Raw genomic sequence first — 72,089 nt, 5'->3', positions numbered from 1 at the left:
TTTTCCTGGGGGGTTTTATTAATGCCCTGAGAACGGAAATGATTGCTACTTTCGATTTTAAAAAATAACTTCCTTAAAACATTCACTGAATGTTTCAATAAAACACCATCTTATTTTAGGTTAACTGTTTAACTTCAATCACAGATAGGAAACATGGAAAGTAATTTATTATTTATTGTGACACAGCATCAGTGAGATTTGAACCTATAATCTTCTGTTCTCTATTGATGGAATTATTCCACTGCGCCACCAGGATGGCGCTAACATGTTTTTTTTTACACATACAAGGCTGTTCATTTTAGTCTATTCAAACAGACCCAATTTCAAAGAAAACAAGCACTCATTAAGATCAGGTATGCCCAATAAGTGGCCGCAGCCAACACACCTGAACACACTTTACAAAATAGAGGATAGAGTTTTGTTGATTATGAGAACCGAATGGATATGTTTTTATTAAGATTCTTAGAATGTTCTTTGAACGTTATAAAAGTTTTATTGTGTTTTTTTATGGAAAGTGTTCTTAACGTTATCAGAACAATTTGAGAACATGACTTTAAATAGAACAATGAGAAAACCTGTAGGGCCTCCCGAGTGGCGCAGCGGTCTAAGGCACTGCAGTGCTTGAGGTGTCATGAGAAAGCGGTATAAGCACTGCGGTGCTTGGCTATCATGAGATAGCGGTATACATCATTTTTTATTTACCTGTAGGACAGATTATGCTGAAATTCCCACAGAAGATCATTGTTTCTTAGCATTCTTGGAACAATTTGAGAACATGACTTTATATAGAACCATGAGAAAACCTGTATGAAATGTTATGCTAAAGTACTGAAATTCCCACAGAAGAGCGTTGTTTCTTAGCATTCTAGATCCATGAGTAAACATTCCCAATGTCAAACCAGTTGGAGAATGTTCCTAGAACAACCCCCCCCCCCCAAAAAATGAACCATGTTTGAACTTTCAGGAAATGTTTTGTTAAAGTAATAAAATACCAAGTAATACAATTTTTTGTGAAGTTCCTTAAATGTGCTGAGAATGTTCCAAAGCCAAGCAGCTATCCTGCACCATTCCCAGAAAGTTGTGGGAAGGTTGTATGCAAAATAACCGTAGGACATCTTAAGGCAGGTTCTCTTTTAAATCAACATCACACATATTTGCTACACTAACTAATATCAGTCGTTACCTGTTGAAACTTTGCTCTGTGACTTTAATGAGATGCAGATAAATCATGTTTTGATGGAAGATAGACAGTGTGGTAAGCATGTCATTAGGAATTAGAATACTAGATGGACATGAACCTTCTTATGATGGTATAAAGGCCAGCTGTTTAGGTCAGGGAGTTGGTCGACCATGGTTTGCATGTGCTGTGATAAGATATTGTGTAAAATAATGAATTTGAAGAATTTAGCTGCACTGTATAGCTAGTTTGCCTGCCAGTTTAAGAGGAATGATTCCATTTATTTTTCAAATGAACTGCCATTATTCCAATATTCCATTAAAACAAGGCAGCAATAAACTGGCAGAAATCAGTTGGATTTGCAACAATTACTGATAATGTGTGATATAATAGCACTCATAGCTTTCCAAGAAAACAAAAATTGAGACATTTATGGTCTGCTAACATCTATTCTAGATGCTAGTTAGACAGAAAATTGGTCAACAACCCATATCAACTGTATATATAATTATATGACAATATTTTAGGTTGACAATAACTTTCCACTACACAATTTCTGATATTTCACCCACCTTACTTTTACTTACCTGTATAAATCAAATCTGGATTATGTCAATTCTGCCATTCACGCCAATTAGACTGGTTTGGATTTCTCCCTGGCCAATCTGGCTGCCATGTTCACCCCATTCTAACGTCGAGGGTTTATTACATAGTCATTTAATAGGATCTCTATAAAATGGTAGTAAGCCACAAAAAGTCAGTAAGAGAAACATTTGACGTAACTTGTGAAAACTTTTATTGACACATTCATGATTCAATTCATGTTTAAATTACAGTGAGACGGTGTGGTAGGGCTCTGCTTTGCTCAACTGCACAGAGTCTGTCGTCCTCAGACTGAGGCCTGGATTATGTTGTGGCCTTGGGGCCTCACTCGTCATGTGTGACAGGGTGCAACGACAGAGTATGGCCACAAGATGTCCCTGTGCTTACAGCTCATCTCTGGGGGCACGCAGGGAAAGTACTCAAACTGCTCCAGTACCTCCTCTCTCTTCTGAGATCTATTGTAGAAACCCAGCAACACCAGCAGACTGCTGATCTCATCCACCTTCATGTTCTTTACAGGGACAGTCTGATACAACACACACGCAACATGTTTACATTCAGTACAGGCGGGGAAACCATAATGCAAGATTGAACAGGTTCAGAAAATATACAGCATCACTGTCATGCCTCTTTCTCTTTAACTGTTTCAAATCACACCTATATGTTCCTATTTTTTATTGTGTAATGTCTTCTTGCAATAGTTATGTATTCCTTTCTAATCTTGTCATGCTTGAGTCAAGGTCAGAAAATATATGTTATTTACCCAACCATTTAGCTGATAATCTTTGCCTGACCTTTAGACGATATTGTAGCGATCTTAAAACAACACCCATCAAGAGGTTCTGACTTCTTAGCGTAAGAGTTAAGGTGTTGGCTATACAATAGCTGACCCTGGGTTTGAGGCCTTGTCAGGCCTACCCCCACAACCACTACATTGGTGTCAGAAGTGGGATGAGGCCTTTGGAGAGGCATTTACATGTAAGGTACTTGGTATAGAGAAGTGTGGGGACAAGTTCTCCCAAAGGAAGGAGCTAATGTAACGACCTTAACCCAACACTCAGCGACTTTGTTGAATGGTTTGTCGCTCTTGGCATAATGGTGAAAGTGTTGGCTTGTTAGTCACTGGACCTACTATAGGTTCAAATCCCAGTCAGAGTTACCCTCTGAATTTGCTACAATATGTAGCATCTTCAATGGGAATCATATCTTACCTGAACAACCTCATCCTTATCATTGTAGAAGATCAGAAGTGGATTCTTCTCATCCCTTGTATCATATTCCAGATTGTGACTTCAACGGAAAGGAGGCTCAAGGAACATATATGTACGGCTGGTTTCCTGAGCCCAGATTATTCCTAGTCCTGGACAAAAAAAAATCTATTTCAGTGAAGATTCTCCATTAAGCATGATTTTTTGTTATTGTCCAGGACTAGGTTCACTCTCTGCTTGTAGGATACGGGAACACCAACAAATTCAAGAACAATCTACTTGAAGTGAGATCAAACATAATTCAACATACAACACATGATGGATTTGAATTTAGTTGGACCCACATAAAACTGGGTTGTTGCTAACACACATATTCTTGTTTATCTGGAAGGTCATGAGAAACTACAAAAGACTTTGGGTGGGTCAAGTTTTGATGAGGTACGATGTAACCATATGAGGCAATGCTAACATACAATGCAAACGATCTCCTAAAATATCATTAGAAAGCGACATAGCAACCATAATACAATTATAATCTAGCCTCATAAATCTATTTAAGATCTACACAGAAACCAATAGAAGGATACTACAATGCCCATCACTCCATGAGAAACGTATAGAGCTCAGGCATCTTCTTGATGGCTCATCCAACCACACTTGGACCATATGGGAAAAATGAACAGACAATGAGTATTTTTCATTCACAACCACCATGTCTAATCTGTTATCTCAGTTAGGTCAAAGATACTGAAGCCTTCATGTATCAACAATAAATGTGTCTTCCTCCTAAGTAGAAAGTGTAACAAAGGTATGTTCAGAGTAGAGAAGTAAATTCATTTCACTAATTTAATCACCACATCATTCACATTTAACTTACCTTAAGTATGCCCTTGGCTATTACAAGTCTCTCTTCAACGGCTAAATCTGTGACATTTTCTTCTGCCGTCCTTCTTGGAGTAGAAAAGGTCAGCATGAGCAACAAAACGGCCCACATGTTTGAGCCTAAACCTTGCTTATTGAGTCTTCAATGGAGTTATTCAACAACTGACACAGTAAACTACCTTTCGGGTGACCATGGACACATGTGCTCAGGTTGGACTGAACCAGGTGGCAGGGCCAAGGGGGGAAGAGGGTCCATTAGGAAAATGAGTCATCTTTTTAGTTTGGGTTTTCTTTTGGTTTATTCTCAATGACAGACATTATGGGAAATGGTCACCAGATGGGCATAATACTTGTTCCACTTGAAACGGCTTGAACATAAATATAGATGTTAATAAACACTTTCTATCAGGATTGGTACCCCTGACGCCGTAAAATATCCCCTGTCTCTGTAGCAACCCTCGAGGACACCTGCATCCGTATCTCTTTTTCCCAGATCATGGTGCTAGTGAAAACCTTCCTCATGGCACACTGCAGTGCATTTTCTTGAACTTGTTAAGCCTGCATGTATGATGGTAAAATACCTGCTAAACTCTGTGCTGCAGAGAATAGTGAAACATAGTAAAAACACTTTAGAATGTGACACTTTAGAACGTTTCTCTATTTCCCCACAGATGGAGCTACAGTAGAACAACAGTATCTTAGGTTAAGATAAATGGTTACATTGAATAAGCATGCCTTTAATCCTAGAAGTTCCCTTGAAATGAATGCAGTCAAATCACATGACACAACAATACAGTAGATGACAAAAAAAGTATTCTGTTGTTCCATTCCATAGTAAAAAACCTTTGCTTTTCCTTTGTCAATGAAACAGAGGCATGACATGTACACTAGAGGGCGACAACAACTGACTATTATTTCCTGGCAGATTGGCGGGTAAAAATGTAGCCTACTTCCAAATTCTAGCCACAGACAATTATGTTTCCAAGAAAAATAAACCCTTCTAGATTGGAATGCTAAAGCAAAACCATCTCTCTCTATAATTCCCAGGCTAGAGCTTAGAACTTGATGTTCAACCCTTAACATTCAGCAGTTCGATGTGTGCAAGCCATGATGTGTCAAATGGTGGAGCAGTCCTCATTTTAACAGAGTTTCCTCCCCTTGGCTGTGGCTGTAAATCCACAGCCCAAATTAAAAAAGAACAAGCCCCCTCCGACACGGAAAATAGTTATAGTTTTACTTTAATTTATCTTTATTTGTGTTATAAACCCAGCCATGTTTCTCACAATGTAAGTTTGCTGGCCAAGATTGAGCAGCAGAACAATCCAAATACAATTAATTTTAAACAGCAGGAGAAGGAAAGAGAGAGAAAGGAGAAGATGGGGGTTGGGTATTCTTGGCATGCCTCTGTGAGAGTACTGTATATGTGTGGATGCATACCATATGTTTTCTCCCTGTATGTGTGTGTAGGCCTCCTTCTATGTTGGAGAGTATGTCAGAACGAGAGGTTACAACCATCCATCTGCTGACAATGAGAGGGACTAATGATGGTGTAGAGCTGTAGTGAGATAGGTCACATGGTGAACACTGATTCCTGTGAAAAGACAGGAAAATAAATGCAGTAAAAGGAACTCAGTCATACCCAACATAAATAGCCACATTGTCACGTTCTGACCTTAGTTCCTTTATTATGTCCTTGTTTTAGTTTGGTCAGGGCGTGAGTTGGGGTGGTTAGTCTCTGTTTCTTTTTCTATGATGTGTTTGTTTGGCCTGGTATGGTTCTCAATCAGAGGCAGGTGTCGTTCGTTGTCTCTGATTGAGAATCATACTTAGGTAGCCTTTTCCCACCTGTGTTTTGTGGGTGATTATTTCCTGTTTAGTGTTTTTTCATTCACCTTACGGGACTGTTCGTTTGTTGTTTATTGTTTTGTTCAGTATTCAGTTATTTGATAAAAAATATGAAGACTTACCACGCTGCGCTTTGGTCCTCCTCTCCTTCCACCGAAGACTACCGTTACACACATTCCTGAACATAAAGGCACACGAACCTCCATGCATCTCATATCTTGTTCCCCGTTCCACAAACTTAAACTCCAGTGTCAAACCTATACAAATTCACACCCCATGCTGCTATATATATTTTTTAAATCACTGTCGGTATTGTCAAATCATCTTAGTCTATTCTTACATCATCCATTGTACCTATCGTACATCAGACTAGGACAGCATTTCCCAAACTCGGTCCTCTGGGCCCCAAGGGGTGCACATTTAGTTTTTTGCCCTAACACTACACAGTTGATTCAAATTATCAAAGCTTGATGATTAGTTGATTATTTGAATCAGCTGTGTAGTGCTAGGGCAAAAAAACAAAATGTGGTTAGAAGTTTCTACAGACCATGTGACCAGGTGAGAAAGAACTCTGGGCCCTAGTGAAAACCAACTCCTTGTAAGATCTGTATGACATCTGGTATACATACATTATAGCAACAGGCCGATTTCCACACAGAATTCTTTTCATTCATTTATTTATTTCACCTTTATTTAACCAGGTAAGCCAGCAATATGGGGATGAGGTAGTTGGATGGGCTATTTACAGACAGGCTATGTACAGGTGCAATGATCTGTAAGCTGCTCTGTTAGCTGATGCTTAAAGTTAGTGAGGGAGATATGAGTCTCCAGCTTTAGTGATTTTTGCAATTTGTTCCAGTCATTGGCAGCAGAGAACTGGAAGGAAAGGCGGCCAATGAGGTGACCAGTGAAATAAACCTGCTGGAGCGTGTGCTATGGGTGGGTGCTACTATGGTGACCAGTGAGCTGAGATAAGGCAGGGCTTTACTTAGCAAAGACTTATAGATGGCCTGGAGCCAGTGGGTTTGGCGACGAATATGAAGCGAGGGCCAGCCAACGAGAGCATATAGGTCGCAGTGGTGGGTAGTATATGGGTCTTTGGTGACGAAATGGATGGCACTGTGGATAGACTGCATCCAATTTGCTGAGTAGAGTGTTGGAGGCTATTTTGTAAATGACATCGCCAAAGTCAAGGATCGGTAGGATAGTCAGTTTTACGAGGGTATTGTTGGCAGCATGAGTGAAGGATGAAGGATGCTTTCTAGGAAGCTGATTCTAGGAAGCTGATTCTAGATTTAATTTTGGATTTAGATGCTTAATATGAGTCTGGAAGGAGAGTTTACAGTCTAAATAGACACCTAGGTATTTGTAGTTGTTCACATATTTTAAGTCAGAACCGTCCAGAATAGTGATGCTAGGCGGGCAGGTGCGGGCAGCAATCGGTTGAAGAGCATGCATTTAGTTTTACTTGCATTTAAGAGCAGTTGGAGGCCACGGAAGGAGAGTTTTATGGCATTGAAGCTCGTCTGGAGGTTAGTTAACACAGTGTCAAAAGAGGGGCAAGAAGTATACAAAATGGCGTCTTCTGCATAGAGGTGGATCAGAGAATCACCAGCCGCAAGAGGAACACCATTGATGTCTACAGAGAAAATAGTTGGCCCAAGAATTGAACCCTGTGGCACCCCCATAGAGACAGCCAGAGGTCCGGACAACAAGCCCTCCGATTTGACACACTGAATTCTATCTGAGAAGTAGTTGGTGAACAAGGCGAGGCAGTCATTTGAGAAACCACGGTTGTTGAGTCTGCCGATAAGAATGCGGTGACTGACAGAGTCGAAAGCCTTGGCCAGGTCGATGAATAGGGCTGCACAGTATTGTCTTCTGTCGATGGCGGTTATAATATAATTTAGGACCTTGAGCGTGGCTGAGGTGCACCCATGACCAGCTCGGAAACCAGATTGCATAGCGGGGAAGGTACGGTGGGATTCGAAATGGTCGGTGATCTGTTTGTTAACTTGGCTTTCGAAGATCTTAGAAAGGCAGGATAGGATAGATATAGGTCTGTAACAGTTTGGGTCTACAGCTTTCCAATCTTTAGGGATCTCTTACGATACAAAAAAGAGGTTGAACAGGCTGGTAATAGGGGTTGTAACAATTTCGGCGGATAATTTTAGAAAGAGAGGGTTCAGATTGTCTAGTCCAGCTAATTTGTAGGGGTCCAGATTTTGCAACTCTTTCAGAACATCAGCTATCTGGATTTGGCTGAAGGAGAAATGGAGGAGGCTTAGGAGTTGCTGTGGGGGGTGCAGAGCTGTTGACCGGGTAGGGGTAGCCAGGTGGAAAGCATGGCCAGCCGTAGAAAAATGCTTATTGAAATTCTCGATTATCGTAGATTTATCGGTGGTGACAGTATTTCCTAGCATCAGTGCATTGGGCAGCTGGGAGGAGGTGCTCTTATTCTCCATGGACTTTACAGTGTCCGAGAACGTTTTGGAGTTTGTGCTACAAGATGCACATTTCTGTTAGCATTTGCTTTCCTAACTGCCTATGTATATTGGTTCCTAACTTCCCTGAAAAGTTGCATATTGCGGGGGCTGTTCGATGCTAATGCAGTATGCCACAGGATGTTTTTGTGCTGGTCAAGGGCAGTCAGGTCTGGAGTGAACCATATCTGTTCCTGGTTCTATTATTTTTTAATTGTGCATGCTTATTTAAGATGGTGAGGAAAGCACTTTTAAAGAAAGACCTGCTCGCTGAAGTGTTTTAGGGAGTATTTGACTGTGATGAGGGGTGGTCGTTTGACCGCGGACCCATTACGGACGCAGGCAATGAGGCAGTGATCGCTGAGATCCTGGATGAAGACAGCAGAGGTGTATTTAGAGGGCAGGTTTCCACACAGAATCTGGAGCAAGATCAAACATCCATCTAAAAAAGCTCTTCCCTCTTTCCTATCATGTCCATTGTGAGTGTACTAGACTCCCAGCACGCCATCCCGAACATGCATAATGAGGGGAACCAATCGGAAGCCCCTCTCTCTTCCCCAACTGATCTGCAGGCCCCTGTCTGTGTGTGTGTGTCTATCCGTCCTGTCTCCTGTCTCTTAGTTTCCTCACACTCAGCAGTCGTCAGGGCTTGTTATAGAGACATACACTTCCTCTATCCTCTCTCTCCACTAATGTGGTGCTGCGGCGGGAAGCTTCACTAACAGTAACAGGGGTCTGGCTGTGTGTTTGATCCTGTCTGGGCCCTCAGGGCTGCAGAGGGAATTAAGGCCTTCCTCCCAGACTTTCTCTGTCTGCTGGAAACACTGCTGCCTGTAAAATAGGGTTGGTAACTGTAGGCATGGTAACAGGGTTGCACACTAGAGTTGCATATAAAATCATTTGGGGGCCCAGAGTTATTCCAGGTCAAGTAACATGGTCAGGGCAAACTACGGGCCCTACTTATGCTCAGGTCTAAGAACCAAAACAGCCTATACCCTCTGCTGACACATAATACATGTACATCTAATATAGGGATGATAAATTGCTGCTGGAATATGTCCATTTTGAGCATTTGGCAATGTGGCACGAACCGGAGGATGGACATCCTGCAATAATGATAATATCCCAGCTTTAAATCTTTGTTTTCAATTCAGCCATGTGCTAGACTGCATACAACCCCATAGAATCTAGTCACTAATCTCCACACCTAAAGAAAAGCTTTATGACCCTCAATGGAGAAAACAGTTGTTTTTTCTATTGTGGTGGTGTGAGGTGAGGGGGCTCAGTGTTTACATATTTAGATTTGAGAATAACTAGCGAGTTAGGGAGGCGGTGTGAGTTGACATCATGCCGGATGTGGGAGTTTTGCAATGATCGATGTCCAGCCGCTGACCACATCAGAGAGGCTACGGGGCAAACAGACTACCACTGCTGCTCCCCTCTCTAATCTCAGCCTGCTAATGGAAAACACATGGCCACAGTGTGTGTGTGTGTGGCTAGGAGGGGGTAATGGCTTCAGTGTGAGCCTGGGACACACACACACACACACACAAAGCAGTGACGCGCACTCCCTGTGTTCCATTTAGCGTTAGAGAGTCAGACGGCCATTATCAACCCCTGGAGTCTCAGGCAGAAAGCTGGGTGGGCAGAACGGAAAGCCGTATCATCTCAGCAAATTAAGCCAGGATAAAGAGGGTGTGAATAACCATGACTTGGCTGGAAAAAGGAGAGAGCAAGACAGCGATAAGGCAAGCTATTTAGGCAAGGGGGAAAGTTAGGCAAGGGGGAAAGCCAGAGAGGGAAAAGTCCATGGTGGCAACATACGTTTTAGTAATTCTTGGCACAGAAAATAGTCAAAAGAACGCCTGCATCTCATACAATGTACTCAATGTGTGCAACCACTTGAGGCTTGAGTGTATTTATCAGTATGCTTTTGATTACATTGACTGTAGGACCATTGGTTCAGTGCATAAAAATATACGCTCCGTTGCTCTGAATCATTTCCCTCTCCAGCTCTTGGATAGAACAGAGCTGAATCTTGTGACCATTTTCCATCCCAATCTCTGGAGCATAGTGAGGTTCTCTACTCCAGGTTGGAGAGGAAGTTAAAAAGCTCTGGGTCTGACTCTGGAATATGTGAAAACTGAAACCTGGAGACACACTGCCTCCTCTCTATAGATTGTGGATGGGGGTGTGGAAAGAGAGAGGGAAAGATGGAAAGAAAGAGGGCGAGAGGGAATGAGGGAGACAGTGAGAGACAGAGAGAAAAGGAAGAGAGAAAGAGAGAGGGGAAGGGAAGGAGAGAGAGAACATTTGACTGACCTGTTTTCTATTAGAACCAGAGCTCCTTAATACACTCAGCAGAATTATGCTGACAAAGGGGGAAAAAATAGTTTAGGCTATTTAAAGTCCCAGACAACTGTTTGCATACCCCTCTCTTTCCACCAGAAAACAATCTGGATGGAGAGGGATTGTAGATGGATTCCCAATTTATTCCCATTCATCAGTAATGTTTACGACAAGACAAGATGATAACTAATGAATCATACAACTATAATTACTAGCTAAATGTCTGCATTACAGAAGTGTGGTTGAATGCTAATAAGGTCATTGTCCGCAAGGAAATATGATTATCATAATACAAAAATACCCATAGAAATCTGTCAGTTTAAGCTAGAGATGTCTGTTTTTCTTTGCACTGGATGCATCTCAATTTACCACATCCTCCTATGTAACTGCATCCGTGGTGAAAGGTGACAGAGCTAGAGCGATGTTTGCCAGACCATGAGACATCCCGAAAATCTGTAGCGTCCAAACGGTTTGGACTACAAACTATTATGACCCTTCTATGGAAAAAGACTCACGATGGTGTTCACCGTTTTGCTCTACGACCCCCACAAGTGTCTTAGGATTCGTCTGAAGTCGGTACAGCGGATCTGCCAACTTCTGTCTGTAGCGTCTGAAACAGTTTGTGCTAAACACTAATACACACAAATTACCCCTCTGTGTTTTGCTCTAGAAGGCCCACAGGCCTCACAAGACTCATCTGAAAGTCCACCGGTAACAGTTGAAGAAATGTATGGAAGCAGATATGGAGACAGTTTAGTAACAAAACTAAGGGGTTAAATACATGTAAAAAATAAATAACCAATGTTGAAGCAGATGTGGAGACAGTTTAGTAACAAAACTAAGGGGTTAAATACATGTAAAAAATAAATAACCAATGTTTCCTGATATTTCTTATATCGCTCAGATATAGAATAGACACTTCAGAACAAACTTCCTTTAGATTTAATGAAGGGACTATCTGTTGTCCCATGTAGTGAATCTGTTATTCTATGCATTTGTGTTACAGATCCCTCCGGAACTTTCATTACGCGCACCTGTCCCCTATTCCCACTGATTAGTACTTGATTAAGTGTGCCCTTCGGTTTCCTTTGGGCTGTCGATTATTGTTCCAATGTCCGTTGGTGCCTGTGAGTACCTGTACTGTGTGTTTTGGGCTTTCGTGCCCTTGTGGATTGTGCAGATGATTATGGGTCTCGTCCCGTGTGTTAATCATTGTGCGCGTATTTATTCAAGGTACTTTTTTTTATTTACTTTTCAACACTTTTTTTTGTGTATGTGTTTATTTGGTCTTCGTCCCCATGCCTTTACACGGCACGCAGTAATTTGGGCTGAATTAAAAACCCTATTACGCATTCCTGTGCCTGTCTCCCGAATCAATCATACCAACGTGACAATTTTTATGGTCTAATAGCAGTGAGACTAAATAAAATGTGTCAAATATATATATATTTATTTTTGATACTTCAAGGGGTCTTCAAAGTCCAAATCAAATAGCAAAGTGATCCTTGTTATGACCTTCTTAAAACAATTCCATATAGCTTAGTAGTACCCCATCCCCCCTCCCTCCCCCTCCCCCAGCTTAGACAGGGCTTCAACTCTTTTGGGTCAATACTGTGCTGAGATAAATGTTTCATTGCAAATCACAACTTTGTTAGCCTACCTATAAAGGCCTTGTTGTTTTGGTAGAGCAGATCTTTAGTTATAATTTGCAGAAAAATGTATTATACTGATGTTTCAATATCTGCTGACACTTCAAACCCACATGTTAAGCATAATTACAGACCCCTTATTCGTTTACTACTTACCCATAATCCCTTTTTGTCTTTCCATGACAATTATATCATAATACTGATCTGAACTTTACTAAAGAGAAGTGTTGCCGAATGTCTATTTGAGATGTCATGCAATGTGGTTGTCTTCAACCAACATAGTATGTCAGAATATCCAATTTGAGTGTGGTGCCATTGCCCTCACAATGGCACCACACTCAGTTTTGAGTTTTGGGCTATATTATACTATTATAATGACAGTGTTAAATCACAGAGTGAGTAGATGTCACTGGAAATATATAAACATACATGGGATCCCAGCGTTATTTCCTTATGGTGAAACACTGACCTCAGCATGCTGTGGTTAGTGTGTGTGTGTGTGTGTGTGTGTGTGTGTGTGTGTGTGTGTGTGTGTGTGTGTGTGTGTGTGTGTGTGTGTGTGTGTGTGTGGTTTAGGACGAGGGAAAATGCCAGCTCCATTTCCAGTAAAAGTCATTTCACAGTTACTGAAGCTCCACATGTTGAGCATTACATTACATTACATTCAATGTGACAAAGCACTAAGATTAAACAATGTCTCTTGCTGTAAGACAATATAATATAATGTATAATGTGTTGACATGAACATCAGACAGTAGATAAGATACTTTTGAATGAAATGTGTTTAGTTTTAAGTCAGGAATTACTATGAAAACTTATGTTGACTTGAGTGAACCTGTACTTCCCTCTCAATGCTGAAATACTCTGCTTAGTCCAATATATCATTTTACAAGTAGTGCACGTCATCCAGTGAGTCTCGCTCTAATATCCATAATGTATGGGAGAATATAAACACATTTTCTCCATGCATTCTAGCCACAGAAACATTTATATTTTATATATATTTTTTTTATATCCCATTTTCTTTTCTGCTTTGCATTGCAGAAAATATTTGTATTTTTTTCCCTCACTCACATTTCTTTCTTTCTATTTTATTTTTTTTGCAGCTAGGGCTGAAATGGATGCCAGATGTGGATGCAGTCTGTTCCTGTTACCGTGGTAACACAGGGTTCTGAAAAGACCTTCTAGGTTCTAGGGCTGTTAGCTTGGCTGACTCACTGTTGCTGTTTCTATAGACCTGGCACACTACACAGCCGTAATATGTGCCAAGATCCAAGTTCTGTTTAGACTGTCAGTCAACTTGTCATTGCACTTCCCACCCACTCTATTCCCCCCTAACAGTTTGACTGTCAAACCTGGAAGTTATCCTGTATGGTTTGTTTGTTTTTCTAATACTGTAGTTTACAAATTGCATGAGAAGCTTTGAGCATCTAACTAACGAGTAAACACATATTTTCATATTTCTCTAAGCAATGTTTCACTTTGGATGGAATCATAACCATCCAACCATCTGTATACAGTACAGGAATACTTCAGACCTCAGGCCAAAGGCATTGTTTAAATTCAACTAAAGTTGATATTTGAATTGGCCAAATCACAAGAAAAGAGGTATACACTATCTGCAAACTTTCTCTTTGAAAACACTAGTACAAAAACGTTGTGTTTGAAGATTAGATTGCGCCTGTCATTCTCAAAAGACTCTGATTAAACGCAGATATGCCTTCTCATTCATTCCGGTCTTATAGGGCATGTTGAGGGAGAGCAACAGTGTGACAGATATTGCAATGCTGGGCTGAGAACCTCCACCATCTGTTAGTTCCACTCTGACAATAAGTTTGATAGCATTCTTACATTCAATAAGTTATATTACATTCTAACATTCAGTAAGTTCTATACAATTCTACTCTACCAGTTCTACAGCCAAACACTGAATACAGTAGTCGAGTGTTCTTTGGGATGTGGTGAATTAGTATTAGGACCTGCCCTAGCCTTTTGGGGTGCGCTAGGCAAGATTTAATTGGGGGTACCCCCACCTCACGATGGTGGAGACTGGGCTCTAAAGTCCGACCAATTTGGTTGCATATGCAAATAAGTATTTTGCTGTGCGACCAGGAGTTTTTAGGCGATGTTGCCTATGTCACTTATGCCCAGGTTAGTATCACAAACTGAATTTGGCAGTTAGTGGAGGGAGGTCTATTTTAGAAAGGTCTTTACATTAAAAACACAACGTAGAAACGTCATGTGTCAATCAAGACACATTTAACTGCTTTCTCTGGGTCTGACTGGGATATGATTGGCTCAGACCTTCTCTTTGTGGTCACAGTGTGCTCTGAAGCTGCGGTCGACCTCTGTGTCACGTCTTGACTGTGCCCTAGTTTGCAGTCTAGCTGTGCATAGGGTGCGCTTTGTTTAGTCTATGACACACACACACACACACACACACACACACACACACACACACACACACACACACACACACACACAGTTAAAAAAACATGGAAGTGGAGTACCATGTCAGCAGTGCAGGCACAAGTCAATGACCCGGTCTTCTGGATTCAATTACCCGACCACATGATCCATCCATACACTCCTGCACAGCCTTCTGCCTTGCTCCTGGCTATATACCCTTCTATCCCCCAAAAGAGTACAAATATGCAGCGCATGATGCATTAACTTTGGGGTCCTTAGCACAGAGTTCCCACTGTTTTCCCCCATGAAAGGAGCTCTTGTCTCCCTCAGGAGGAGCCCAGCAGTTGTTCCTCTGGCTCTTCTGCCTCTTTGATGATCAAGTGTGACCGTGAAAAAGTCTCTGTATCCTCTTTGTCTCCAGGAGAGAGGCAGCCAGGAGTCACCGGAAACTGTAAAATATCAATTATTGCTAAGAGGATGGATGGTTTTAGGCTACAGATGGGGGAAGGGAGCTGGTTCTGAAATCAATACTCTAGGGCCACTGTGTGATGTTTGTGGGATAGTAATGTTAATATTTTAGCACGCAAAATGTTGACTGAGGGATAGGTTCACAGATTAATGTGAGAGGTGAGAATGTCCATATACATGTATCGCTTTTATTTCAAAGAAGTAAATAAAAAAAATAAAAAAAATTCAACGACAATAAAAAACTGAAAATCAGATCAGACAAACAAACAAAACAGAATGATGAGTTACAAATATACCATATCACTGATAATGTTTCTGCAGCGTTATGAGGCCCTGCATAAAAATATGTACTGTAGCCTGTGAAAGCAGGCAGAGGCCAGTCAGTCAGATATAAAAAGATGTGTTTTCTGCTTGCTTAAATTGGCACTTTATAATCACACAACTCATATGGTTTTAGTTACATGTACTTAATAACAGTGGTAACACAATAATGCACATCCTGTATAATCCTTTGAAGTTTTGATATTGTATATTTCCTACGGACAAAATGATAGCAATTGGGAAAGTCGATAAGAAAAAGAGAGTTAGGCTATAGATTCCTGTGTAGCTATTAATGCCAGATAAGTTTCACTCTGCTTCATGCAGTTAAGTGTTAAACAAACAACAACATCAACAGGAAAAAGGGAAATGACAAGCCAAGGGCAACTTTACAAAGTACATACTCATACTGTGGCTGCAGAGAGCCTGACACAAAACAATCAAATGTAACATGAAAGCCAGTTCATTGACACACACAAAAATAAGTAGCAAAATAATTCATATAAGCGCAGCTTACAAACATATACAATTATACTGATACAAAAACACCTTCACGTGTCAAAAAAGAACACTGGCAAAGAGTAGGCTGGCTGTACCATAAAAAAAAAATGAAAACATCAAAGGCACCAAAAAAATCCATCAAATAGCTCTGAAAACTGTGGAATGTACAGTAAGTCTGAATCCACGGTCTGAACACCACTGCCACTTTTGTACTACTTTATATTATGCAGATTGGTTAATTGTTTTTTGGTTAAGTGTTGTATTTAAATTCCATACTCTTTTCTACGAGCCTCCTCTTGTAATGTAGTAATCCTCATATGTATAAAACCAGTCAAACTTAATGCAATATGAAATGTTGATTAAACAATACATCCCTTTCGGGGTAAGTGTTACCCTTGATTCAATAAGGCCTCTTTAACCAATTAGCTTTAATTAGCTAGCATTATTCAGCTACTTAGCCACACTGGAATTCAAGTTAAGGAAAAGGCAACCTTCTAATGAAACATGACTAGATTGTCTGTCAGGTAGGTGGATGATTAATATACTGTTAAAGAATGATTGATGTATCAAAATGTAAGTATAATATTTAATCTGGAATTCAAACATGACTTCAACCTTTATAAACAACATTATGATGTGAAATACCAGATAAGCCAAGGCCTCTCACAGACTGTTTCTAGTGGCCAAAGACCTAGTGGCAATACACCTGTCTCTATGTGCTTCTTAGAAAACAATGGCTGCAGAAACAATGCACAGAAGCATTTGGTATAAGGAACATTGCCTACCCACATTTATTAGTGCGTAAGAATCAAGCTGAAAACGATTGAGTGGGAAAGAATCTAAGACTAAGACATTTACACTAGCTGTTCAATAGGCTTGACGAAAGAACATAAAAGCCTCTTAGCTTTTTTTAGGTGCTTTTACAGCATATCCAGGTAATATAGTGCGTGCCTTCAGAATACAGGGCTATTGCTCTGTTAGGAGGGGAATGACAACAAGTGCTTCCTTAAAAGTTTGCATTGATTACTCATTTCATTGTCAATAAACTGTGACTGACAAAATTGTGGAACAAATGTACTGTACTTCAGCTAAAACATTAGATTGTGGACAACATAGCAACAAAAAAATATACAAATAACTCAACAATCTCCTTTATGGAGTGTTCCTTATTGAAACTGGCTAATTTAAATCAAACAGACAAATACTGTATTTGTATTCTCAGTACCTTGTTTCAACTTGAGACCTCTCTTTGCATAGATTACATTTCTATTGTTGTATCACATACAATGTTGAGAAAAACATTTTAAATTACAATTATTGTCGGAAATTCCTATATAAATATAGTGGTGGGCATTGGAGGGATATAGTAGAGATGGAAGAAAATAGAAGATTATTGTTTGCCGCTGTCAGAACTCTTCCACTGCCACAGTTATGTCCGACTTTGAAGTGTAAAACTGATACATTGCAGGTATATGAGTTCAATATAATACAAACACACTCCCACACCAATGAGAAGAACCACAATTTAAACAAAGTTCTACTTACTTTCCACTGGTCCCGGACACACAACACACACACACACACATAATAAATTCCTTTGATGAAAAACCACCAAGTCCTTTTGCATGTCTCCTTTGGAAGAAAAGTAATTAATTCCCCATTGTCATGTGTGTGAGTAACAATAAAAAACCCTGGTCAATAGGTCGGAGTAAAAAATTGTCTATTTGATTATCTGCGGTGGCATAATTGCTGTCTTTGTTGGTGTCTTAGTTTCCAGAGCAGTATCCAATGTCCCTTCCTTGCCTCTCTTTCTGGGAGGCTTTTTGATGGGTGTCTTCTTTGGCGTGACGTTCACTGCTCCACCAACACCCTCTCCCACCCTGGAGCCGTTCAAGTCCTGCTTCTCCGGGCTCTTGGGGGCGACCTCGGTGGTGGCTGGGTCCCTTGTGGGGACCCCCACACCCACCATCTTCTGGAGGCTGGTGGTGGTGGGCAGCAGAGGCTTGTTGGAGCTCTGATGGCCTGGGGTGGCCGGAGTGGTCCGCTTGGCCTTCTGCGGAGGAGTGGGCTTCTCCCGGTCTCCTCGGTCCCGGAAGGCTGGGGTGGGCAGGCCGTTGGTCTTTACCAGGCCGGTGCCCTCATTCCGGTTGATGCTCTGCGTCTTCTCCTTGAGCTGGGCCGCCAGGAGTGTGGCGGCCTCGGAGTTCATGTGTGGGTGGATCACTTTGGGGCTCTTGGGCGGCTCCTTGGGGTTCTCCACAGCGGCTGCCTTCTCGGCCGCCTTCTTGTCAGAGTTGGAGTTGTGGAAGTTACCGATCTTCTTGAGAGCGTTCTGCACCACTCCATTTATGTGCTCCATGTGGTTAATATCCTCCCTGGACCTTCCCAGCCGTTGAGCCTTGTGTTTGCTGGGGGAACCATTGACCTCTGTCCCCTTCCCCTCCTTGTTCCTCTTCTCCTTGGACGTCTCCTTCAGCCTCTGCCTCTCTTCGCTCTTGGCTGAGCTGTCGCTGGAGCTCCTGGTCGTCCTCTCCTTGGGCACTGTCAGCCCCTTACCCCCCTGGTTCAGCTGCTCCACCTGGGGGGGTGTGGTACCCCCGGTGTTCCCATGGATCCATGACACCTTCGGTTTGGTGGAGGGGTCTGGCGGGCGTGGTTTGGTGGTGGTCTTCCATCCCGGGGACGGTGGCTTGCCATTGCCTTTGACCTCTATTGTAAATGTGCTGCCACCCCCATCATCTTCGTCCTTGGAGTTCTTGGAGAGGTGTGCAATGCGAGCATAGAGGGCCCCAATGGCCGACTCAGAGCCACTGGTGGAGCCCTCGCTGTCAGAGGACTTGAGCAGGGTTGCTTCGCTCCCGTCCCCAGCCTGAGGCTTGTTGGTGGTGGTGCTGGTAGCGCTGGTGTCTTTCAGAGAGGTGTACTCCCCTGCATCGTCCTCACTGGGCACAGCTGCTGCGGATGGCTTCTCAGCTGCTGGCTTCTCCTTACTCTCATTCAGTGACTCTATGGGACAGTAAGATATAAAATTGATGAGAGTCAGGTTTAGTTTGGACGGTAATGGTGATCATACGTAGGTGGTCAGAATATGAAGTTTATTTCCAAAACACTATATCCACACGTTTTACTTTTTATTTTATCAGAAATTATCGCTAATGAGTACCTTCATGTGTGTGTAAAATATGACTGTTCTCAGATTTTGTATTCAAGACCAGTGGTGTAGTGGAAGGTATACGCAGGTATACGCTGTAAACCCACTTGTTTTTCAGTGGGCATTGCCTATACTTACTTCTTAATTCCCACTGATAGGTATCAAAGTATGTAGCGGAGGTATAAGCCGTATCAATTAATAGGGCTGATGAAACAGATTGGAATGTTTTGCTTCAAATGTTGATACTATTATTTCACATTTTAGGCGCAGCAATGTACACATGGCAGTAGACCAATCCGTGAATGTTCTAAAATGCAATTTGCGGGAAAACAGCGTTCTGAAGTGCGCACTGGAAATGCAAGCGGTTTCATGGCCAGAGATTGAAATACAGAGTTGGAAATACCCGTTACAAAGAGGTGGAATTTAAAGATGCAACAATTATCATGGGTTGGTAATATGATTAGGATAATGTCTTTGGCTGCTAGATAATGAAAGAAAGTTGAAAGAAAACCAATAGAACAGGAGAATGCATACGAGTAAGTCTTTATAAAAATACTTGCCTCCACATTTCTATGGTGGGATTTTGGCTTTAAGCTACTTTGAATGAAGGTAAGACATGCCTCATAATATGAAGTAAAACGTCCAGGTTTCAAACAATTAAGGAACAGGAAAAATATAGTGATGCTAGGCATAACTGCCTTCTGGTAGATGGAAATGCTTTCCTAAAAACCTTCTCTATTAAATGTTAACTAGCTACAAAGTAGCCCATGCCTATCTGTCAGAATGATATCATGATGATTATTTGCATCAATCCAGTGGTCTTTTTTTTTTTTGCAAACTCCATATCATGTCCTACAGAAACACAGCTAATCAAACAATTTTTACAAGACCTCAAAAGTGGTTTCCTGATGTGCATTGTTATGGATTCTTTTTTTTTCTGAAGAAAATAAAAAGGTGTGACTTTGAGAACGAAAACCTGAAAAAATGGGGGAAAATCTGCAACCTGTTAATTTCTGACTCAGTGTATCTATTTCAATAGTATTAGCCTACTGAACAGTACAGCTAGGGTTGACCTGACTGTGAAAGACCAATATGGGATGTATAATTTTAGGTCATTCAGAGTGTATGTCACTGTTTCTAATATAACACTTCACACAGGGCGCCATTTGGAAAAATGTAGGTAAAATGAAAAGAAACACACTTCTCCAGGCACCACTACACCACAGTTCAAGACACTTTATATATCCATTGTTTAGCAGGAATGGAATGTTCATATCCGGTATATTTGACTAAGATATGTTGTCTCACCTAGCTATCTTTAGATGAATGCACTTACTGTAAGTCACTCTAGACAAGAGCATCTGCGAAATGACTAAAATGTCAAAAGTAAATGTTTTACATACAGATCTCATATGACTCTACTGAATACATTTGACTGTGTAAAACCTAGTAGTACTACTTATTTCTCTGAAAGTGAGGCGGAAATACAGCATTTTGCAAACATTATTTGTCTCTTTGAAATTAATCCATCAAGTAATAGATTTTAAACAAATACATATATGTTATTGCCATTATTAGATTTTTTTTAGCCTCTCTGTGCACCGAACCCGTTAGCGGGATGAAATTCGACAACATATGGCATGTAGTAAACTCCGGTGTAAAGACGGTCATTCGCCATTGAAGTTTCATACCGGAAGGAGCCATGCATGTTACACACAGCATTGTTTTGGTAAAGCGCATCTTCAGCTGTTTATATATCAATCAGTATGGCGACTAAGTCAGGGAAAGCTAAATCTAAGTCTAGATATACAGATGTACACACAATTTTAGAAGAAATTGATCGGGAAAGTGAGACAGATTGTTGGAGGACGATTCATTTAGCGATTCCCAAATAGAGGAATATTTTTTTTGAATATTTTTTGATCGTTTTGGACTGGTAAGTTCTTCTCATGCTAATGCCGTTGTTTGAAATTAATAATATAAAATAGTATTTGTGATTTTTTAAAATTTGAGTGGCAATATATAAAAATGTAATGTAATGAAATGTGAGATGCGTGTGTCTGCCGCCCCACCCCACCCCCACATGAAATAGCCTATTTGAGGCTGTTGAGGGGAGGGCAGGCCTACAACAATGGCCAAAGTGAAATGGAGACAGTAGACACAGCTGGTCTGTTGTACTATAATAAAGACAGTAGATCTAGCTGGTCTGTCATAATATAATAGAGACAGTAGATCTAGCTGAAATGTCATAATATGAAATAGACAGTAGATCTAGCTGGTCTGTCATAATATAAATGAGACAGTAGATCTAGCAGGTCTATAATAATATATTCAACCTTATGTTCCCTGTACTCTATATATATATATATATGTTTATTATACCTGTTGATACAGGGCTCATATGTGAAACTATTCTAACTGAACATTTTCTTTCACAGTGACACTGACTCCGAATGGGAGCCCCCAGTGCCAAGGTGTCCATCCCCCATTGAAGCTGGTTCATCCAGCTCCTGCCACAAGTGGTGTTCATCTGCCCAAATTTATTTCTGCAGGCATGGATGTGCCTCAGGGCCAAAAGGGCACAGCATGGAGGCGTCGCTGTGTTCTTTGCAAAATGAAGCCCCCCATCACCTGCACCACATGCTTGGTGACCCTCTGCTTTACAGCAGAAAGAGACTGCTATGGCACCTGGCATCAGCAGCACACTATTGTGCAGAGGACTGAGGGGCTTCCAAATATTGAAAGTGTTATTTTGTAAATGTTTCTATTTTTTTCATGTTTTTTCTAAATTTTTTATAGTTATTCCATTCAAAATGTATAACCTCACCAATTTGGCCACTTGGGTACATTTGGGCTACTTGTGTGGGACACCTGGGTGACTTCATGATAAATGTCATGTAGCACACTCATTTTGGAAGTTCTCATTCTAAAACTTTGCACAAGTACTGTTGCCCTCTTATGTTTTTCACTGAAATTGTCCCCATCATCCTATCTGAATGTTTGTTTTGTCTTGTTCATTTTAAAGATGATGATACAACAATAAAAATGAAAAAACGTATGTTTTTTTCATTGTATTATCTAAACCAGATCTATTGTGTTATATTCTCCTACATTCAATTCACATTTACACAAACTTCTGAGTGTTTTCTTTCAAATGAAACCAAGAATATGCACATCCTTGGTCCTGGGCCTGTGCTACAGGCAATTCGATTTGGGTATGTCTTCAGGCGGAAATTGAAAAAAGTAGGGGGGTAGCTGTAAGAGGTTTTAAACATTAAAAGCTAATTTACCAACATTTCTGAAAATATGCAGTGCCTTCGGAAAGTATTCAAACACCTTGACTTTTCCAAATTTTGTTAGGTTATAGTGATATTCTAAAATGTATAAAATACTTTATCCCTCATCAATCTACACACAATACCCCATAATGGCAAAGCAAAACAGATTGTTAGAAGGTAGGTAAACCTTCGCCCCAGTCTGAGGTCCTGAGTGCTCTGGAGCAGGATTTCATCAAGGATCTCTCTGTACTTTGCTCCGTTCATCTTTGCCTCAATCCTGACTAGTCTTCCAGTCCCTGCCGCTGAAAACATCCCCCCCAGCATGATTCTGACACCACCATGCTTCACCATAGGATTAGTGCCAGGTTTCCTCCAGACGTGATGCTTGGCATTCAGGCCAAAGAGTTCAATCTTGGTTTCATCAGACCAGAGAATCTTCTTTCTCATGGTCTGAGTCTTTTACTGAGGAGTGGCTTCAGTCTGGTCACTCTACCATAAAAGCCTGATTGGTGGAATACTGCAGAGATGGTTGTCCTTCTGGAAGGTTGTCCCATCTCCATAGAGGAACTCTAGATAAGAGAGACCATTGGGTTCTTGGTCACCTCCCTGACCAAGGCCCTCCTCCCCCGATTGCTCAGTTTGTCCGGGCGGCTAGCTGTAGGAAGAGTCTTGGTGGTTCCAACCTTCTTCCATTTAAGAATGATGGAGGCCACTGTGTTCTTGGGACCTTGAGACCTGATGACTCACCTTCATGGGGCACACATTGTTTAGACAGGTCCGTTGTCGTTTGTGTCCGACCGTGTGCCTCTCTCTCTCTCTCTCTGTGTGTGTGTGTGTGTGTGTGTGTGTGTGTGTGTGTGTGTGGCCTCCAAAAGGTGTGTGGTGTTCCTTTCCAAATCATGTTGCATGTACCACAGGTGGACTCCAATCAAGTAGAAATATCTCAAGGATGAGCTCAATTTCAAGTCTCATAGCAATCGAAAAACCGGTTTTCGCTTTGCCATTATGGGGTAATGTCTGTAGGTTTCTGATGATTTTTATTTATGTAATGCATTTTAGAACAAGACTGTAACGTAACAAAATGTGGAAAAAGTCAAGGGGTCTGAATACTTTCTGAAGGCACTGTATAGTGGTTTTTAATTCAACTCTTCATATACAGTATTAGTGCATCAATAGGGATAAAGGATGCTTATATGAGGCATGTTCACATCATTTAGAATGAGTGTACATCATATTTATCTTCTTGATATCAAGAAATTTTGAGGCCTCCAAAAGCAATGAACTCACGGGGGTGTCTAAACTAAATAATATATAAACTGATAGCCATGATGCTTTCCACCAAACTACAAGGAGAGATTCATGAATAGGATGACTTTACCATTATATTTCCTGTTCATTGTTTCACATCAACACAAGGGACAGGGCTCGATGGCACATGGTAAGGATAACTATCATATCGCTCTAATTAGCTTTGCAGAAGTGTGTGACTCAGTGCTCAGTCATCCTAGTACGTATTCTTCCTTTACACTTTGTGACAAACAAATTCCACTCCAAGTGTGTGTGTGTGTGTGTGTGTGTTCAAACATCTGTGTGTGTACATGTGTATGGGCATGCATCCATACGTGCCTAGATGTGTTTATTTGTGGAGTAGCTGTGGCTAATCACAGTGTTTATTGTTCTTTCCTGATGACTCACCTTCATGGGGCACACATTGTTTAGACAGGTCCGTTGTCGTTTGTGTCCGACCGTGTGCCTCTCTCTCTCTCTGTGTGTGTGTGTGTGTGTGTGTGTGTGTGTGTGTGTGTGTGTGTGTGTGTGTGTGTGTGTGTGTGTGTGTGTGTGTGTGTGTGTAATGACTCACCTTCATGGGGTACACAGTATACGGGGCCATCATCGCTGGGTTCCTCGTCGAAGGAATCGAAGGACTCCTGGGAGGACCAGGAGGAAGGGCAGGGCTGCTCAACTACAGAAGGGGGCTCGATGAAGCTGCAGTTGAATGTGTTTTCCGGGTCGTGGTGGGCTACTGGGGGACAGGGAGAGAAAACAAACACAGAGAAGCAGGGGTCAGAGAGAAGTAGATTGACAGGACTACCTTACAAGAACAACAGATCGAGAGAGATGTTGTGGAGTGTGTTGATGTTGTTAGGCACGGTACAGTCTGGCTTGAGTTATCTAGAATGTTTCAATAGTGTTTCATGTTGATTTTTTTTTTGTGACAATCTGCATGATTCTACATTCCTTGAACAAACTGCTATTTACTGATAAATAAGTTCAAGTTTTTCCTTTAGTTGTCATTCCAATAGACAGAATTCTCCATTTCCTAAATGTAGGTACTTTCCCTCCCTCCCTCCCTCCCTCCCTCCCTCCCTCCCTCCCTCCCTCCCTCCCTCCCTCCCTCCCTCCCTCCTCTTTAGATGTTGATGTATTCTGCTGACCCTTCAGTCTGGGGACAGCTGTGTTCGTGTGGGATGTCTGTGGTTCCTCTTCTCCTTTCCCCAACTGGCCGAGGACTGACTGTGTGTGTGTGTGTGTGTGTATGTGTGTGTGTGTGTGTGTGTGTGTGTGTGACTGGGCGTTAACTGGACACTAACCACATCAGATACATCAATTTACACCCTCCCCCCTCTACTGGATGACACATGAGCCCATCCGTTTGTTCTCCACTAACACTAAGCTAAAACTCAACCCTCTCTTGGCTGGAAGTTCCCCTCCAACTCTCTATGTATTTGACATGATTTATTTGACCATTTTAAACACAATTCAGCCACCCAAGTGGATTTACTGCATTTAAAATCATTGTGGATAAATCAAAAAAGTTTTACAAAGTATTTCCATTGTGGTCCTTATTGTGCTATGAGTTTATAGTATGGACGTTGTGGCATGGATGTCATCTCCCAAACTGTAAAACAACTGACCTCTGCTAACACCAACACAAGCAGGTGTGGTACAGCTCCAGCTAAATGAGTACCAGGAGATGTGTAAATGCAAGAGCAGCATTATTTTATTATTCTCACAGCACTTGTTAACTAAGCCTTGGGGTTTGGGGGGGGGGGGGGGGGGGTTGTACTAAGCTAACATATGGAATTGTTTTAAGATGGTCATATCATGGATCATTTAGCTTTTAGATTTGAGAATTTTAGGACCCCTGTAGGTATCAGATTTTCTTGGCAATACAGACAGTCCAAAAATGCATCATTAGGATTTGGATTTTGAAGTGTCTCTCCTATATTCCGGAGATATACGAAAGCTCAGGATTTTTATATATATTTTTTACACATTAAAACAAAACTAAATGTTTTAACCGGTATGGGGTTACCTTCAGTCCTGTGAGTCCTGTGACACTTGCGGGTCGTAGAACAAAAGGGAGAACATCATCGTGTTTGTGGGAGCCTCATCTTTCCATAGAGTGGTGATATTAGTCTGTACGGTTTGGATGATACAGACAGAATTTGGCACATCGGCGGTACCAACTTCAGACAAGTCCTATGTGGATGTCATAGAGCAAAATGGACCACACCATCTTGTTTGTGAGAGTCTCATCTTTTCCATATTAGCTTGTAAGCTAAACCGTTCAGACACTACATACTGTACGTTTTCGTGAGAAGACTGATTTTCGGGATGTCTCCAGGTCTGTTAAACAGTGACATAGGTGGATAGCAGTTAACCTCAGATGTTGAACAGATGGATTTTGATGGGAATCTTTTAATTTTGTTAATTAGATTGATGCAAGGGGACTTTCTATTTTGATGGGAATTCCCACTGAAAATGGTGGGTACTATGTGGATATCCTGCACACTGCAGAGTCAAGCAGAAAGTGATTATTTGTCTATTTCTCCATACTTCTGAAATTTTTCCAGGCAATATATCTGGTGACATCCCAGTCTTGTTCAGAACTCTACATAATGCCGCCATGGTGAAGGGATTAAATGGAGGAAATTGACTTGATGTAGATGAGTTGGATTGTAGCAATGTCAGCCGTTAGAAACAATATAATATAAACAGTGCCCATCCAAATATTTATCCACGGACACAGAAAAGAAAGGCCATGGAAATTCTTTCATAGCAGCTTTTCTTCCAGCTGAATTGTTTTTGTTCAAATTCAATAAAGTCGATACATAAATAAATGGCAGACTTTCTGTTTTGACGGTATGCACTTCATGACTATTGTAACAGCCCTGCTATGCTAGAGTATAATGAACAGACGACTCCAATGCCATGGAGGTACAATAGCAGAATGTCCCAGTTGACTTAACCAATGTCTGTGCAAGACTATATTAGTCAGTACTGATGCAGTGTCCAATAGGTATAGCATAGGGCCTACTGTAAGTAACCTCAATTGACCAACTAACCAACTGGCGCTTTATTCCATACATTATCTTTCATGATACAGTGAACAACTGCTGTGCTTGAATGTTCACACCAGACTAAAAGTCTGGAGCCGGATGGATTTTTCCGGGAGAGACAGGGAAGCAGCGAAAGCCCAAAGCTCAGCCTACAGAGTCCATTGGACAACTGTGCATTTCTGATGAACCCCAGCTGTACAGGCCTATCATAGCTGCCTGTGAGGCCAGCTACACTGGAGCAGGTGGTCCCGCTCCACATCACTTTTCACAGGAAAGCATTCGGACATGCAATTGCATCCCAAATGGCACTCTATCCCCTATATTATAGTGTACTACTTTTGACCAGAGCCCAAAAGTAGTGCACTATACAGTATAGTGAATAGGGTACCATTTGTGACACACTCACACACACACACACAGAGGACTACGGAATGGAAATGGGGGAAGGCAGCCAGCCGAGCGTGAGATAGCTAACTATAGTATAGGGCGTGGAATAAATATGCTTAGAATGGAATGACAAACTATAAGCAGTGTAGAGGTTTTAGAAGAGGAGGGGGGATGGGAGAACGTTTATGTATGAAGGAGCGGAGGAGCTATATGAGCTATGCAAAAGACAGAGCAATTGTCTTCTTCCTCCCTCCTCCTCCTCTTCCTCCTCCTCCTATTCCTCCTCCCTCAGTTTCTCTTTACATTTGTCTTGGATTGGATGAGAGTTTGGGTAAAGACACCATAAATATTTTCTTCCCCCCTCCTCCTCCTCCTCCTCTTCATCTTCCTCTTCCTCATATTCCTCCTCCCTCTGTTTCTCTTTACGTTTGTCTTGGAACGGTTGAGTGTTTGTGTAAAGACAGCATAAAGGTTTTTTTCCTGCCTCCTATTCCTCCCCTTTTTCATCTTTCTTTTTGTCTTGCCACATCTGTTGTTGTGTGTTGACCACAGTGTGGGTAAATCATAGGTCTGACACGGGCTGGGGTAAATTTGTCCACTTCCTGTTTCGAGTCCAGTGGGCCTCCTGTGGAATGTTGAAGGGACTGACGGCGCCCCAGGGAGGGTAGAGTTTCAAAACGCTGGCAGGCAGGCCACGCTTCTGTGGGCAGGCAATGAGGAAAGCAAAGCAGAGCAGAGCGTCCTGGCTCTCGAGATGGAGGGAGAGAGCGAGAGAGAGAAAGAGAGAGAGAGAGAAGCTGACCAGTTTATCTCTCCTTATGAACAAGAGAGTCTATAACACTGGGAGAAGGACTCCAAAGTATATACTTAAATTCAGTCAGTTGTCATTTTATAGCTGTGTGTTGTCATGTCATGAAAACTTAGAAAGAATTGGTTTTGGTTTGAACCAAAAACTCTATTCTACTCTCTAAATTCCCAAAGTGGTAGTTTGTTCTCCTTGATTTGCTTGATCGCAACCCAGACATGGCACGATATGCTTTGTGCAAAAAATAATGAAAGGGCTTGTTTGTTTAAAAGGTCATACGCATAGACTTTTAACAAAACAATCTGTTGCCTCTGGCGGATTGTTTATAAGTTACAGTAAACTTTGAGAGTGTTTGTGCAAAATGATCTTAAAATGTCCCATGATAACTGGATGACAAAGACAATACTGTTCCCGTGTGTGTTTCTACGCAGGCACAATGAAGACCGCTGCTAGCTGAAATAATCAGCTAAGGAAGTGGAGAAGAACATGCTACTCGTTGTGAAAGAGGAAAGAAACAAGGTCACCGCTTTTTAACTCCTTCCCCATCACTGATCTTAATTGGTAAAGGTAACTACAATATATCCCACAAATAGGGCCTTTCTTAATTCCAAAATTTAGTCAGAGCACTGTCAGAGCTCTTCCATCCATGCATTCAGAACCAGTCTAGATAGCCATTATTCAATTTAACTCCTACATAGCAGAGACAAAGCAGAACGGCACAGAATGTGGCCGTGTTTGAAATTTCTAGAGATTCCAGAAGGCATCTGGGTAGACAAAGGAGAGTTCCTCAGTATGTAGGCAACGTGTAATATCCTTTAAGCTGACTTGAGATGGGTCCTGACAGACAATCCTATCCCAGACCACGAGACCTTCCTCCACTTCCTTCTCTCCCTCCCTCCACACAGACAGACAGGAGCTACTCTCCCTCCTCTTCCATCCACGTTGACACAAACAGAGCAGCCTTTGATAAAGTATCACTCAACACCACTCAGACCTCCCGAGCACCACACCACTACACTGACCCATTCTCTCTTAATAACACTGCCTTCAGCCCAGCAGAGTAGGAACTCAACTCACTTTCTTAGGAAGGAGGGAAGGAGGGAAATGAGTAAAGAAAAGAGAGAAAAAAAAGAGAAGGGCCTGTTTAGGGTTGTAATAATATGAACACATGGTATTTAAGGGTGCCAAGAATAATAAGCCCTGCAACCAGTGCATTCCTCTCAGATGAAACCCCATACCCATTTGGCAGCCGCAGTACACTTTTCAACCCTATTCATTGTCTGAAAACCACTCCACAGAGAGTCGCAGAGAGAAGTATCACAGAGCAAAGGTCAAATGAAAACGCTCTCTCCCTCTTGCTGAAGAGTTAAAGAGGCGTGCAAAGATTATGACACAGAAACTATGGGATCATCCAGAGACACATGGAGCATATACACAAACAAACAAGAGAGTATCGTATTGAAGAAAGTGGCTGTAGATGGATCCCGAATTACACCTTCTATTCCCTATATAGTGAACTACTTTTAACTAGGGCCCATAGGGCTCTGGTCAAAAGTAGTGAATTATTTAGGGAATAGGATGCCATTTAGGATGCAGGCTCTGTCTTGGCATGGTTGAGGCGGTAGACTATGGGGAGGAGGGATTGGTGCTTACCGACTACTTTGGGCAGCTTCTGTCGTCTCAGTGGGATCTGGGGGAGTTTGGTGCTGATTCGGCTGAATCTTCCACACAGGATCCGCTTGGCTTTTTTGCTGTTGGTAGAGTTGTCTTGGTCAGGACTGAGGGAAAGAGGGAGTGGTGACGCCATGGAAAACATACTAAATTACGAAACACCACAAACTGATTCAAATGTGGGTAATGTTCATCTGTATTGACACGCTTGCAGTACAAGCAACATTTCATGGACCACGTGAAGAAAAAGACCACACACAATATCATACTGACCCATTTTTGATTTGGCTACAAAATGATATGCTATGCAGGGCCTGCCATTCTTCCTCACCATGTGAACTAACCAGGAAAGACTTTAGGCCCTTATTGTAACTTATAACAAGGACCCAGATATAAGATAAAAGGGCAAACAACTATTTCAAAGGATAGAGCCATCTGCATGAGCTACTAGCAAGGAAGGCAAATGGCCCACTCTTCCCTTCCAACAAATCCCATCCCTCACACCACACCAGGCCCGTGTCTGTCACTCACTTGTGGTCATCTTTATTTCGGCACAGGCAGCAGCAGCAAAGCAGCGAGAGGAGGACAATGAGCAGAAAAGAGACCAGGGTTCCTGCCGCGATCACTCCCATCCGCTGGTTGGGCTCTGAAACAGCAGATAGACACAAGCAGGGATTTTTGGGTGTGCCACACTGGTGCAGACTGCCAGTGCCAACCAGAGCCATTTGTATATCTGGTACCAACTAACGTTGCTCTCTGTCAGAACTCCCAGAATCAGAACTCTGGAGCTGAAATTCAATCTGTCCTGCACTGTGTTGACCCTCCACACTGTGGATATACTGTAGGCCTATCGTTAAAGCGGGAATTGAAGAGATAGAGATATCCAAATTAACGACAATGTGGAACAGACAAATTGACTTCCATCTATTAAATCGCCACCCGCATTATCTATCTCCTGTTGTGGATTCTACTTCTGAAATATCTGTCAAACCCCATCTTTTCACTTTTCTCTCACTCCTCTACTACACTCCCTATATCGCCATAATTCATTGATGATTTATTAGCACCCCTCCCTTTCTAAGCTGGATGCACTTAAACAGAACAGCAGTCCATCTGTTGCATAAGCATCTCTCAGGGTGTGACCGAAATGGCACACTATTCCCTACATAGAGCACTATACTGTTAACCAGAGCCTTATGGGTCCTAATCAAAAGCAGTGCACTGCATACGGAATAGGATGCCATTTCAGACGCACCCTTAATTTCCACAGTATACATGCACTGTGCAGCCAGATGACGCCATCAGTGAGATAACCTATACGTTAGCAGATAGATAAATACTGCTGACCCCTGGCCCTCTACGCCCCTCTTCTGTCATAGAGGCTGTGGATGAATGGAAGTGTGGCCTGGGTGTGGCGTGTATGGCCTCTGTGTTCACAGCTGGAAAAAGGAAGGGACTAGCCTGGCAGAGCCCAAAGGCCTGACCTGGTGACATCATCCCTGCTTCCCAACATGTCCATTTGGTAACCCTGTTTCCTCAAGCTGCTCTCCTCCCTCCATCCCTTCTCTTTTCTTCCTCCAGCTCTCTCTTCCTCTTCCTCTTTTCTCTCTCTCCAGCAGGACAGGAACAGGGCCAACAAACACAGAAGTAAAAAAAGGACACCAGGCAGTCTGGAAACACCGTTAGGCTCAACTACTACATTGACCTGAATTGACATGTGTGCTAGTGCTCATTGTCTCCCCCATAAGGCTCTGGTCAAAAGTAGTACATTATATAGGGAATAGGGTGCCATTTAGGACGAACTTGTCTCCGTCACCGCTATCAACTGGCTATTTAGACAAACAGTACAAGCAAGGGGTTTGGGACCTTCATGTGCAGTGCACACATTTGATATGTTCCCTATGGTTTCATGCAGGGGTGTGTTTTCTTTATGTTGTGCCTTTCTTTCCAAAATATAAAAATGTCTTTATCACTAGAAGCACCACGGTTTGATGCCGCAAGTACTCTGCTAAGAATGTATTTTTACATCTACATTTTAGGTCTTGCAGTGTGGCTGGCTTCAAAAACAGTGACCTAACATTCACCCAGATCTGTAGAAGTGAATGAGGTAATAAAGAGAGTGGTTCCCTTACGTAGTTTGCAGGTTGCAGGGTGTATATGTGTGTCTCTGTCTCACTCTGTGTGTGTGTGTGTGTGTGTGTGTGTATGTGCACATGTGTGTGTGACTAAGGAAAGAGAGTGGGTTGGTTTCCTTACGTAGGTTGCAGGCCCCAGACATTGGGTTGCAGTTCTTGTCGTGACAGGAGCAGGTCTGGGCACAGTTCACTCCATACTGACCCATCTGACACGTCATATTGCAGCTAAAAGAAAGAGAAGACACTAACAACTTAGTTACTGTGTCCATGCGATGTGTCCATGCGATAAAACTATAAGAAATATATTCACGTCACCAAATAATCTATTAAAGCACATTGTTTTGCACATTGCCGGAGGACAGCAAGTTTCCATCCTCGTCTGGGTACATTGACTTCAATACAAAATATAGGAGGCTTGTGGTTCTCACCCCATTCCATAGACTTACACAGTAATTATGACAACTTCCAGAGGATGTCTACCAACATATCAGAGCTCTGGCAGCATGAATTGACATGCTGTCCACCCAATCAAAGGATCAGAGAATTAATCTAATACTGAAAGCATAAGCTACAGCTAGCTAACACTGCAGTGCATAAAATGTGGTAAGTAGTTGACTCAAAGTGAGAGAAAGACAATAGTTGAACAGTTTTTTACGAATGAATTTCTTCATAAATGAAGGAGAAGCAAGAGAGAAAAAGAGAGGGAGTGAAGGAGCTAGCTATATTTATTTCACTTTCACTTACTTAGCTAGTAAAATACAGCTTGCTTGTTTAGCCTACTCAAACACCCGGCTCAAAAAGAGAGGGATGCTATGTTACCTATCTGGTTATGCAACACTGGAACTCTTCCAAGTCAAGGTAAGCTTTTGGTTTTATTAATATATTGCCACGGGGCCCGCCGGTGTAACTGGTACACTGCTTGCTAACTGTACACTGTACTGCATGACCAAACCCCTTGCTTGTACTGTTTGTCTAAATAATGCATTATTTGTCCACAAGCGAAGGGAAAAGGTGAGTGGAGGAGAGGGCGTAAATGCGAGAACGAATAATCCAAAGCTCAAATCGATCATGCTGTTTTATGTGGCTGCTATGAAAGTGAACTGTGTTTGCATGTGACCAGGGGTGTATTAATTTCACCGATTCTGTTGAAAAACTTTTCTTGAATGAAAACAAACAGAATTAAACGGGAATAAACATACTGGAATTTGTCCAATAGAAATTCTTGTTTGCAAGTGTTTGACTAATGATTACACCCTTGATCAGCTAGATGCAGGCAAGATTGTGCAAGGCGGTATTGAATGTGTCAATGTCTGTCACCTTGCTTACTCAAATTTCTCTCGACCTTTGCACCTAAATTGTAAACTTTCATTCATAGGCTAGGTTGTAGCAACCTCAAGATGGGTATAGGGAAAATGTTAGTATCATGTAGTAGCCTAAACCTGCCAATGCTACAATGAGCTGAGTGAATGGAGTATGAATGATAGTCATCCAATATGCTGCAATAGAAATAAGGCCATGTTCATTAAAAAAAAATTGTCCTCCCTCATCTTAAATGGCACCGACCGCCACTGCTCTCTGGGTATTGTAGCCATGAAGGAAAGCGTAAACATTAAGATGTTTTTGGAAAGGTCTGACTCACTAGGTCCCGTAAAATCCCGGCTCACACAGGCACTCTCCGGTAGCAATGTGACAAACGCCGTTAAAACAGTGGCTGCAGTCATTCTCACAGTTATCCCCATAAGTCCCGTTGGGACAGCGCACCTCACACCTGTCGACCAGGGAGACAAAACGGGAATGAATGTTGTTTATTATGATCATTGTCACATCAGCTGTGAGTCATGTCTCATAACCATTAGCACAACATGAAAGCCTGTGCCAGTACAAGTTCAGGTATTTAAATAGTAATTATAATGCAGTATCTATGTAAATTACATTTTGACATGCTGAAAAGTAGACAACAATTGACATTTTCTCTAGCTTTGTATTCAAGTGTATATTAGCATAACTGTAAGTCTTTGTTTGAAGTTCTGTTTTCAAGTGTTGTACTAGAGCAGGGCTGTTCAATGTCGCTCCTGGAGGGGCCAAAACACTCCTAGTTTTCATCCTCTCCTTCGAATCTGGGACTGATTCAGACCTGGGACACCAGGTGAGTGCAACAAACTACCAGGTAGAAGCAAAAAAGTGTTTATGTGTGTGTATGTGTGTTTCCATTCCATTCTCTCACCTGTCCCCGATCCAGCCGGGGTTGCAGTGGGAGCACTTTCCGTCGATGCGGTTGCAGAAGTGGCCATCTTTACACGGGGGACACACATCCAGGCAGTTCTCTCCAAAGAAGCCTGGCAGGCACATCTGATCACACTTGGTCCCGTTCCAGCCCCTCTCACAGGTCACACACCTCCCCTCTGTTATCTTACAGGGCTGCTGGCCTTTACAGTGGCCACACCTGGAGTCAGGACATGAAGGGAGAGAGGGCATCAGGATGGTGGGTTGAGACATTTGCCTACAAAACGGCACCAAATTAACATAATATTCCCTATGGTGCACTACTTTATGCCTGGCCTATTGACAGCAAAACTATTTGGTAACATTTTCATAGCGAATCTTTGTGTTGGTATCTACACAGTTTAGCGGGCCCTGTATATACATTTCCAGGACTGTCTTTTCTTATAACATCTATGACATAGAGGTCAGAGAAGTGTGGGAAAGTGTCTATGTAGCAGCTCATGTATAACATGAGTTCTGCAGACTTTGAACAAGGTAAATCACTTAACCTGAATGGCTTCAGCATATTGGATGATTATTATGAGATACTGTGAATACCAATTCCACAGTATCGCCCCAATACACTTTTACCGATCATGTTTAAAGTAACTAACTGTCCAGTGAAAATCTCACTTTTAAAAATGTATATTCTATTAATTCATAACCAAATAATGCTGTTGACTCTTCCTGGGCTCCCGAGTGGCAGAGCAGTCTAAGGCACTGCATCTCGGTATTAGAGGTGTCCCTACAGACACTCTGGTTAAAATCCAGGCTGTATCACAACTGTCTGTTATTGGGAGTCCCATAGGGTGGCGCACAATTGGCCCAGCATTGCCGGTGTAGGCTGTCATTGTAAAAAATAATTTGTTCTTAACCGACTTGCCTAGATAAATAAAGGTTAAATAAATAAAATAAAAAAATCCTATACTCGCATTAATAATTTTTAGGACCGGTATACGCCCAGACCATTCTGTTGTTGGGGTACGACCACACCATTCCAACACAGAAAAGCAGATTTTTAAAATACTTAATTAACATTTCACTCATATTGTAATTATTTATAGGTCATATTTTATAGAAATCTGTAAACACTAGACAATTATTTTAAGATATGTTATGGGTTATCAGCTGGAGCGTATGTCAAATCATATTTCTAATCAAAACTCCAAAACCACAATATAATGCGTATCAGGAAAAAAACATTAACGTTAAGATCCTTGGGGAAAAATTTAAGAGAAATCCCTGTTAATAAGAATCCACGGCTTTTCAGTTTCCCATCTGTTACACTATGATGAAAAATGTCTTATCTTCGGTCATAATGACACAGAGTAATGTTCTCCAGTGGTTCCTCACCTATTCCTGCAGTTCTGTCCGTAGAACCCTGCGGGACACGGTTCCCTGCAGAACTTCCCCCGGTACCCCGGTGTGCAGGTACATGAGCCATCCGCCTGGTTGCACTTCCCATGGATACACTGACAATACCTCTCGCATCGGGGGCCCCACAGTCTCTCCCTGCACTGGCAACGACCCGTGAACTGCTCGCATGGAGAGTTATTACAGTTACACTGGATGGCACAATTCCTCCCCGACCAGCCTGGACTACAGTTACACCTTCCTGTGTTCTGGTCACACACAGAGTTGAGACTGCAGTAGCAGTTGTTTGCACACTGAGGGCCCCAGAAGCCATATTGGCAAGTGCATGTGCCTGTGTCCTGGTCACACTTGCCCTTCTGGCAGAGGCAGGGCTTCTCGCAGTTGGGCCCCCAGCGGTTAGGGTTGCACGTGCACTTGCCCGTCACGTCATCACACTGGCCGTTGGGAAAGCATTGGCACTTGCCCTTGCAGTCTGGGCCCCAGAACTGGGTGGGGCACTCTGAAAAAGGAGGGATGAAGTAATATCAGGATATTATGGTGAGAACCCCATAAGCATTACACAAACATTTCTTTGATGCCTTATATCTAGGTGAATATGTCCTTTCTGATGTTTTAGGACAGGACGTGTGAGATGTGTCCGAAAAACAAGGTGCTTACTTGTATCACAACTGGCTCCGAAGTATCCATGGCGACAGCGGCATTCATTGGGCCTAACGCATACCTCATTTTCCTTACAGGTGAAGTTGCCTTCACAGAGAGCTAGGGGGAGGATGTACTGAATCACTACATGTCCACATATTAAACATTGAGGGCTGGTTTCACCAAACCGAGAACCTCCATTGAAATGTTTTTTTAGTCCAGGACTAAGCTTAATCTCTGTCCAGGAAATAGGCCCTAAGTGATATAAACATGTACAGTCGAAGTCAGAAATTGACATACACCTTAGCCAAATACATTTAAACTCAGTTTTTCACAATTCCTGACATTTAATCCAAGCAAAAATTCCCTGTTTTAGGTCAGTTAGGATTACCACTTTATTTTAAGAATGTGAAATGTCAAAATAATAGTAGAGAGTGATTTATTTCAGCTTTTATTTCTTTCATCACATTCCCAGTGTTTACCTACACTCAATTAGTATTTGGTAACATTGCCTTTAAAATGTTTAACTTGGGTCAAACGTTTCAGTTGTAGTCCTCCACAAGCTTCCACAATAAATTGGGTTAATTTTGGCCCATTCCTCCTGACAGAGGTTGTGTAACTGAGTCAGGTTTGAAGGCCTCCTTGCTTGCACACGCTTTTTCAGTTCTGCCCATAAATATTCAATAGGATTGAGGTCAGGGCTTTGTGATGGTCACTCCAATACATTGACTTTGTTGTCCTTAAAGTATTCTCCATAAAATAAGATCCTTGTACCCATGTGCAATTGCAAACCGTATTCAGGCTTTTTTATGACAGTTTTGGAGCAGTGGCTTTTTTCTTGCTGAGCGGCTTTTCAGGTTATGTCGATTCTTTCTTGCTGAGCGGCCTTTCAGATTATGTCGATATAGGACTTGTTTTACTGTGGATATAGATACTTTTGTAACTGTTTCCTCCAGCATCTTCACAAGATTGATTTGCACGTTTTGCACCAAAGTACGTTCATCTCTAGGAGACAGAATGCGTCTCCTTCCTGAGCGGTATGACGGCTGCGTGGTCCCATGGTGTTTATACTTGCGTACGATTGTTTGTACAGATGAACGTGGTACCTTCAGGCGTTTGGAAATTGCTCCCAAGGATGAACCAGACTTGTGGAGGTCTACAATTTTTTTTCTGAGGTCTTTGCTGATTTCTTTTGATTTTCCCATCGTGTCAAGCAAAGAGGCACTGAGTTTGAAGGTAGGCTTTGAAATACATCCACAGGTACACCTCCAATTGACTCAAAATATGTCAATTATCCTTTCAGAACCTTCTAAAGCCAAGAATTTTTCCAAGCTGTTTAAGGGCACAGTCAACTTAGTGTATGTAAACTTCTGACCCACTAGAATTGTGATACAGTGAATTATAAGTCAAATAATCTGTCTGTAAACAGTTGTTGGAATAATTACTTGTGTCATGCATAAAGTAGATGTGCAAACCGACTTGTCAAAACTATAGTTTGTTAACAAGAAATTTGTGGAGTGGTGGAAGAACGGGTTTTAATGACTCCAACGTAAGTGTATGTAAACTTCCGACTTCAACTGTACATATGAAAATACTGTGCTATGATGTTGATATGCTGTATACATACGTGTCAAACATTCCTCTCCTATCTGCCCCCACCCGCTGCAGCACACAAAGCCTGGTGACCTGACAGAGAGGAGAGGAAATACGAGTGTCAGAGAGGAAGAAAATAAGCAAGGAAACTTAAACAGACACTGGAATATAACAACATGCCACCACCCTGCACAACCACTACTATCCTGTCATCTCCTCAGTCCTCACACTTGTCCTTCGTGTGGCAAACGCTGAAAACTCTAAATGTCTGCGCAGCATTTGTTCTGACTTTCTCCATATGCTTTCCATGTGCAAAGAAATGGGTAAAAATGAATAACACACTTCTCACATAAACATCCTTCTCTCCAAAGCCCCTTCAACTCGACCTCTCCTGCCCGGCCTGTCAGCAGTCAACAGTCAGAACAATAGTAGCCTCTGAAGTGCTAACCCATGGAGACTATAGAAGAGCAACTCTAGCAATAGCTAGCTAGCTACAACCACAGTTTAAAAACAAGGTTTTCTTTCAAATACTTTAATGTGTGATTGAACCTACCAGGAGTACCTGAAGGGGGATGTTTTGCACTTTTGGGACTATGCCATTGATCCAGTGTGTCAGTCAGTCTCAATCAAGCACAACTTTGGTATCGGAAAGAACACAAATACAGTTTAAAGATGACCCCACGTCTAGCCAGGAAGGAGTGAGGAGTGGGGAGTGAGTTTAGAGAGGCAGTCTTTGGCGGTCTAGTTTGAAGCAAAGCTAGATCCCCTCCACTCTGCTCTCTTCTCCTCTCCGCACTGCTCTGTCAGGAAAGGACAGATGCTTCTCTTCTTCCTCCCACACCACTGACCTCCCAGAGGCCCCCGCCACACTTTTACTTCCTCTAAAGTGTTGGGGGCGGAATTCTGCCTTCAGAAGCAGACGTGCACACAGACACACACATCACATGCGCTGTTTTTCCCCTCTAAAACCTGCCATTTGTTAAAAACACTATCTCAGCCTCTCTGTTTTGTCTCAGACCTAGGTCTGTCACACAGAGGGAGAGTCTAATGAATACTGGTCTTATTTAGGCCTACTATTCTGGATTGGGTCTAAAGACACAAGAATGAGCTAATACATGGATAAAAAGCTGTGTTGGTTTATTTATACCTCACAAGAAGCTGTTTGTAAGGTATTAATCAAATCTCCTTTCAGTGAAGCATTTCCAATGTGGTCAGTGGTATCTGCGATTTTAGATGACCCCATCTGACCTTTGACATACAGCTCAATCCATCACAACTCTGGAAAAGAACACATTATGTTCATTTGCGTAACAAATGTGACGCTTTGAGATAAAGCAGGACTCACATTGGTCTTTTGTTATTCAAATTAGCCTAAACGTTATCGGGCCACAGTATTGTTACGTTTGGCACTTTGAAGAGTGTTCTAGTACTGAACACTACATTAAACAACATATTATTTGTTTCTCAACACTGAAAAAATCAGATAGCAACTTTTCTCAATTTCTGTGTTTTTTTTTTCTTCTCACTTTCCCATGGTACTTTGTGATGCATTGAATACTGACAAAAAATGATGTGTGAACCAACGTTGTAATGTTGTCAATGGCCCCCACTACAGTCAGCGAGCTGATTTAGTAACACGAGGACACAGATAGGAAGTGCTAAGCAGCAATGATAAATGAACAACTACTTCCCTCAATTCTTCCTGTGAGCAGTGAACCCAGTAAAGAGATTAAACAAAATGCACAAACAAAAGAAAATGATACGGGTGGTGCACTGCAAAAAATAAATCATCCAAGCCAGTTAAAACACTAAGAATAGGATTGTGGTAGAGACTTTAAATTGAGAGTGGGGCCAACAGTAAACGTGTGTGATTTCATTGAAGATAAAGGATTGAGAATAGTTTACAGTAAGCACTAAGACTCCTCATGGATGCTAAATGTTAAAGTAATGACCCTCAAACCAACTATAGACATTTGGGCAACAACTTTGACAACAAAGGACGTGTTTTGCCCATGAGACACTGTACATGCTCACCATTGTCTATTGAGGCACATTTAATCACGTTCTAACACGAAAGGTAAGGACAGGCGCAGGCAGGGCCCAGGGGTCTACTTGTAATGTCATTTAAATGTGTATAATGCCAGACCACAGAAGGGCTTTGACCTCTATTATGGAATGCCAAAATGTTAACAGATTTCACACACTCTGGTCCTACACGACCCTCCTTTGACATGTGGTTTTCAGCCTGCATAGTAAAGGTGCTAACTGGTGAATAAGAAATGTAGGCTTAAGCTAACTTGATGCACCCCCTGTCTATAAGTTCAGTCTACAACTTACCTTTATTTCTGGTAGCTGCAGCCATACAATTTTGTGGGGTTATTTTCAGCCATATAGCTGATGCCACGACTTCAGGCCAGTGACACTAAATATATAAGGCCTGGAAGCGCCCCCTATGTGAAATTATAGAACATTACCCACGGTTCCAGATGTAGGTAGCATCTGGATGGCTGCTCCTCAGATGGACTCCTCCTTGTGTAAGGAGAGTGCATATGAAAAGAAATATGACCAACTAGCCTACACAATATCGAAAATGAACTATTTTAGGTAGTGGAGGGCAAGAGAAACCGAGTCTAAAACAAAGTTTTGCAATGTGAGTAGTCAATACTCAAAGCACAATAGTTCAGAATTTGACCTGAATAATCAACAAGTAGCCTAGTAGTTGCATCGCACTGAGAGCGATAGAGGCAGGCAACTCCTTTTTTTTTTAATCGACAGAAGCCCGTTATTCCGCGTCCGCAGTGCAGCTATTACTTACCCTGGTAATTTGCATACATTTCTGCCTTTCGGATTGAGTTCTTGGCTAAAACTCAAAGAAAAAAATGAACACACCACCACAACAACTTCAATAATGATCTTCAATTCCATTTTACAAGAAACAGCATCCTTCTAGATGCCTCTTTCTCTCCGCATTCCTCCTCTCCAGAAAACGACAATTGCCCCTATTCTTCTGCTCTCCAGGGTTGCGTTTATAATCCACGGAGGTAAAAAAAATAATGTTTTGTTATTGTGGGAACTTCAGAAGCTTTATCCAAGTATTCGAGATATGATCCAGGTTCCAATTGGGGAGAAAAGGCTTACCACTGCGCCATCTACGCCATCGACGTACCCAAGAGTTGAAAGAATGTGTAGCGACACCAAACCACACAGAGCACAGTTCCAAAGAAGTTATAAAACCCAAACTTGAACACGCAATTCGATCTCCTCGAACGATTACTTTCCTTCATTGCTGATTTGTAATATTAAAACATTCATTATCCCATACATTTTCAGAAGAATAAGGAAGAAGAAAAGAGGCATCAGGAAAGTAGCGGAATCCAACGGGCATCCTCCTCCGACAATAAAAGCATCCGCTTATTGCCACCAACCATAACTTGACTACAAATATTATGTTTTATGTCCAGTGCTATGGAATAGGTAAAAACTAAATCTTTCGACTGGTCGAGGCAAAGATTCCCCTTTTTTTGTGTTGATTTTAAAGATTAATAACGTGTTATTGTCTTCTCTTTCTATTGCGCTGTCATGAGTGGCGGGGGGCAGGCACTTTCTGATTTGTTACTCTATCCTTGCCTGCAGTTAGTTAGTTACACAGAGTTAAGTGAGCATACTTTTGTGCGCCACAGTGGATTTATTTTCAGAGAAAAGAGGCGATAAGCAACACACAAAAGTGGGTGTGCCACATGGGGACAATATGATATAGGCCTAGGTCTCGTTCTTCAATGCCAACCTTTCCTAAAAATATTAAATATAGGCCTACTACTACTACTGCTACTACTACTACTTACTACTACTAATAATAGGGTGAGTATTGGTAAAGTGGGACATTTTCTGATCCCCCCCTCCCCAATTATGCAATTTTAAACAGGTTAAGAACTCTATTACACTATAAAAAATAATATATATATATAAAAAAATATTAAACACAGAATGGATGATTGTCCTAAGATCAATTTTTCGCTGTCGACACTGGCAAATTGGGACACCAAGACACGTAATTCTTTAATATAAAAATAGAAAAATTAGAGAGTAATACAAATACCAATTTTATAAGAATAAGAGTAATTATATCAAGTATCAAATGTATTTATTGACATTTGTGTAATATGAACGTTAGTCCCAATCAATAGCCCCAATTGTATATTTTATGCCAACTTCATTGTATAGGAATTTGACAGAAAGAATACCATTAGGCTATACTTTTGCACAGCAATGGCTCCCCCGTCTGTTTCATTAAATGAACTGGCAAAATAACCACAGAGAGGACTGTGGGTTATTAGTATATGGCCATCGTTTTTCAATACAATAGTAGTACTATTTTTTCATGATATTGAAGGTGCAACATTAGGCCTACACAAAATATCACTATTCCACAAGATTTCATGACAGGGGACAGATTGATGGCCTTGCGCGCCCAAGTCCACCTTAAAGTCTTGGCCAAATAAAGACGTGTCGAAATTAACCTATTACGTCAAAATCAATATGCATGCGTCAGGGTTTTTCCACCAACCGGTACTTCAGAATTAAACTACTATAAATATGCATGAACGGAGTAGATACGAATACGTGGGGCAGATAAATGCGAAACGAATTTTAAACAGCCCACAATCGATGCTGCGCTCACCTGCTTAGTTAGTTCCGCTGAGACCAACGCCGCACCTCAAAACTCATGTCTTATGTCAAAACTGTACCAGCCCTTACTCGGGCAGGCGTGGATATAAACGTCAGAAGAATGAATACCCTTTCTAACCGAAGAGCACAGTCCACTGTCGCCTCAACTCAGGCAGACCAGGATGTCACCAACAGAGGGTCCTACTCTTCAAGGAAAAGCAGAAATGCTTCCTCCTCTCCAAAGATCTCTATTGACTTTGAGCTGACACAGGAAGCATACAAGAGTAAAGACAATTTAGAACTGCTCAGAAGTTTGGTGGTTTTCAAACTGTGCTCCTATGACCTTTTGGTTGATAAGAACAAGGAGGTATGGTATAATATCTGTGTGCTGAATCTGCATTAAGCTTGTATTTGTTTTGTTGTTGTGAAGCTCAAGTTGGCGAGACACACAAACTGTATTAGAGAAACTTTACTGCATGTGATCATGTGACGCTCTACGTCCTGCTGTGGTGGTTTCACTTGCTGATCTGTCTGTGCTTTTAGAAGGATGCTGACTTATAATAGAAGACAACACAGAAGGCCCAATGACTTTCTAAAGGCAGGACAATCTGCATTTTATAAAATATATAAGAAACAGAATACAATTGGAATTATTTCTCCAGTGAGGGAACTCTTATTTGAAGCTGTATAAGAAAACATAAACAAAGTTTGTTTAACATTCAGTTCGCCTAAAGGGTGTGCATACAGGTGCAGGCAGCGAGGAATCTATATTACCTCTCTTCCAGTAAATCTGTCGTCTGCCTAGTATGCTGTGTGCCTATCCCTAGATAACGTTACCACCAAGCAGTCTATTTAGAGTGTGGAATTACTCCCTCTTATAGAACATAGCTGTGCCTGACTTGCCCGGCCCTCCTCCCACTGTTTACTGTCATCTTGAGGTTCTCACCTCAGTGAAATGTCCAAAAAACTGAAAAAAGACAGTGTTCATGGCAAATGCTATAACAATGTTATGTATCATTTATAAAGGCTTTATTGCTATTATTACCACACAATTATTGGCCACACAAGTAAATGGCGTGAACGAAATTTAAAGGAAATGTTTACTTGTTTGCGGGGACTGCATTCACTGTAAACGCTTTCATTTAAAATCGCGCTATACCGCAGATCCTCAGCGCTACAGCTTGAAACGAGCTCTAAATGCATTTCCCTTTTTTTTCTTAGCTGATGGATATCAGTAAGTTCCTACTGGGGAAGAAGGCATTTGAGCAGTTTATGAAGATGACATTCTATGGCCAGTTTGTGGCGGGAGAGGACCACAAGTCCATCAAGTCTCTGATTCAAAAGAACAGGGCCTTCGGAGTGGGCTCTGTCCTGGACTACAGTGTAGAGGAGGACCTCACACAAGAGGATGCAGTGACTAAAGAGATGGAGTAAGTAAATTGCTTATTACCCTAAACATTATGTTTCTAACCTATATAAAATGCTGTTCCACAACTTAATCAGAAGGAATATGAGTGGTGATGAATGTGATGAATGCATTTCCTGTCATCAGTTAGGTATTCGATAAGGATTAGGGAATATAGAAAGTACTGCAGTTCTGTGTTATTCACTTCTGAAAGCACACAAGCATTGCTTTAAGCAAACAAAGTTCTATTTTTCACACATACAGATATAGTTCCCCAAACTAATGTAATTTCCTTATTTTGTATAAAATCAAAGGCATCCAAATCTAACCAGAGTGAATGACCACAAGTATGATTTTCCCCTCGTTTGAAGCCAGGGACATGCTATAATTTGATATCCCTCTTAGGATGTAAACACTAGTCTGTCCAGACCCCATTGGTCGGTTTGGTCAAGGCCCTCCTCGGTGGATTGGCTGGCCTCTCGGAACTCACTCTTCAGGAATTCTGTCACATGAGTTGATCCCAGCTCTGATATAAGCCTGTATGACAGGCCAGGAAAAACTTACACAACCGTTCTCTCTGAGGAGAGCTGTAGTTTTGATGTGTGAGATAATGGCACTATGTACTCACACTGTGAGATAGTTATGCTAAGAACATTTGTTTTTCTTCTTAGCTTAGTTTACTGACCCCTCTTTGAAGGACAACTTTAACTTTGAGGTTATATACTTATAAATAAATAAATAAATAAGACATTTAGTCCAGTGAGAGAGATAAATAAAGCCGCTTAAATTGAAATTGAATTGAGAGAGAGAGAGGAACATGCTGCCAAAGGACTCTCTCTCTTTCTCTCTCTCTCTCTCTCAATACACATACAGTCACTTCATTGCTCTGCTTAATTTTCTCCTTTGTCTTTACTTTGTCTGCCATCAAAAGACATGGCCATCAAAGTCTCAGTCAAGCCTCTCTGTTGGTAAAAAAACAGACCTGCAAGGCATACGCTAGGGAAAGGTAGCTAGTCTACTTTGATGCAAGACGACTGCTATAGTAACGTTCGTGCTTGACATGTACTTCTATGACCCTCCAAAGAGAATCGCACTGATCAGCTAGAGTAGGACACAAACAACAGGAACGCTTGGCCTTCCAGGAGAATAAAATAGAAAAGTATAGAGGCTTCACAGGCTCATACATGTACACACAAATATGCAAACCAACAACCAAACGATCACTCAGACATTTACAGTTCCATCCCAAGCATGTAAAACGTCTGGCACTTACAGTCCAGACATGCCATCATACCATTCAACCTCCTTCTGTTTAAACGCACTGACAGTGACGTCCAAAAACCCACCAAACCTAGCACCAATAACCACCAAAATACCCAATATAGTGTCCTGTGACGTCAGCCCTTGTGTCCTGTGATCTGTGATGGTGTAGTGTGTCTGAGTGCCCTTTCAGGAAGGTCAAAACATTGGCAGGGAGACAGCTCAGCTTCAGTCAATCTGGGGCCACCTGTGGGTAGATGTGTGCTATATACACTGGCTTCTGCCTCAAGGGCAATATGGTTCATAGAATGGTGTTTATTTCTAGAAGTGGAACGGGGCTTGATGTGTGGTCACCAATGAATTGAATGTGTGTGTGTGTGTGTAGAGAGAGATCTCTTAATATACTTTGTGTCCATAACACTATAATACTAAACTTTGTGTCCATAACAAATTAATAAATTCTCCTCTCTTTTCTCATTGCCAGCTCATGTGTGTCTGCTACAGAAAAAGAAGGCATGAGTAAGTCCGTCCTTGTGTTTTTTTGCTCTCATTTGAGCCCAAACTATATGATGCAACTGGTTGCAATAGGGAGGAATGCTGATGTGTTTGCTTCCCCCTGCAGGCATGGACCACAGAGAAAAGCAGTATAAGGCTCACCAACAGTTTGGGGACCGTCGAGGGGGAGTGACCGGCGCCAGGACATACTTCTACTCTGATGAGGCCAAATGTGACCAACACATGGAGACCTTCCTAAAGTGTATCAAAGCATCTGGTACACCTGTGGATATAAACAATACGAAAAGGCTGGGCGGTTGGGATGGAGTTTTTTATTCAGTGACTAATAGTAATAGTAGTAATTGCCATGTACTAATTTGTAGTTCCTTGGCATCATAACACTCACTAAAGGACACTCATAATTGCAAGACCATAATTAGTACTCAGCAAAATATCCCTCTATGTAACCTTACTGTTTAGACAACATTATGCAAAATGCATCAGCTTCCTATTCCCTTGAATTTATATATTGCTGTTTTTGATTGATATTAGTGAGGCTTACACTGAGCATGTGTGACCTATCAACCTTCATCCAGGTGGGAGCTCAGTGGATGGCTTCTCTGCCATCAAGATGACTGCACTGGGACGACCTCAGTTCCTGGTAGTTAAGGGGGAACTCACCTCATTCAATATCAATGTGTAACACACACTTAGCTGATAGTTGACTCTCTGATAAAGTGCTATAATGCTTGTATTTTGTTCTCTACCTCTATAGCTCAAGTTCTCGGAGGTGCTGGTGAAATGGAAGCGTTTCTTCAGCTTCCTGGCGGCACAGCAGGGGAGAGATGGCATGGAGGCTCTGGAGCAGAGGCTAGAGCTGCAGCCACTACAGGTACACAGAACACACAGGGTTGGGGAGTAACAGTTCCGTTGCCAGCAAAAATATTGTAATCAGCTTACAGATACTTTTGAAGAACTAGATGAATACTTATAGGATTACTTTTCAATTCAGAAAGAACGTTTTCTCAATGACTGTAACGAGTGCGCTGAGAGTCGTGAAGCAAGTGTTTTAATAAATAAACCAAAAAATAAACACGAAACACAAACAACGCACCGACATGAAACCGTTAATAACACCTGAGGAAAGAACCAAGGGGAGTGACAGATATAGGGAAGATAATTAAGGAGGTGATAGAGTCCAGGTGAGTGTCATAAGGCGCTGGTGCTCTCGACGATGGCAACAGATGTGCAGGATAATCAGCAGCCTGATGACCTAGAGGACGGAGAGGGGTATACGTGACAGTACCCCCTCCCTGACGCGCGGATCCAGCCGCAGGACGCCGACAAAGGGGACGAACCCGGGGATCAGGAGCTGACCGGTTACCCCTGCTGAAGCGCGGGAACCTGTCACGTCGGCTGAGGCGCGGGAACCTGTCGAGACTGCTGGGGTGCGAGAACCTGTCAGACCGGCTGAGGCAGGGGAGCCTGGCCATCTGGCTGAGGCATGAGAGCCTGTAGCGGCTCCCGGACCCGATGTCATTTACACTAACACACAAAAAAAAACACTCCCTGATGCTTCCCTTAGGTGAGGTGTTATTCTGTAATGACTTGGCGTTGAGTCGAAAGCAGGTGCAGGTGAAACATCTTTATAAAACAACAAAACCAAGAACACAACACTAACATAAGGCAGTACGCCGAGACACAAGAACAGAGTCAATAACACCTGAGGAAAGAACCACGGGGAGTGACAGATATAGGGAAGATAATCAAGGAGGGGATGGAGTCCAGGTAAGTGTCATGAGGCGCTGGTGTGCTTGACGATGGTGACAGGTATGCAGGATTATCAGCAGCCTGATGACCTAGAGGCCGGAGAGGGAGTACTTGACAATGACATTCAAATCAGAATTGAAAAAAGGCGCAAGTTTAAATTTGTCCGGCGTGAGCGAGTCTGGCTACAAGTCAGAGACCACTCTTTATAACGACACAAGGCGAGACCCAGATGCAGACACAGGAGGCAGATGGTTTGAGCTCTGATATTTATTATAGTCCAAGGGATAGACAAAAGGCAGGTTGGGGACAGAAAAGAGTTTATAGCCAGGGCGGAGTCCAAAATGGTACAGGGCAGCAGGCAGGCTCGAGGTCAGGGGCAGGCAGAGTGGTTAGGCAGGCTCGAGGTCAGGGGCAGGCAGAGTGGTTAGGCAGGCTCGAGGTCAGGGGCAGGCAGAGTGGTTAGGCAGGCTCAGAGTCAAGACATGCAAGGGTCAAAACCAGGAGGACGAGAAAAAGAGAGACTGGGGAAAAACAGGAGCTGAGAGAAAAAAACACTGGTTGACTTGACAAACAAGATGAACTAGTGCAGACAGACAGAAAACACAGGTAAAAATACCCAAGGGATAATGGGGAACATGGTCGACAACTTGAAGGGGGTGGAGACAAGCACAAGGACAGGTGAAACAGATCAGGGTGTGACACTATGATGACACACCAAACGCGTTTTATGGATCGCAGGAAAATAGGAATAGGTTTTGTAGGCTACAGTCCAAGCTATGTCTTCCAATGCTTCCGACTGCTGTCGGCATCAAAAGCTCCAACTTGAATAAACGCTTGGAGTTAAGGACAACAGCAGTGGTGGATATCACTTATTATTTATATCTACATAGCACATTGATGTGAATCACACTACTGCTCTCTCATTTACCTATTTGTATTTGTATTTATTACATATCCCCGTTAGCTGCTGCCAAGGCAGCATCTACTCTTCCTGGGGTCTAGCAAACTTAAGGCAATTGTATATAATTTAAAACATTCCATTATATTTCACAACACATTAAGTGTGTGCCCTCAGGCCACTACTCTACTATCACATATCTAAAACACAAAATCCATGTGTATGTGTGTATAGTGTGTATGTTACCGTGTGTGTGTGTGTGTGTGTATGTGTGTGTCTGTGCGCCTTACAGATTGTGGTTGTTGGGGTTCGCAGTTCACCAATATATATATATGTGTATTTTAACCCAATAATGGTAGAATTTAAGAAGGTTAAGCTGCTTATCAATCATTGTTTTTGTGACCAGTGGACAGTCAGTGAAAAATGCGCTCTTGAAACAGCTTTAGTGCGGTTCCCAGCCTATTGAATAAAAGTTTGAGGGAGTTTCTCCTTTCTAAACTCCCTGTGGTATTGTGTTCAATACTGTCAAAAACTAGTTTAATTTAAGTGGGGCTTTTATTGCTCAATCTAATTCATGCTGATAAAGAAAACAGACACATGCTCAAACTTGCACACTTTTGATAGAATTATCCCAAACAGCTGCAAATTATCGGCATATATAAGTGTCACCAAATGCAGTATATGGTTTTCATTTGTCACATGCGAATTGCACTTTTCAGTAGTGCTCAAAGCATGCCTTTACATGAGCGCAACATTTCTTTTTCAACTTGAAGCAATGACCAGTCCTCCATGACAACAAAACATAAACAACAGAGTAGGTTATTAAGTCCTTAGTGTTTGGGTTAAAGTTCAGGTAAAACATTTTGACTAATCTATATTTCCAAGTCTTGAAGATCAAGGGTTATTAATTCATTGGAACGACAGGACATCTGACAGACTTTGTTTTTTAATGTAAATACATGGCCTACTTGTATCATTCATTATCTGTAGTAGAAAGCAGTGGCTTAGAAGAAGCCTACATAACCAACCCATAAAGTAAAATGCAACATCCATTTATGGCCAGCTATGTAAACTCTCAAATGTATTTAGTCTGCAATAAATGTCATTCAATTGGTCATATTCATTTTTGTCTTCTTCTAATGCCTCTTAAGCGGAAAGCAAGCTAAAAGTAACTGAACGTAAACAGATTGTGTTACTGAGTTTGTGTAATCCAAAAGTTATGATTCTGATTACAATTTTTGGAAGGTAACTAGTAACCGTCACAGATTATATTTAGAAAGTAACCTACCCAACGCTGAGAACACAGTTGCTGTTCTTTAGGGTTTATAATGACTTGTGTATAGGTTTGATCCATTGAGATAACAATGTCGTACTATATATACGGTCAAAAATGCCTATTTGTCCATACAGGAGTTTATGACCACGCTGGGGGCCACAGGTGACTTCCATGGCTGGTTCACTGGAGAGAAACAAGGATCAGGGTAAAACTAATACCTCTCGTTCGAGAAACTGTATTGTGCCATAAAGCAGTAGAATAATTGCCCTTGCATACTTTGTTGAAAAAGCCCCTTACAACAACTATATTTGCCTTACTAAAAGCGGTCTCTCTCTGTGCCCCTTCAGAACCATTGACAGGCTGGACTGGAACAGCCTGATCGACGACAGAATAAAGATATCAGATCTGCTGGTTGTCCCAAATTTAGAGGTAAGCGAGGCACGGCAATGGCAACGAAAGTGCTCTAGAAGATAGAAGATACCACTTGGTTTCAAACTCAAGTGGTTCTGTAAACACCTCCAAACCCTGTCAATTGTTTGAGTAAATACGTTGATAAGATTGACCATTCAGTTTAGAGTTGAAAAGAGTTACACCTCTTGTGACTCACTGGGCCTGACATGGTTTGAATTGGCACGCCAGTCCCTATGTAAGCATTAACACATGACAGCTGTGCAATTCCAAGGAATAACCACACACCTCAGGCTTGAGGCCGTGTGTTAATACTTACTTATCTTAGCTTAGACAAAGCCAGTCTGTCAAAGGTAAAGGCCCTCAGGTCTCTGTGTGTGTGGGCTGTCTCCAGTGTTAGCTCAGACAGTATGATTCATTGAGCCTCAGGTAAGGTATTTTAGGCTCTCCTTTCTTTGTTTGTCCAGACTGGTCAGCTGGAGCCCCTGCTCAATAAGTTCACAGAGGAGGAGGAGAAACAGATGAAGAGGATGCTCCAGAGGCTGGACGTACTTGCCAATGTAAACACAGGGAGGTCAAAATGCTATATGAAACCATGCTTATGTTATCTTCAGCAATGTTATGCTATGTCACGTTACATCACGCCAGGTCATCTTAGCATCTCATAATTAGCTACCAGTTCAGTTTCCTTGGTTTATTGAGAAAAGCTCTGAGCTCATGTGTGGATTGAAGTGGAACTCACCTGTTCTGGCTGTCTGTGTTGCAGCATGCAGAGGAGCACAGTGTTCGTCTGATGGTGGATGCAGAGCAGACCTACTTCCAGCCCGCCATCAGCACACTGACTGTGGAGATGCAGAGGGTCTACAATAGAGGGAAACCTGTCATCTTCAACACCTACCAGTGCTACCTCAAGGTTAGGGACCCATTACGTTGCCATCCTTCCAAGTCTTGTTTGTCACATCGACAAGGAAGTTGAAGCCTGGGAGCTGAGGCTACTAGAGACCCTGTCACTGAGTTTCTATGCTCATACATGTAGTCATGTCTTACCAGCAACTCTCAGAAACACATCATTTAAAGGTTTGCTTATAAACAGCTTATACGCCATTATTATACAGATGACCGGTGTCCCTAATATCCCTCCTTTACTTCCTTCCTCTCGCTTTCTCTACCATTGTAGGAGGCCTATGATATCGTGACCATGGATGTTGAGTTGTCGAGGCGTGAGGGATGGATTTTTGGGGCCAAGCTGGTGCGTGGGGCTTATATGTACCAGGAGAGGAGCAGAGCGGAGGAGATCGGATACGAGGACCCCATCAACCCTGACTATGAGACCACTAACATGATGTACCACAAGTAAGGGATGGATATGCTTATTTAGTTACTCACTGTGCTTAAATAAATACTGTTCTTAAAACATTCTTCAATTCATATTGAATAGCAATTGTTTTTAAGAACCTGTTAAAATGCTGAATGACCTATAAAGTCAACTCTCTGACTTGACCAAAAGTAGAGCACTATGAGAAATTTTTCAGTAACAGCTGTGTAATATCGTTTCACACAGAGAGCATTTTAGATTGTATTATTTTATTTTAGTCATTCAGCAGACACTCTTATCCAGAGCAACTTACAGGAGCATCTAGGGTTAAGTGCCTTGCTCAGGGGCACATCGACCAATTTTTCACCTAGTCGGCTCAGTGATTCAAACTACAACCTTCCAGTTACTGTCCCAACGCTCTTAACCGCTAGGATACCTGTAGTTTACTTAACATGTCTGTCCTCTGTAAGGTGTCTAGACTACATCCTCGATGAGATTGTACTGAACAGAAATGCCAATGTCATGGTTGCTTCTCACAATGAGGACACAGTGAAGCACACCCTCAGGAGGCAAGTCTCATTACTGCACTGCATGGCCTTAGCTTGACACAGACACACTGAGGATGGCTCTCTGCCAAGTTTTCCTGCTCAAACTCTAATACACGTAGTTATTGCATTTCTATAGAGTTTTTCTCATGTTTAAAGCATATACTATGTACATTCATGGCCAAAAGTTTTGAGAATGACACAAATATTAATTTTCACAAAGTCTGCTTGCCTCAGTTTGTATGATGGCAATTTGCATATACTCCAGAATGTTATGAAGAGTGATCAGATGAATTGCAATTAATTGCAAAGTCCCTCTTTGCCATGCAAATGAACTGAATCTCCAAATCTTCCACTGCATTTCAGCCCTGCCACAAAAGGACCAGCTGACATCATGTCAGTGATTCTCTCATTATCACAGGTGTGAGTGTTGACGAGAACAAGGCTGGAGATCACTTTGGGGGGGGGGGGGGGGGGGCTCTTGGGTGGCGCGATTGTTTGATTGTGTCTGCTGGGCTGCATAAGTTTTGTTTGTTTTCAGCATGTGTAGTTTATCAAGTATTTAACTCAATCATCGGTGTGATTGCTTTAGGTCGTGGTTGTTTTCGTTTGGGACCGCGCCCGTTATGGATCGCATGGATTAGTAGCAACATTGTTGCGAAGCTTTGACATACAAACCAACAAACCATCGGACAGTCAGACAGTAAACCGGCATGCCTGAAGACCACAGCTAAGATCTCTTTTTCTCTCTCTCTTTCTCTTCCCTCTATCGTTCCAGTGCGTTACTTCCCATTGAAGTTCATTAGAGCTGGACTATTATTGCACGGCCAGAAGTATTTGGGTGGACATTTTAGTTAAAAGGGAGGTTGCTTGCAAGTTGTGTATTGTTATGTGAACTGTATTGAGGTGAGGTGTACTAATGGCATATGGCCGAGAAGATTGCGGACATTTTTAAGGCCTTTGTTGTGTCTATGAACACCCCCCACATTCATACCCTCTGCACTCATCCACTGGAAGATAGTACAGATTATTGCAAATCCTCTGTTGGTGACTGAGTTCGTTCTTGTATGAAGTTGCTGTTAAATTGCTCTGCCATTATTAGTATTAGTATTATTGTATGAGGTATTCTTGTTGGGGTTACCCCTGTGCTGTGATGTGGGTTTTATATGGTGTGTATTCTCTTTTCTCTCCACTGGCTATCTGGTAAACAGGCTACACTCTAGGCAGTCTCTTCTGCTGATGTGTGTGGGTCTGGTAGTGGTACTCTCTCTATTCTACTATTTTCCTTTCGGCATGGTTAATACCTGCCTGGCGCCCGAACAAAATCTTTCTTTACCCCTCTCTAATAAATACCGCTACAATGCTGATTGAGTTTGAATAACAGACTGGAAACTTCAAAAGGAGGGTGGTGCTTGGAATCATTGTTCTTCCTCTGTCAATCATGGTTACCTGCAAGGAAACACGTGCCGTCATCTTTGCTTTGCACAAAAGGTCTTCACAGGCAAGGATATTGCTGCCAGTAAAATTGCACCTAAATCAACCATTTATCGGATCATCAAAAACTTAAAGGAGAGCGGTTCAATTGTTGTGAAGAAGGCTTCAGGCCGCCCAAGAAAGTCCAGCAAGCTCCAGGACCGTCTCCTAAAGTTGATTCAGTTGCGGGATCGGAGCACCACCAGTACAGAGCTTGCTCAGAAATGGCTGCAGGCAGGTGTGAGTGCATCTGCACGCACAGTGAGGCAAAGACTTTTGGAGGATGGCTTGGTGTCAAGAAGGGCAGCAAAGAAGACACTTATCTCCAGGAAAAACATCAGGGACGGACTGATATTCTACAAAAGGTACAGGGATTGGACTGCTGAGGACTGGGGTAAAGTCATTTTCTCTGATGAATCCCCTTTCTGATTGTTTGGGGCATCTGGAAAAAAGCTTGTCCGGAGAAGACAAGGTGAGCGCTACCATCAGTCCTGTGTCATGCCAACAGTGAAGCATCCAGAGACCATTCATGCTTGGGGTTGCTTCTCAGCCAAGGGAGTGGGCTCACTCACAATTTTGCCTAAGAACACAGCCATGAATAAAGAATGGTACCAACACATCCTCCGAGAGCAACTTCTCCCAACCATCCAGGAACAGTTTAGTGACAAACAATGCCTTTTCCAGCATGATGGAGCACCTTACCATAAGGCAAAAGTGATAACTAAGTGGGAACAAATCATCAATATTTTGGGTCCATGGCCAGGAAACTCCCCAGAACTTAATCCCATTGAGAACTTGTGGTCAATCCTCAAGAGGTGTGTGGACAAACAAAAACCCACAAATTCAGACAAACTCCAAGCATTAATTATGCAAGAATGGGCTGCCATCAGTCAGGATGTGGCCCAGAAGTTAATTGATAGCATGCCAGGGCGGATTGCAGAGGTCTTGGAACAGAAGGGTTCTTTGCATCAACTTCATGTAATTGTCAATAAAAGCCTTTGACACTTATGAAATGCTTGTAATTATACTTGAGTATTCCATAGTAACACCTGACAAAAATATCTAAAGACACCGAAGCAGCAAACTTTGTGGAAATTCATATTTGTGTCATTCTCAAAACGTTTGGCCACGACTGTACAGTTGAAGTCGGAAGTTTACATACACCTTAGCCAAATACATTTAAACTCAGTTTTTCAGAATTCCTGACATTTAATCGTAGAAAAGATTCCCTGTTTTAGGTCAGTTAGGATCACCACTTTATTTTAAGAATGTGAAATGTCAGAATAATAGTTGAGAGAGAGATTTATTTCAGCTTTTATTTCTTTCATCACATACCCAGTGGGTCAGAAGTTTATATACACTTAAGGCTCCTCCTTTTTCCTCCAAACATAGCGATGGTCATTATGGCCAAACAGTTCAATTTTTCTTTCATCAGACCAGAGGACATTTCTCCAAAACTTACAATCTTTGTACCCATGTGCAGTTGCACACCGTAGTCTGGCTTTTTTATGGCGGATTTGGAGCAGTGGCTTCTTTCTTGCTGAGCGGCCTTTCAGGTTATGTCGATATAGAACTTGTTTTACTGTGGATATAAATACTTTTGTACCTCTTTCCTCCAGCATCTTCACAAGGTCCTTTGCTGTTGTTCTGGTATTGCACTTTTCGCACCAAAGTATGTTCATCTCTAGGAGACTGAATGCTTCTTCTTCCTGAGCGATATGACAGCTGCGCAGTCCCATTGTGTTTATACTTGCGTACTATTGTTTGTACAGATGAACGTGGTACCTTCAGGCATTTGGAAATTGCTCCCAAGGATGAACCAGACTTGTGGAGGTCTACAAAAAAAACTCTGAGGTCTTGGCTGATTTATTTTTATTTCCCCATGATGGCAAGCAAAGAGGCACTGGGTTTGTAGGTAGGCCTTTCACAAATACATCCACAGGTACACCTCCAATTGACTCAAATTATATCAATTAGCCTATCAGAAGCTTCTAAAGCCATGACATAATTTTATGGAATTTTCCAAGCAGTTTAAAGGCACAGTCAATTTAGTGTATGTAAACTTCTGACCCACTGGAATTGTGATACAGTGAAATAATCTGTAAACAGGTTTTGGAAAAATTACTTGTGTTATGCACAAAGTAGATATCCTAACCAACTTGCCAAAACTATAGTTTGTTAACAAGAAATTTGTGGAGTGGTTGAAAAACTATTTTTAATGACTCCAACTGTGTGTGTAAAGCTAACGTGTCCCTTTCACCATTAGTGCAGCTAGATTTGTTTGCACATACAGTAACAAAATGTGTCCAAAGGAAGTCTCTATGCCCGGGTACCTCATCTCTTAGTTTCATAGACTGTGTCTTCGTCACTATCACATACCATACAAATATAACTTCTACTTATAATTTTCCTTTTCCTCTTGTTGACACAGGATGAATGAGTTGGGCCTGACTCCCACGGAGAACAAGGTGTACTTTGGACAGCTGCTGGGCATGTGCGACCAAATCAGCTTCCCATTGGGTGAGACTGACTGACTGATTGGTTAATTGATTGATTGGTTAGCTTCCCAATAGTCCAAGTTTGCACTTCCCATGCCTACAGGACAGATTATTGGGATGCAGGGACAGACAGAGCTCTCTGACCTCACAGAGCACTGCTGATTTGATGGCCTTTTGGCCCTGTTTAGATTCCATAGGATTTGTATTGGTATTTCCCAATAGCAGTCATTTATTTGTGTTGACACATGGAACCTCATGACCCTGCATTGTGCACATATGGAGTTCTGGGACTTGCACTGACACTTTATTGACAAATTGGCCATGACTGGTGTTGGCTCACAGCACTAGTTTGTCAATCAAAGACATTGTATTGAACTAAATCAGGGATGATCAACTGAGGTGCTGGGGAGCCACAGGATGTGAAGGCTTTTGCTCCATCCTAGCGAAGATACTTCTGGTTCAACTTTGTGTGGTCTAAAATTGAAGTGCACGATTAGTTGAATAAATTCCCAACTCACTAATTCCATTACACTAGCCAAGGATAATATTTTTTGGGTATGTACTGAAAAGCTGCCCAAATAAATGTCATTCTCTTCCCCTCTGTCTCTCTCTCCTCTAGGCCAGGCAGGTTTCCCGGTCTATAAATATGTTCCATACGGGCCGGTGAATGAGGTGATACCGTACTTATCCCGTCGTGCCCAGGAGAACAGGGGCTTCATGAAGGGTTCCCAGAGGGAGAGGGAGCTGCTGTGGAAGGAGCTAAAACGCAGGCTGGCCTCGGGACAAGTCTTCTACAGACCTCAGCCTGAACCGGGTCTATGAAATCACAGCTAGCTAGCTGTCTGTCTGTGCTGTGTCATGACGTTGGCCTCTTTGAGTATAGAAACCCCATCCCCTCTCCCTGCCACCCCCCTTGCCTCCTTCAACTAGGCTGCTGTGGTCAGAGGTCGTAAATTCCTGAGAAGACCTCATGGACACACAGTTATAGAGAGTAGTCTTTCATGGAGACAAAGGAAATCCTTCCACCTCACAGAACTTGAGGTACGAACAAATTTCATGTTCCGGAGAAAGTGTAAAAGATCCGTGAAGAATCCAACAACTTGGGAAGCTCATGGGAGACTGTGTGGCCACATTACCATAACGTTGTTTATATAATAGCCCCAGATAAAGGGTTTACATCTAATTGTTGTATAAGATGAATGAGTGAGTATGATACTGTTTACACAATTTTACAATGTGATTTTGGACTGTTTAATGAAGGAAAATTCAAAAAGGGAATTTGATTTGAACTAAATCAGAGGACCGCCCCTGAGCCCAGTTAGGGTCAGACATCCTGGAACAGCCCTTTTCTGCCATTCCGAATAAAACCCAACTTTGAGAAATTATCACCAGACCATGTTTTTCTCCATTAGGAGGGGGACAAAGGTTGCAGACCATTGCTGAATCTTTTAACCATACCACGTGGTTAAACTCTTAGACTATCGATACCGACAGAATGAGAACAAGTCTTTGATATTAATTACTAGTCTGCAGCTAGGAATTTGGTATCATCGAACGCGAAGAACGACAGCCGCCGAAACGTCCATTCTATAATGAATGTCACTTTGAACTATCCCCTTTAACCAAGACAGAGAGAGAAACGGACAATTCTACAAAAGAAAGACTTTTCACTAGCGATCAAGACGACACACTGAGCATAAATATATATATTGATTGCAATTGTACCCGAATGAGTGAGAGTTCATGTGTAAAGGATTAGCATTTTAATTGTGGCTTGTTTAATTAACAAGCCACCATGCCGGTTCAGCCCACTAGTGCATATTCTCCTATCATTTCATGTAACCACATTTACCATATTTGTTTGTTTATGCATTTCTGTGAATTACTTACTTAGTAAAAAATTAATTATTTAAGACAATTGATGTATGGATGACTCATAGTGAAGACTGGGTTCGTGCAGATAACCAACAATTTACGACGTTTGGAAGGAGACTAACGTGAGGTAAAATAAATCATTAATCAGAAGACTATTGATCAGATATGAAAATATCTGAAAGGTTATATTGGGAAATTATAACTTTGTAATCTGAATACTTTCCTTGGTGCCCCGACTTCCTAGTTAATTACAGTTACATGATTATTCAGTTTAATCACGTAATACTAATTACAGGAATCTTTGATTAAAAACTAAGTCTTCAATTTAATCATAGTAAAGACACGACAGCTGCTTACTCTCTTTCTAGTGCTCTCTCTTTCTGTCTCCTCTCTCTCTTTGTCATGTTCTCTGTCTTATTCTTATCAATTACCCCTCTCTCTTTTAATCTCCCTCCCTTCCCCCCCAGCCATCTTTCTCCCTCTCTTTCCCCCACTTCCCTTTCTTTCTCTCTCTTCATTCTCTCTATGAGCATTCCTCTTGGTGTCCTCAGCATCCTCAGAGCGCTGCATATATCATATGGGCATCTTTACTACTCTAACAGGACTCCCTAAAATGTCAGGCTGGCCCAGACTACCCGTCACTCGCTGCTTTTATAGCTCTATTTATCCTGGAGAGGGACAACAGTAATAAAAACATAACAGGCTTGATTTAAATGGCAGTAAAAGATCCATCAATATCTCTTTTACTTTATAATGCTTCTTGAGAATACAAAACCCTCTGAGGAGTATTTCTGTAGATTTCCTACATCATGTTTTAAAGATAGTATCATATACTGTTCTTTGGAAATGTATACTGTACATAAATCTATGGTGAGAATGTATACTTGTCTACACACACCGGTGCCTCTGTAGTACTGCATTAAATATTGCTCTCATAGACAGAGCTAGTTTAGTTTGAATCAATAAGAGTATTTTGGAACTAAATTGTGTAAAGGGTCTGGAGGGTTGGTTCTCCGGTAGCCTAGTTTCTTTTGTGTTCATATCCAGGGATGCAATTACAGTATTGTATACGATTCTGGACATCAAATAACTGATACTGACTGCTATTTATTTGTCCATTTGGCATGTAAATTAATTACATTTTAAATGTGTTGGATTTTACACTCCAAAATAAAAGAGAGCCGCACACTCTAGGAGCTCAGATGCAAAAATGTAATTACCAACGTTTCGACAGCCAAGCTGTCTTCATCAGGGTATAATCACAAACGCTGCGGGATGATTCATTTATATAGTGTCAAAAGACACAGGTGTCTGTAATCATGGCCAAGAGTGGCCTAATATCATTGGTTAATATCAAATATTAAAATGGCATACAAAGAACAGCATACAAGCAACAAATGGATAGCATACGATCGATCATAAATTAATTTTGAACTACACAAGCTTACAAACAATTACAATGGCAAAGTCACAATAATCACAAGAATGGCTTCAGATCTTACACTCCAACCTTGTCTCTTGTAAATATACTTAAGCTATCTGTGAAAAGTCATTAATTTTGTTTATTCAAAATGTGTTTCATGAAGTGAGTTTATAACCAAAATGACTGACAAGAAGAATGTATGGAAAAATGCACAAGGCCTCAACAAGTCTTGTACAAGTTGAAAGTAAATTGAGAAATCACAAAGTTATCATCCTCTTTTGATAGCCCAGCTTTTAAGTTAGACTCCCAATATGGGTCATTTTGTGTGATAATTGTAGGCTAATGCCTGTTTCATTACTGACAGTCAATTAATATCTCCGTCGGAAACTAATCATGCTTCCCAGTAATTATCACCATGTGACTCTGCAGATGTTCATTCAATTGCCTGTGATATTGTTCTCTCACACTGAATAGGGGAGGGAGAGGATGTGTTATTCACTGTAGGCAAATTGGTCAGAAGAACTCTTTGTGTTACAGAAACAAGAGAAATACATTGTCCAATGTAAGGGCTCAATTCAATCTGTATTGTTATAGCTCAAATTCATTTTAAAGGCAGTGTTCCCACGTTCGCGGAGACTGCATTCACAGTAAATTCTGCAAATGTCGGCTCATTCGGAAATCGCCTTTCAATGTCAAAGCGGATCTTTCGCGAATCCTTCAGCAATACGTTTCTGTTCTCCGTTTTTTTAAAACTGTTCTTTTTGACTTTTGGGACGTTTTTTTTTCTCTAGTAAGGAAACAATTGAACTCCAGATCCACTGACAGTACCTTCTAAACTGAGCTGTTCCTAATTTACTTTATGTAATGAATGTCGACGTTTCTTATGCAAGAGGTTGACTGGAATCACTTTACATGTGGGCTTTGCATAGTTTCCTCCAAGTTCTACTAAGCTACATGGATCTTTTTGCTATTTGATTTTTAATTTTACGACCCCTTGAAGTATCAAAAACATGTTTGTTTTTTAATTACTTGAAGAAAAAATGTATTTGGCCTCAGTGCTATTATCCCATACGAACACATTGAATAACAGATTCACAATACGGAACAACAGATATCTAAAGGAAGTTTGTTCTGAAGTGTGTTCTTTTTTACATGTTAGTAAACCCGTATTTTTGGCACTAAACCATCTCCATTCATTTTTTTCAACTGGTACCGGGGGACCTTCGACTAGTTTGTGATGCCTGTGGGCGTCTGTGTTCGTGAGAGTCTCGCCTTTCTACAGAGGAGTCATATTAGTGTGTAGGCCAAACTGTTTGGCTGCTACAGACAGAAGTTGACAGATTGGCTGTACCAATTTACAAAGCACGCCATCGTGTTCGTGAGAGTCTCATCTTTCCATAGAGGGGTTATAGTGGTTTTTAGGCCAAAGTGTTCCAATGCTACAGAACATTTTGTGAGAAGACCGATTTTTGGGATGTCTCATGGTCTGACAAACCCCGCTCTAGCTCTGTCAACTTTCACCGCAGATGCAGAAGTGTGATATGGGCGGATGCGGTGGATTGAGACGCATCAAATGCAAAAGCTGCAACTGACAAACTTTCATGGGGATGTTTTTATTATGCTAATTCGATTTCTGCGGGGATGCGGAAATCAACCTTAGGGGTTAAAGATGAAACTGATGGAAATTGATACCAAAAATGTAAATGATAATGTGTATTGTTGATATTACTTCAGAATATGCTGAATGGTTGAACAAAAAAACATGCCTTATAAATAACTGTTTTAAAATTGGTCCTTTGTGTTAGTCTCTGGCAGCCTGTTTCCCCCACAAAAATATCCACAAGCTGACATGGTACTCTCCTAATGAAAGACACAAGAACCAGATTGACCACCTGATTGACCACACCTCAACGGCAAGTGGAGAAGTTCGCTGAGGGACGTCAAAGATGCGAAGGGGGGCAGATGTCGCTAGTGACCACCATCTTGTGACTGCCAACATCAAACTAAAGCTGAAACGTTCAGGACCACCATGCAAAAGGAACAACAAGATTTGATGTTGGCATGCTGAAGGACCAAACCGTCAACAAAACCTTCATAATGCAAGTTCACAACAAGTATCAAGCCCTTTCAAACAACACAGAATAAGATGAGGAGGAGACTGAGGAATATATATATAGGAAGTGTAAGAAAGTGGTTAAAGCTAATAAACCTATGGAGATTTAGCTGTCATATGAACCATAAAAGCTTTGAATTGATAAAAATACTCTGTAAACTATCAAAGAAATATATCATAAACAGAATCCCCCTTGTCGATTTATACTTTTCCCAAATATATGTAATTTTTTTGTTACCTGTCTATACTCTGTGACAAACATATTTAAAATCTCATCTATCTATATAGATATACTGCAGTGGTGTGTGAGACAGCAGGGGTTCAAATTGTAGAACCCAGTTCCTACATTTGAATATAAAAGGGGATTTTATCAAACAAAACTACGTTACATTTATCTCTGGGACACCCAGGATGACAAATCACAGCAAAATTACTGAATGTAAGTACATGATTTACCTTCAGTGATTAATTTACGTATCAAACCAGTTGCAGTGATTACATTTTTTTGTTGTTGTGCTCTCTCCTCAAACAATATCAAGGTATTTTTTCATTGTACTAGCTACTGTAAATTGGACAGTGCAGTTAGATTAACAAGAAGCTTTCTGCCCATATAAGCCTTGTCTATATCATGGAAGGTTTGCTGTTACTTATGTCTTTCAAGTCACATTAGCGCACATTAGCAACAACCATTCTGGTATAGGGACACCGATCCTGTAGATCACATATGTCAGAGTCAAGGCCCGCGGGCCACATCCGGCCCGCAAGAAGGTTTTTTACGGCCCCTGGGATGATCTTGATTTATTATTAGAACCGGCCCGCAGCAAGCCGGCAGCCCGCAGATCTTTTACACGCACCAATACTACATTTCCCACAATGCAAAGGTGACGCACCGAGCAGTAGGCTGCTTCATTTCAATATTTATTGGCACAGCAGTCGTCAGCATCACAGTAAAATTAACTTTCAGATACCCATCAAAAATGGCAAAACGGAAGGTGGATACTGAGAACCGGGGGTTTCAAACAAGGTGGGAGTCGGAGTATATGTTCACGAAGGTAGCTGGAAAACCTGTGTGTCTTCTGTGTGGAGAAAGTGTGGCGGTACTGAAAGAGTATAATCTGAGACGACATTATGAAACGAAACACGCGGACAAAAACAAGAATATGGACATGGAACAAAGGCTACAAAAGGCAGAGGAATTAAAACGAGGCCTCAAATCTCGACAGGCTCTGTTCAAAAAAGCCAAATCACAAGGCCAGGCTGCTGTCAAGGCCAGTTTTATTTTGGCAGAAGAGATCGCTAAATCAGCCCGGCCATTTACGGAGGGGGATTTCATCAAAAACTGCATGATTAAAGTTTGTGACGAAGTTTGCCCAGAAAAAAGGCAACTCTTTTTAAATGTGAGTCTGAGCAGAAACACCATTGCCGAGAGAGTAGACCAGTTGTCCATCAATCTAAAAGAGCAGCTTGTGAAAAAGGGAAAAGATTTTATTGCATATTCCTTGGCTGTGGATGAGAGCACCGACATTTCTGACATTGTCCAGTTGTCAATTTTCATCCGCGGAGTGGACTCCAACCTAAGCGTGACAGAGGAGTTTTTGGCTTTACGTCCTATGCATGGCACAACTACGGGGCATGATTTGTATGAAGGTGTCAAGATGTGTAAATGAGATGGAGCTGCCTTGGGAAAAACTCGTGGGTTTGACAACCGACGGAGCACCTGCGATGTGTGGACACAGGAGCGGACTGGTGGCGAAGATACGGGAAAAGATGCAAGAGGAAAACGCGACAGGTGAGCTGACAGCTTATCATTGTATCATACACCAGGAAGCGTTGTGCGGTAAAGCCTTGAAAATGGAGCATGTAATGAGCATCATCACGCGCACAGTTAACTTTATCAGAGCCAAAGGTTTGAATCACCGCCAGTTCAAGGCATTTCTGACGGAGTTAGAAACGGAGCATGGTGATTTGCCTTATCACACAGAGGTGCGATGGCTAAGCCAGGGAAAGGTGCTTCAAAGATGTTTCGAGCTTCGTGAGGAGATTTGTCTGTTCTTGGACAGCAAAGGGAAAGACACAACACAACTCCGAGACGAAATGTTTCTGTGTGAAATGGCTTTTCTGTGTGACATTACGAGTCATCTGAATGCAATAAACTTGCAGCTGCAGGGTCGGGATCGTGTCATCTCTGATATGTACAGTACAGTGAAGGCATTTAAAACCAAACTGACTCTGTGGGAGACGCAGATGCGGAAAGAAAATTTGAGCCACTTTCCCAGCTGCCAGACCATGAAAGAGAAGCTCTCTACCAGTGCGTTCCCGAGCACACAGTTGGCTGATAAAATAGGTATGCTTGCCGCTGACTTTCGACGCCGATTTGCTGACTTTGAAGCACAAAAAAGCAGGTTGGAACTGCTCGGTAACCCATTTGCTGTTGACGTGGAAAGCTCACCACCAAACCTCCAAATGGAGTTGATTGACCTCCAATGCAATGATGCACTGAGGGCAAAATATGCTGCAGTGGGTGCTGCGGAGTTCGCCCGTTTCCTCCCCGGCACAATGCCCCAGCTGCGCATCCAGGCTGCTCAAATGTTGTCTATGTTTGGCAGCACATACCTGTGTGAACAACTGTTTTCTTTGATGAACCTGAACAAAACATCACACAGAAGTCGACTTACTGCTGAACACCTCCACTCAATTCTGAGGATTTCTTCAGCTCAGAGCCTTACCCCGAACATTGATGAACTTGTGGAAAAGATGGGACACCACCAAGTATCACCCTCAACCTCAAACAAGTGAACATTACTGTGCAATCACATATTTAGAGTTTTTACTCAGTTCAAGTTTAAAAGTTAAAATTTAATATTTGTTTTCACTGCATGTTACTTCTCCTTAAACAAAGTGTTGTTTTTGATTAATAGATTTTTGCACTTTATTTTTTTGTATTTCAATCCAATTATATTTTAAAAATATTTCAGTTGAGTGGATGATAGAAAATTGCTATTATTGTTTTTTCTTTGAAGTAAATTTAGCCCACTTTTGCTAAAATAGAAAATATAGTCTACTGATGGTGCCTTGAATACCGGTTTCTTTCATTTAATGTTCATGTTATGGGGATATTTATATAAAGGAAATTTGTCTTTTGTGTCTGTTGAAAATTAAAGATTACTGACAGAGCCATAAGAAAATATTGCTTTATTTATCTGATCATATTGTAATATATTTGTTAGGTTTTCAGTAGGTTCAATTAGGTTCACTAGACTATATGCGTCATTTAAAAATTTTTCAATGAACATTCGAACAGTCCGGCCCTCGTCTTGTAGCTGATTTTTTTATTTGGCCCTCCGTCCATTTGACTTTGACACCCCTGCTGTAGATCCTTAAGTGGTTTTAATTAATTAACCTCTATGTGATCAGTGTGCCCCCCCTTGGAAATGTATTAATAAACCAATTAAGCACATTTGGGTAGTCTTTATACAACATACAATAGAAATGCAATGGTTCATTGGATCCGTCTAAAACTTTGCACAAACAATGCTTCCATCTAGTGGCCAAAATCTCAATTTTGCCTGGGCTGGAATAATGCATTATGGCCTTTCTGTTGCATTTCAAAGATGGTAATTAAAAAAAAAATTGATGTTTCTCTTTGTATTATCTTTTACCAAATCTAACATAGGAATATGTCTTCTTATCACAATCACACCATGAGTAGTTAGTCATAAAACATACAACTCCGCCTTTCTTCTTCCCAAAGAGTTCTTTATGCTTGCGCGATGTTCTGAGAACCCAGCTGGCTGTATGGATGGGGACAGCATATATCCGGAGAGAGTCATGATTCCGTGAAACAGTACACTACAGTCCCTGATGTCTTTCTGGAAGGAGATCCTCGCCCTGAGCTCGTCTACTTTATTGTCCAGAGACTGAACATTAGTTAGTAATATACTCGGAAGTGGTGGATGGTGTGCATGCCTCCCGAGTCGGACTAGAAGTCCACTCCGAATATATTTTCCCCTCTGGCGTCTTGGAGCAGCCTCTGGGATAAGTTCATATGCCTTGGGGGAGATACGAGCAAAGGATCAAATTTGAAAGTTGTGTTTCTGGTCAGAATGCTGGTGAGATACCGCCACTGATATCCAAAAGCTATTTCTGGCTGTATGTAACACAAACAAAAGTTCTGGGCTAATAATGTAAGAAATAACACACAAAGAAATACTGCAAAGTTGCTTAGTAGCTAGATGTCTGTCAGCTTCGTCTTGCCTCAAGTAAAAAATAAATCTATACATGCAACAACTTGTTCAACTAGAAATCTTTGTCTATTTGTCGAGGCTACAGGACAGCTCTTTCATTATTTTTTTCTGCAGCATTTATATTAGCCTATGTAATTGTTAAATATGTATCTAGTAGCAGTCAAGGGCATGAAATCAGCAGAAGGCAAGGCAGGTTGATGTGCTCAGAGCGTAGATTTATTTACAGGTCTTGGTGAGCCAACGTTGAAAGCGGCATACATTATACTAGTAGATTTACCAAACATATGCCAGAAATAAATAGCCTCTGTATCTGAGAAACAAAAATGAATCTGTCTAAAAAGGAGCTATAACAGGTAGGCCTTAATAATACGCCCTTGGCCTACAGGACCATACAATTACCCAATAGGCAATTACAACCAATAAACTGGTTCCACAATGTAAAAGGTAATGTCTACATCCATTGTTATATTTGTACACTAGTCTTAAAAACCAGACAATGATATCCCAACACCATGCATACATGAAACAAAATTTTTCTCTCATTCAATGTTCTGACTGCAAAGCATGGAGCGCAGGCCATGTAGCCTAAAGCACCGGCTCCTATTATGCACAACAAAAATGACAGGAACTGGACACATGGCACTCTGACATAACCTGGGAAATATGAGCAAAGAAAATCATACATTTAATTAAATAAACAATTGCTACCTCACGAGTCTTGCAAATGTTCTGGTGCACTATAAACATTGTAGACATTGTTGCTGTAAAATGAAAAATGTATTGAAGGCCGATGTATCGTAAACATTACACAAGTTTTACACAACATTACACAAACTCAACAATGAGTGGGTTTGGAAGGAATCAGTTGCTAACTGCAAGTGTTGCAAAGCAATCAATCACTAGCCTGATATTCAGTGTAGTGGGTGGTCCAAGTCTGGGTTTAACGGTCCCTTTAACAAGATATAAATAATAAACATGCAGCACCACGGGCCAGAACAGTTTCAATACATTGGCCATGCTGTCAATCCAGCATGATTTCTGACACATTCAAAACAACTGCAAACTCGGAAATCTCCGACTTCAGTGAGTTCAAGACAACTGGGGGAAAAAAACTTGCTCCAACTGGGAAAATAATCTTTGAACGGTCATCCAACAGGTCTGACCTGTAGATCATTGACGTTATGATTTGACCTTGTTCACCCCCTCCGCTCCCCCGACATCTGTGTTGATTGAGACTGCTGGTCCAATTAGAGTTCCGAGTGCACGTTTCACTAGCCAATCTGTTGCATTTTTTTTGCAAGAGCGATGATGCGGCTACATGTAGATTAATCCATGTAGACTGTGCCACAAAATTAGTGACATAACCAGGTCAGATCATTTTAAGTCAGTCTCAAGTCAAAGTCCAGAGTTTTGAGGCTCCAAGTCAAAGCTATTTTATACCAAGTCAAGTCTCAAGTCAAATGTGTTTGTATGGGCTAACAGCAGTAAAGCAAAAAAAAGGGTCTTAAAAATGTAAAGCAAATAACAAAAGGATCCTTGGCACGACTCTCTTAAAACAACTCCTTATCAAATTTGGTTGCAAACACATATTTAGCACAAGTTATTGAAGCTGTAGCGAAATGCTTGTGTTCCTAGCTCTAACAGTGCAGTAATATCTAACAATACACACAAATCTAAAAGCACAAGAATGAAATGAAGAAATACAGAATCTAATATTAGGATGAGCAATGTCAGAGTCCAGTGTGTTTGTGTATATATATATAACATTGAGCATATCTGTAGAATACATAGAATAGCATAATATATGCAGTACCAATCAAGTTTGGACACACCTACTCATTCAAGGGTTTCTCTTCATTTGTACATCTTTCTACATTGTAGAATAATAGTGGAGACATCAAAACTAAGAAATCATGTCATAACCCCCCAAAATGTGTTAAATAAATCAAAATATATTTAACATTTTAGATTCTTCAAAGTGGCAACCCTTTGCCTTGACAGCTTTGCAAGCTCTTGGCATTCTATCAACCAGCTTCTTGAAGTAGTCACCTGGAATGCATTTCAATTAAAAGTTCATTTGTGGAATTTTTTTCCTTCTTAATGTGTTTGAGCCTATCAGTTGTGACAAGGTAGGGGTGCTATACAGAAGATAGCCCTGTTTGGTAAAAGACAAAGTCCGTATTATGGCAAGAATAGCTCCAACCTGCAAAGACAAACAGTTCATCATTACTTAAAGACAGAAGGTCAGTCAATACGGAACATTAAGAACTTTGAAAGTTTAAGTGCAGTTGCAAAAACCATCAAGCATTATGATGAAACTGGCTGTCATGAGGACTGCCACAGGAAGACCCAGAGTTACCGCTGCTGCAGAGGATAAATTCATTAGCGTTAACCCCACCTCAGATTGCAGTCCAAATAAGTGCTTCACAGAGTTCAAGTAACAGACACATCTCAACATCAACTGTTCAGAGGGGACTGCGTGGAGGCCTTCATGGTTGAATTACTACAAAGAAACCACTGCTAAAGGTCACCAATAATAAGAAGAAACTTGCTAGTCCAAGAAACACGACCGGTGGAAATCTGTCCCATGGTCTGATCAGTCCAAATTTGAGATTTTACTTGTGAGATGTATTGTCGGTGAACGAATGATTTTCGCATGTGTAGTTCCCACCGTAAAGCATGGAGGAGGAGGTGTGATGGTGCTTTGCTGGTGAAACTGTCAGTGATTCATTTAGAATTCAAGGCACACTTAACCAGCATGGTTACCACAGCATTCTACAGTGATACACCATCCATCTGGTTTACGCTTAGTGGGACTATCATTTGTTTTTCAACAGAACAATGAATCAACAGACCTCCAGGCTATGTAAGGGCTATTTGACCAAGAAGGAGAGTGATGGAGTGCTGTATGACCTGGCCTCCACAAGCATCCGACCTCAACCCAATTGAGATGGTTTGGGATGAGTTGGACCTCAGAGTGAAGGAAAAGCAGCCAATAAGTGCTCAGCATATTTGGGAACTCCTTCAAGACTGTTGGAAAAGCATTCCAGGTGAAGCTGGTTGAGAGAATTCAAAGATTGTGCAAAGCTGTCATCAAGGCAAAGGGTGGCTGTTTGTTTAACACTTTTTTGGTTACTACATGATTGCATGTGTTATTTCATAGATTTGATGTCTTCACTATTATTCTACAACATAGAAAATACTAAAAATAAAGAAAACCCCTTGAATGAGTAGGTATCCGAACTTTTGACTGGTACTGTGTACACACACACACACACACACACACACACACACACACACACACACACACACACACACACACACACACACACATAGTTGAATAGGATGGCCTTGACTAGAACACAGTATATCCATTTGAAGTGGGTTAAACAGTATGTAGTAGAACCCCCCCCCCCCCTCCATTTACTCCCATTATCAATTAAAGCTCAAAATTCATTTTCCATGTGCATTCACCAAACGTAGCCATATGCTCTCAGCATACCCGGCTTCACCAGGCCTCCAGACCTCATTCACTTCTTGTGGGCAGCCACATAGAACACAACACATGAGGACTGAAATACACAATATTCAAGTCACATGATTAGGTCAATTGTCCAATGAAAATGCTTGCTGAAATAACAGGGGGGATTAGTCACACTTGTGGAGTGTGATAATCCCGTAACACTTTGTAGTCCACAGTGATCCACAGTATCAGAGCGTGTGTGCTTTATCAGTGTCACTTTACTCACTGAATGGCTCTGGGTAATCTGTAATGCTCCATTGATCTGAACACTCTTCAGAGAGCGAGAGAGAAAAGACAAACAGAGTAAGAGAGAATGAGGAAGAAAAAGATAGGGGAATAGAGAGATGAGAGGGGGAGAGAGAGAGACTCAACCCGGACCAGCCTGATTACACACAGCTCCCCTTGGTTGGCGGCTCTGATGTCAACCAATGAGTAAACAAATGAGACAAAAATGCAACAGATGGGACTGGCGCTAACTAATCTCATTGGTCTGTTGAGAGAGAGGCATTCCAAGACAGAGAGAGAAAGAGAAAGAGAGAGAGAGAAAGAGAGCGACAGGGAGAGAGAGAGAGAGAGAGAGAGAGAGAGAGTATTTGGCATCTCATCGCTGCTGTTGTTCTCTCATCCATACCATTTCACTATGAACGATGAGTCATTCCGTTTGTCATAGGCTACATATCTCCTGGGTGTGTGTGCATGTGTATGTTTTAGATATCAGAGTGTCAGATATCAGTAGCTGGAGCAGACAGGAGGGTCTAAAAGCGTAGGGAACACTTCATTCACATCACACGTCTCAGGAAGAATTAATTGGCTTTTCTTCCACCACAGCTTGTTGTTGGCCTGGCTGTTTCTCTAATTTAGTTTCCGTTCAGTTTCCAAGGAGGTGAGAGACAAAGCTGTCCTGATAGAAATTATTAATCCAATGTCTGTGTCTCAAATGGCACCATATTCCCTATATAATGCTTTGGTCAAAAGTAATGCACTTTATAGGGAAAAGTGTGCCATTAGGACTCAAACAATGGCCATGAAAGCCAAGCCCTCTCTCTTCCTCTCCTGAAAGTCACTAAAACAGAAGAACAATTCATGTTGACTGGATTTCTTTCAATCTTCCCTTTTTTTCCTCCTCTGCTACCACCACTAACTTTTGTTCTAGCCAATGAATGGTGCCCATGTATTATGCAACTAGTTCTCACAGTTATGTCAGAATTAGACGTCCTTCCATGCTTCTTAAGTATCAAATTTCAAAGTAGTAAGTGTTTAAGGTTATGTTTAGGCATCAATTCAGAATTTTAAGAATAGGGTTAAGTTGGGCATTATCTCCGAATGGTTAAGGTAATGGTTAATGTTTTTTGATAGACTTAAAACAAAAATCTGAAAAAACAACACTCTAGCAAAACCGAAACCTGCTTGAAGGTAACAGAGCTCACAAGTCCTCAACTGGAAGATTCATTAAATAGTACTCGCAAAATACCAGTCTCAAAGTCAACAGGCAACCCCGGGGTGCTGGCCTTCTAGGCAGAGTTCCTCTGTCCAGTGTCTGTGTTTTTTTTGTCCCTCTTAATCTTTTTATTGGCCAGTCTGAGATTTGGCTTTTTCTTTGCAACTCGGCCTAGAAGGCCAGCATCCCAGAGTCGCCTCTTCACTGTTGACATTGAGACGGGTGTTTGCAGGTACTATTTAATGAAGCTGCCACTTGAGGACTTGTGAGGCATCTGTTTCTCAAACTAGACACTCTAATGTACTTGTCCTCTTGCTCAGTTGTGCACCGGGGCCTCACACTCCTCTTTCTATTCTGGTTAGAGCCAGTAGTACACAGCGTTGTATGAGATCTTCAGTTTCTCTGCAATTTCTCGCATGAAATAGTCTTTTCTTATTCTGAGAAATTAAGGCTAACGAGTTTCAGAAGATAGTTCTTTGTTTCTAGTCATTTTGAACCTGTAATCGAACCCACAAAATGCTGAAGTTCCAGACACTCAACTACTCTAAAGAATGTCGGTATTATTGCTTGTTGTGGGCGGTGCAGTTGCCGTACCAGGTAGTGATACATTCTGACAGGATGCTCTCAACTGTGCATCTGTAAAAGTTTGTGAGGGTTTAAGGTGACAAGCCAACTTTCTTCAGCCTCCTAAAACAAAAATCCGGAAAATAACATTGTATGATTTTTAAGTAATTAATTTGCATTATATTGCATGGCATAAGTATTTAGTACATCAGAAAAGCAGAACTTAATATTTGGTACAGAAACCTTTGTTTGCAATTACAGAGATCATAAGTTTCCTGTAGTTCTTGACCAGGTTTGCACACACTGCAGCAGGGATTTTGGCCCACTCCTCCAGAGCCTTCAAGTTTCGGGGCTGTCGCTGGGCAATACGGACTTTCAGCTCCCTCCAAAGATTTTCTATTGGGTTCAGGTCTGGAGACTGGCTAGGCCACTCCAGGACCTTGAGATGCTTCTTACGGAGCCACTCCCTAGTTGCCCTGGCTGTGTGTTTCGGGTCGTTGTCATGCTGGAAGATCCAACTACAACCCATCTTCAATGCTCTTACTGAGGGAAGGAGGGTGTTGGCCAAAATCTTGCGATACATGGCCCCATCCACCCTCCCCTCAATACGGTGCAGTCGTCCTGTCCCCTTTGCAGAAAAGCATCCACAAAGAATGATGTTTCCACCTTCATGCTTCACGGTTGGGATGGTGTTCTTGGGGTTGTACTCATCCTTCTTCTTCCTCCAAACACGGCGAGTGGAGTTTAGACCAAAAAGCTATATTTTTGTCTCATCAGACCACATGACCTTCTCCCATTCCTCTTCTGGATCATCCAGATGGTCATTGGCAAACTTCAGACGGGCATGGACATGTGCTGGCTTGAGCAATGATCTTACATGGAGCCCCAGACCGAGGGTGATTGACAGTCATCTTGAATTTCTTCCATTTTCTAATAATTGCGCCAACAGTTGTTGCCTTCTCACCAAGCTGCTTGCCCATTGTCCTGTAGCCCATCCCAGCCTTGTGCAAAGTCTACAATTTTAACCCTGATGTCCTTACACAGCTCTCCGGTCTTGGCCATTGTGGAGAGGTTGGCGTCTGTTTGATTGAGTGTGTGGACAGGTGTCTTTTATACAGGTAACGAGTTCAAACAGATGCAGTTAATACAGGTAATGAGTGGAGAACAGGAGGGCTTCTTAAAGAAAAACTAACAGGTCTATGACAGCTGGATTTCTTACTGGTTGGTAGGTGATCAAATACTTATGTCATGCAATAAAATGCAAATTAATTACTTAAAAATCATACAATGTGATTTTCTGGATTTTTGTTTTAGATTCCGTCTCTCACAGTTGAAGTGTACCTATGATATAACATTACAGACCTGTACATG

The 72,089-nt window shown here is 41.7% G+C and overlaps 2 protein-coding genes and 1 pseudogene across 5 annotated transcripts; 1 reads left to right on the top strand and 2 right to left on the bottom strand.

Annotated features, from left to right (window-relative positions):
* Nucleotides 1-2,163: 2,163 nt before the first annotated feature.
* On the bottom strand, nucleotides 2,164-3,982 carry LOC139412096 (selenoprotein M-like; annotated as a pseudogene).
* Nucleotides 3,983-15,241: 11,259 nt separating this feature from the next.
* Nucleotides 15,242-41,187, bottom strand: LOC139411183 (scavenger receptor class F member 2-like). Of its 4 annotated transcripts, none has more exons than XM_071157102.1 (11): nucleotides 40,346-41,187; nucleotides 37,565-37,623; nucleotides 35,956-36,057; nucleotides 35,278-35,797; nucleotides 33,887-34,105; nucleotides 33,302-33,430; nucleotides 31,784-31,887; nucleotides 30,059-30,173; nucleotides 29,510-29,634; nucleotides 24,183-24,344; nucleotides 15,242-18,898 (listed from the first exon to the last, which is right to left on the bottom strand). In XM_071157102.1, exons 1-11 carry the CDS (start codon nucleotides 40,453-40,455, stop codon nucleotides 17,613-17,615), a joined length of 2,931 nt encoding a protein of 976 aa, XP_071013203.1. In that variant the 5' UTR covers nucleotides 40,456-41,187; the 3' UTR covers nucleotides 15,242-17,612. The 4 variants fall into 4 exon arrangements, with proteins under 4 accessions (XP_071013203.1, XP_071013205.1, XP_071013204.1 ...); XM_071157104.1 differs by having other exon boundaries at nucleotides 29,510-29,607; XM_071157103.1 differs by having other exon boundaries at nucleotides 24,183-24,341; nucleotides 40,346-40,677.
* Nucleotides 41,188-42,142: 955 nt separating this feature from the next.
* On the top strand, nucleotides 42,143-57,900 carry LOC139411182 (proline dehydrogenase 1, mitochondrial-like). The gene is made up of 14 exons (XM_071157101.1): nucleotides 42,143-42,562; nucleotides 43,417-43,625; nucleotides 45,345-45,379; nucleotides 45,483-45,632; nucleotides 45,952-46,016; nucleotides 46,131-46,247; nucleotides 49,434-49,504; nucleotides 49,647-49,728; nucleotides 50,175-50,267; nucleotides 50,474-50,620; nucleotides 50,885-51,060; nucleotides 51,493-51,591; nucleotides 55,472-55,560; nucleotides 56,158-57,900. The coding sequence occupies exons 1-14, from the start codon at nucleotides 42,254-42,256 to the stop codon at nucleotides 56,358-56,360; spliced, it is 1,845 nt and encodes a 614-aa protein (XP_071013202.1). The 5' UTR covers nucleotides 42,143-42,253; the 3' UTR covers nucleotides 56,361-57,900.
* The last annotated feature ends 14,189 nt before the right edge of the window (nucleotides 57,901-72,089 follow it).

This window comes from Oncorhynchus clarkii, chromosome 6 (assembly GCF_045791955.1).
Source record: "Oncorhynchus clarkii lewisi isolate Uvic-CL-2024 chromosome 6, UVic_Ocla_1.0, whole genome shotgun sequence".
Lineage (NCBI taxonomy): Eukaryota > Metazoa > Chordata > Actinopteri > Salmoniformes > Salmonidae > Oncorhynchus > Oncorhynchus clarkii.
The sequence above is the reverse complement of the archived record's forward strand: the minus strand, read 5'-3'. Positions and strand labels throughout refer to the sequence as shown.

Coding starts and splice junctions, on each gene's coding strand:
- LOC139411183 (XM_071157102.1), bottom strand. CDS start 40,455: ATGGAATTGAAGATCATTATTGAAGTTGTTGTGGTGGTGTGTTCATTT. Junction 36,058..37,564: donor AGGAGAGGAATGTTTGACAC/GTATGTATACAG, acceptor TCCTCCCCCTAG/CTCTCTGTGAAGGCAACTTC. Junction 31,888..33,301: donor CCGGGATTTTACGGGACCTA/GTGAGTCAGACC, acceptor TCTTTCTTTTAG/CTGCAATATGACGTGTCAGA.
- LOC139411182 (XM_071157101.1), top strand. CDS start 42,254: ATGTCTTATGTCAAAACTGTACCAGCCCTTACTCGGGCAGGCGTGGAT. Junction 45,633..45,951: donor AAAGTGTATCAAAGCATCTG/GTACACCTGTGG, acceptor ACCTTCATCCAG/GTGGGAGCTCAGTGGATGGC. Junction 46,017..46,130: donor TGGGACGACCTCAGTTCCTG/GTAGTTAAGGGG, acceptor CTACCTCTATAG/CTCAAGTTCTCGGAGGTGCT.